This window comes from Eschrichtius robustus, chromosome 8 (genome assembly GCF_028021215.1).
Source record: "Eschrichtius robustus isolate mEscRob2 chromosome 8, mEscRob2.pri, whole genome shotgun sequence".
In the NCBI taxonomy this organism is placed as follows: Eukaryota; Metazoa; Chordata; class Mammalia; order Artiodactyla; family Eschrichtiidae; genus Eschrichtius; species Eschrichtius robustus.
In genome coordinates this window covers 89,737,617-89,809,705 of record NC_090831.1, presented here as the reverse complement: position 1 = coordinate 89,809,705, position 72,089 = coordinate 89,737,617, and the positions used below count along the sequence as shown (strand labels likewise).

The 72,089-nt window shown below is 38.8% G+C and overlaps 1 protein-coding gene and 1 non-coding gene across 2 annotated transcripts; both read right to left on the bottom strand.

Moving 5' to 3' along the window:
- Positions 1-66,861: 66,861 nt before the first annotated feature.
- Positions 66,862-71,117, bottom strand: LOC137768320 (T-complex protein 1 subunit alpha-like). The gene is given in 4 exon segments (XM_068549814.1): positions 66,862-67,333; positions 67,335-67,399; positions 67,401-67,456; positions 71,099-71,117. Coding segments are annotated over 4 exon segments (612 nt in total).
- Positions 67,547-67,676, bottom strand: LOC137768935 (small nucleolar RNA SNORA20). Its single transcript, XR_011074857.1, has one exon. It is a non-coding gene; the product is annotated as a small nucleolar RNA SNORA20 (small nucleolar RNA).
- Positions 71,118-72,089: the final 972 nt, after the last annotated feature.

The window sequence follows — 72,089 nt, the reverse complement described above, 5'->3', positions numbered from 1 at the left end:
AGCCCGTGCACCACAACTACTGAGCCTGTGCTATAGAGCCCACGAGCCACAACTACTGAGTCCGCATGCCACAACTACTGAAGCCTGTGCACCTAGAGCCTGTGCTCTGCAACAAGAGAAGCCACCGCAATGAGAAGCCCGCGCACCGCAACGAAGAGTAGCCCCCACGCACCGCAACTGGAGAAAGCCTGGGCACAGCAACGAAGACCCAACGCAGCCAAAAATAAATTAATTAATTAATTAAAAATAAATAAATAAATAAATAAATAATAAAATAAATGTAATAATACCTATAGTTACCAGATATCTATAAGGTACAGAATCATAAGCATTGGTCAATATAAAACACCTAATATGTCATAGACCCTAAACATGTATTAGGGTTTGCTTTTTCTTTTTCTGCCAAACAACAACCCTAAACATGTATTAGGGTTTGCTTTTTCTTTTTCTGCCAAACATGTATTAGGGTTTGCTTTTTCCTTTTCTGCCAAACCATAGCCGAATAACATTTATGAAAAACACTGCAACATATAGAAGCCTATGCCGGAGGTTACAATTTTAGCTCAATGAAGAAATTGCAGTTGGAAGTTGGAATATCAAGAGATTTAAGTACTATATGTTAAATTAACCATTCTTCAAGTTCATAATACCTCTTGGCTAACTCATAGCCCCATAATACTAATGAAATAAAATATTCCTTTAAATTTATTTTTATCATGAGAATGTATTAGCACCAAACAAGTACAGTAGCCCAGACCACAAAGTACTCAGTGGGGTCTTACAGGATTTCCTTAAAAGACAAAGTTATTCTGTCACCGATAGCAGTAGAGATTAGAAACTAAGTAACAACTCTCTTTTTCAAACATTGCCACCTAATTTACAATACCATGACAGCAAGGAGAGCAGTCTTGTAGATAAAAAGTAATTTGATAAGATAATGGCTGCCATTTTTCTACTGCAATAGCTCTGCAACATAATTTATAGGGACCATACTTCTCCACTTCTTGATGACAGGTAAGGGAAAAAATTTCAGCAGCAAACCTTGATAGCAGGCTAAGACCATTTGGATCAGTATAACTAAGTCATTTTTAACTGTTTTTTCAATTATCTTTTTTCAGCTTTTATCCCATTTCATCAAAAAGAAGGATAAAGGTTGATGATTAAAAAATCTCTGTTCAAAATTGAGATTTTTAGATTAAAAATAGCTGTAAAATGATTTTGACTCTATATTGTATGGATATTGGTTCATTTTCTACATTGAGATGACCATAAATTAGTCTACACTTTATCACCATGAATACTAAAAGATGCAATAGAGTTACATATACAGCTCTTCTGAAAATGAAGATCATGGCTTTTTTTTTCATTGATTCTGTGCCGTATGCATTTCAAATAAGTCCTGAAGTAATTTAAAGATTATCATGGAATGTAAAATGTAATATTTAAGAATAAAAGTGAAACAGACTACCTGAAAGATGCAAGTGGAATATGACTTTTTAGCACCTGAATTGAGTTGATTAAAATTCTTGAATCCTAAATTTAGCTGTTGAGTTTCTGGAATCAAAGAATATGAATAATGGACAATGGCAGCAACTTTGACTTTTAGCCACTCACACCATCCTTTCCCTCACATTTTGTATGAATCCTAATTTCTTCTTTATTATTTCAGCTACTCTTTGTATGGATCTTACCTTGATCTTGGAATTATGTGGGGTAAAATGATAAATGGATAAGTTAGATCTTTGATCTTTAATCTTCCATACTAGTGACAGGTCAGGATACCACATCTCCATACAAGATAATAGAAAAAAAAAAAAAAAAAGACCATTTAAACACCAAAAGATGAAATTTTAAACTACTGAATAAGTTAAAAAGTGACCGATTATATTTTATACATTTGTGGTAAATATGAAAACTAAGATTATGCTATTGATGTTCAGCTGTTCTTTCTAATAATTGCTAAGCATAAGATCGAACTTCTTAGAAACTTCTCCTAGAACAAGGCAATATACTCTGTATTTAACATAGTCAAAGAAGCTACCATTATTTTTGGTATAGTTGAAGGACAACTATACAATCCATCTAAAGAAACTATTCCAAAATATTTAGATAAAAGTCCACATGTTCATGCTTTCAACAAATAGGAACTTCGGTGTTCTGGGCACCATTCTAGAAGCAAGAGATTCAATAGTGAAGCTGCCTTCGCTAAGCTTCCTTCCATTCTAGTAAAGGATATAAATAAAAATGTATCCGGAATACAATGGGCAAGCGCTCTGAAGAAAAATAAAGCAGCATGGAGAAGAGAAAAATGTAGGTAACATTTTAGATAACTAAATTTTAGATAATATAGACTAATACTTTTCAGTGTAATTAGAGAAAGCATCTTTAAGGAGAAAATTTTGGAGCAGATCCCTGAATGTGAATATCTAGGGAAAGAACATTCTAGCGGGCAGAACAATATGTCCTAAGATCCTGAAGCAGGATATTAGAAAGGAGTCCTAAGGTATAAGCCAGGATAACACTAATTAAAAATAGAATTCCATATAGTTTTACATCTCTCCTCTCTCTAATTGGGTTTTGACAGCAATGTTTTAAAACTGAGTAAAGAAATAATGATAGTCTGAGATCAATTTCCTGGCCATAATTAGGCCAATATATAGCTGCTGAATGCTGAGAAAAAAGGATTCTGATAGGTCAATTAATTATTAAATAGACTTTAATCATCCTTGGCAATTTTCCTAGTAATATGAAATTGCTTTGCATAGTGACTAATAATAAAACATGTGCTCTTGAATTATGCTTCTCATAAAACATACAGTTTGAGGAAATGATAATTCAGTTGTTTCTAAGCTAACAGAGTTTCAAATGTGTGTCAAAAACTTTGTCCATAATTTTGAAGTAATAAAGTGGCTGCGTACTGGAAGAAGCATAAAAATAGAACTAATTTAAGAGTTTGGCTATTAGAGATCAGGGCTCATCACTCAGGAAATATTTTGTGTGGTTTTTCTGCCATGTGATCTTCTCTTGGGGTTTTTTTCAACTGGACCAGTGAGAAATTCTGAGGGAAATGAGGCTGAACTAGCTTAACTATGGTGAAGGCACTGATGGATGGCATGTGAAGAAAGAAACATGTCATGTGTATACCTTACAAGAACTCTCAAGGAGAATTTATCAGCAACTAAAATTGTTTTCTTCAATACCCTAGTTGGCCATCTCAAAAACAAAAACAAAACAACAACAAAAAAAACCCTCCAGCCTGACTTCTGTACTACTTGTCAGATAATTATTTTACCGAAAAAATGTACACTCAAGATTTTTTGTTCTCAGATTAACCATAGTCGTTGTTGTTGTTTTAAATTACCCTCACCCCTCTCTCTCTTTTAATCCTGATTTTTCATTTATCTCTTGACTCATTCTACTAACTCTTCCTAACATTTGAGTGTACAATTTTCATTCCAGATAACTTTGAGAATATAAAAATACCCAGCTAAATGTCTCTGAGTTATTCCTTGGTTAATCTGGGCGTTGAAAGGTTGTTCTTAATCTTCACTGATCCTTCAAGAATCTGATGAAAGTTATTGAATCCCTGCCCCCTAAAATGCAACACATCCATTCACATAAAATTGTACACAGACTCACAGGCTTCCTGAAGCATCTCCTTGTGTCCACATAAACTAAGGCAAGAGCTCCTGCTGATCTGGAGTTATAGACTTCTCTAATGCCACCCACAAAAAGCTTTAGATCCATTTACAAGTCAGACAGACACAAACTTAACCTTGAAGTCATTTATAAATATTAGCCTTTCTCATTCTGCTCTAACATGAAGCCATACAATGAGCACAATGTCTCTACCTCCTTCATGAGCTTGCCTTGAATATGTGATAAAACCTGCCTCCTTAGAGAATGCAATGTGTTTAAGTTGTTAAATAAGCCAACTAAGCCTTTGAGTGGCTTCTATTGACTTGCTTATGACATTGTCAAGATAGTTTTGCCTAATAGTTCTAGTTTCCTATGGGATTTTACCAAATAATAAAGTCAATATAGGGGCGTCCCTGGTGGTGCAGTGGTTAAGAATCTGCCTGCCAATGCAGGTGACACTGGTTCTATCCCTGGTCCAGGAAGATCTCACATGCCGCGGAGCAACTAAGCCCATGCGCCACAACTACTGAGCCTGTGCTCTAGAGCCCGTGAGCCATTACTACTGAGCCCATGTGCCACAACTACTGAGGCCCGCGCACCTAGAGCCCGTGCTCCACAACAAGAGAAGCCACCACAATGAGAAGTCTGTGCACCACAGTGAAGAGTAGCCCCCTCACCACAACTAGAGAAAGCCCGCGCAGCAACGAAGACCCAATGCAGCCAAAAATAAATAAATAAAATAAATTTTTTTTTAAAAGTCAGTATTATCAGCTCTGTTTCTTTAATCAAGTCTAATTGTGCCATATCTACTGTTTCTCATAATTAGAATCCTTCAGACAGCATCACATGAAAAGTATTATCAAAAACCAAGAAATTCTCCAAAGAAAGAAAAAGATCCTCACTGCACCTAGCAGACTTATCTCTCACAGCTTCACCTGTCCAGTTTGGCAAATAACCAGCTTGATGATGAGACATATAAAATTTAAATCGGAAATGATCCTTTTACATGCTCAACAATATTATTATACCTTATTGAAGAAGTTCAACAAGTTGGCATTGAATGTACATTGTGAATATGTGCCCACCTTAAAGTTGAGATCAGATATCAACTCTAAAAATGCCGAAACCTACCTTGCTTGGTAATTTTCCTTGAAAAAGTGAGTAATTTCTGTGCTAATGCTTAGAAAGAATCCAATTTGTTGAAATTGAGTACATGCTAAATAATCAATGTGTGTGTCCTAAGAGCTATTCATTGCCAAACTAGTCTGGCCCTTATTTAAGTCATCCTTCATAGGTATTCTGCATCATTCAATACCTAATAAAAAATAATTGAGATAACCACAGTACCAAAAGCACTCAGCCAAGTCACTTAGCAAAGCTCAATGTTCAGGAGCTATTCTCCACAGTTTCAACATGTGTTGTGACACTTTTATCTGACTATATTTCCAAGAATGATTGTATAGCAAACAATCTTGGAAGAAAAAGATAGTGTCTCCCTCTCAGCAGAGAACATGTCTTTAGTGATGAGAATAAGTTTTAAAATCTCTCCCTCTGGAACAAATTTTGACAAATTGGCTAGCATCTTCTTTATAATACTGAGACTCAGGATTCCTCAGCTATGACACAGACCCACTCTGTGCACACTGTTTATCTAGATCCTTCCACATCACTCCACAGGATTTAGGGGACAAGGGGAACCGATAACAACAGGAAGCTCAAGCTTCTTGCTGTGCCTTGAATAATAAATCCTTTGTCTCTGATCCTGGAGTCTCGTGTCTTCTGCTAGCATTTTAAAACTGTGGCCGACTAACTTGTTAATTTGCAAGCAGGGTAAAATCTCAGACTCTTCATAGTTCTTGACACTAAGCTAAATAAGCAAAGCCAATTGGGATAGAAACTAATATCCAGGGACTTCTGCATGTGGCCAAGAGAGAGAGCCAAATTTATCATCATAACCAAAATAACTATAACCTAAGAAAAATATATGAAAACAATGCTGTTAAGACGTTTGGACATCAGTCAGTGTACAACAGTGATCTCTGAGAGAGGGGAAACAAAGTGCCTGCATGAATTTCCAGTCTGCAAGAGAAGAACACAGGAAGAGCCCATCGGTCTCTCTAAGTTAAAGAGATAGAGTTGAGAAACCTAGGCAATTAGAATTTGCAAGGCAGAGGACAAGATAGGAGGGAGTTGGACAGAGAAAGAACTCCAGAGATGTGGAGAGAATTCTCTTCCTGTCATCAACTGAGTACTGATCAGAGCACGTGTATGAAGAAACTACCAAAGGCAGAGAAAAGAACCCCCCGGAGCTCACACAGGGCAAGGAATCATTTGTGTTCCCAATAGCCAGAGTGAAAAAGTGATGGAGAACTCAGAAGAGTATTGCCTCAGTAGTGGGGTAAAATTATCCCCAGACTAAAGACTTCTCTGGATTGACCAACACCTCAAAAGGATCAAACTATTTCCAAGTAACTTAGCTGCATCCCAGAACAAAGTTCAAGAATATTTATAAGAACATGAAAATATATAGCATGCAACAAGGTAACATTCACCATGTCTGGCATCCAATCAGAAGTCACCATACACCCAGACGTTCTTTTTCTCTTCCAACTCTTCTGCCTCCTGCTGCTCCCTCTTCCCCAGCAAAGGAAGATAAAAAGAAATCAGAAGTATTATAGCTCCCTTTAAGAAGAAACCTATTACAGGGAGAGGTGAACCGTCCTCGGTGCTTACTTACACACCCTGGACCTGAGCAGAACTTAAGAGCCTTGGCTAAGGAATTTCCCGACCTGAATCAGCATCCACTGGGATTTGCTAAGGAATTTGAGTTAACCATCCAGACCTATGAGCCTCGATATCAATCAGTATTTACTTAATTGGAAATTAAAGGAAATTCTCACCCCCCCCCCAAAAAAAAGTCACCATACATGCAAAGAAGCAGGAAAATATAACTCATAAATGGGGGGTGGGGACATATCCAGGGATATTCTTCCTATTCAAACTGTGGGTCACAGACCAGCAGCGTCTGTGTCACCTGGGAGCTTGTTAGAAATGCAGAAATTCTTAGTCCCCACCTCAGCTCTATTGAATCAGAATCTGCATTTTAATAGGATCCCTTAGGAGATTAAATTCACATTAAAATTTTATAGTCACAGAACTAAAACTCAGAAGTCAGAGGAGTCAATCTAAGGAGTAACTTAGAAAAACTGCTTGCTCAGAGACTTCTATAAAGAATATGTATGTGGAAAGGAATATTTATTAAGCATATCCTAGATTCTGGATATTTTATTTCCTAAAAATATAATAAAGTAATATATGCACTTGTTAAAAAAATAAAATTCTAGGGCTTCCCTGGTGGCACAGTGGTTGAGAGTTTGCCTGCCAATGCAGGGGACACGGGTTCGAGCCCTGGTCTGGGAAGATCCCACATGCCGCGGGGCAACTGGGCCCGTGAGCCACAATTACTGAGCCTGCGCGTCTGGAGCCTGTGCTCCGCAACAAGAGAGGCCGCGATAGTGAGAGGCCGCGATAGTGAAAGGCCCGTGCACCGCGATGAAGAGTGGCCCCCGCTTGCCGCAACTAGAGAAAGCCCTTGCACAGAAACGAAGACCCAACACAGCTATAAATAAATAAATAAATAAATAATAAAAATAAAGGAATTCCTTAAAAAAAATAAAAATAAAATAAAATAAAATTCTATAATAGGTGTTTTAAATGAAAAGTAATATCCCCCAACCCACCTTTTCCAATCTGAACTCTAGCTTTCAAGAAGTGATCACTTTTAACTTTTTTGTTGTAGCTCTTCTAGTAGTTTAGTTCTTTAATATTTAAAAATATGCTTACATTAAAATCTCTTGATCTGTCACATCTGACTCTCTGGTATGAAATATAAAGACAGCTTATTAATACTATTTCTATTTCTTCTCTCTAGCCTCTGCTAATTTTTCATAGTTATTATCAATTTTTACTATAACTTTACTATACATTTCTACTGGACACCTATGTAATTTTAAATAATTAGTATGTATAATATTTCTTTTTTTCTTAAAAATAACTGCATCCTTTGATGGCAGTAATACAATTATTGGATTAAGAGACCACAGGAGAAAGGGCAGGTGACATTTCTGGAAGACAGATATGGAATACAGAAAGGGGGGGGAATAGGGTCATGTGACAGTCACTGTAAAAATACAGTGCATTCTATAGATACCTGCACCATCAACTTTCAACTGTGAAATAGTATTTACACTTTTGTTACAATCCTGGCTAGAGAACAATTTTTCTTTAAAACCTCAGCCTGATAGCAAATGGAAACCTCAGGTGAATTCATAGTCCCGTGAGGTGCTTAGGCTGAAGATTCCAAGAGGCTGGTTCCAGCTTCATCCACAGATTTCTGTTTTTAAAAGGTATTGAGTTTTGCTTTTACAAAAGAAAATTCCCAAAGGAGGGGGAAAAAACCCAACCATAGCCACAGTGTGTATTCTTTCTTATCTTACAAACACCAAGGGCTACAACCCTCTGCTTCAAGACCAACACTCGGGGCTGAAGAAAAATCTCACTAATCATTGTTTAAAAAAAAAAAAAACCAAAAAAGACACAAAGACAAACCAAACCAACCTGATCATGGCACACTGACCTTGAGGGGCTGCCCCTCCCGCCCTTGCTTCTGGTCACAAACTCGATGACTATTTCTTTTCTGGGGGAAGGGGGTTTGGTATAGGAGCCTCGTTCACCTGCCACCCCAAGGAGTTGGAAGGGGGAACCCTGTGGCTGGCATACCAGGTTTCCTCATAAATAGCAAGGAAGAGTCAGGGGCCTTAGCAAGGTGGCTGAGGCGGTGGGATGAGGAGGAAAAGGCAGGAGACAGCCGGCAAGTACCGACACACAGGTGGGAAGGACCCCCGGCCTCACAGGCCTCGCCCACTCCCCGTGGGCTTGTCTCCCCAGGCCACAGCCACAGGGTGGGCTTCCTCTGGGGCTGTGTGGACAGCACTGGACCTCAGCCACGCCCCGGGGGAGTCCACTGCAGGTATCTCTGCCCCCTTCCCAGTTCCAAGCTCCCCACTCACACCAGGAACACCAGTCCCTCTCCTGGAGAGGGCCCAGCAGCCCCAACTAGTCTCCCACCCTTTCCTCAGGCCTCTTTCCCAGAAATATCCACAAATTCAACACCGTACACACCTCTGAACCCATGCACCTGTCAGCTTGACAGAACACCAAACACACCAAAACCACGGGCCCTAAAGATATGGTGCAAAGAGATGCATAAAAAGCAGAAACACTGCCTAGAACCACACCCAGGGTTCCCACCGTCAGGAGCCTGGTGGTGCGGCCACACCACCCATCCTTAGTTGTCCCCAGAGGGGCTGGGGCTGGCACACGGGGCGCTCTGGCTTCTGAGGACCAGGACAGACACCGGCATGAGGGGAGAAAGGCACGGGCGGCCATGACACGCCAGGACAGGACAGGCGTTAATACTGTTTCCTGGAGGCAGCTCTTGGGGGGGCGCTGCCCCACACCAGCCCTGCCACCTCCAGGTCCATCTCTCACCCTGGAGTCTTCTGATGCAGGCTGGAGGGTGCGGGTTTAAGGATGAACTCTGGAAGAAGGATGGCAGGAAGGCCCATGTGTGAATGCAGACGAGACAAGCAGTGGGAAAGGACTCCATTTCTCCCATCCCAGGCTCTTTTCCTTTTCTTTCTTTCTCTGACATTTTTTCACTTCCACTGGCCCCTGAAGCGGGGTCATCACGGCCCACGCACTGCAGAGGAGACAGGGTTCCAGAAATGCCTGGACCTGCTTCCGTGCGGGTCTTGCCCGCCATCTTGGCTCCATTTCATCTTGCTCATGCAACATGGGGTGAGCAGCGTTCGGTGCCTTCTAGAAGCTTGCTGTTCCCTTTTTCCTGGGGGAGGATGCAGCAGAGGAGGAGGAGAAGGAGGGCACATGCTTTGCCCAGAAAACCCACCAGACCCCCAGCCACCAGACTGCGACCCCAGGCTTTAGAGAGTCTCTGAAAATCAGGCCCGTTCAGGCGGAGTGCCAGCTGGGGCTGAGGCCCAGGGGACTCACAGCTGTTCACATGCACAAGTAGGTTTTCTCAGGCAGGAGCCCAGGAGCCCCGCAGCAGAACAGAAGTGAAGATGGTTATATACAATTTATATGTTTCAAAGAAAGTACTACTTTAAAAAAAAAAAGGAGAGAGAGAGAGAAAAGAAAAGAGAATAAGAAAAAAGAAAAGAAAAAATACCCAATGCCCCTCCCCCCAAGTTTCCAACTCTGGGTGGTTCCCTTAAATATTGCCCTGGGAAGGGTGGGGTGCAGGAAGCCCTCGACTCCGGCTTAACGCTACTGGCAAAAGGGGTAGGCAGTGGAATCAAAGCCTTTAAAAGCATCGTTCAGGGACCCAGCGTCCTGCTCACCTTCGCGGGCCGGTCTGTTTCCAGCAAATGTGCTTCCGGCGCGGGTCTTGGGCGCCTGTTTCAGGAGAAGAGAGCCGGCATGGGGAGGTTATGCACCCCGGGCTGGGGCGGGGCGCCCTCTGGTGGCGGGTCGCCCGTGGCGGCGGCGGGGACCGCAGCGGCCTCGGGTAGTTCCGGTTGTAATTCGTCCATCTGTCTGTGAACTTGGCCTCGCCCCCTTTCGCACTGGACCTCCGAAATTCAGGCTGTTCCAGGTCCGACTTGCAGGCGCATGGGGCCTCCTTGGCCTTGGCGCCTGAGCTCTTGCTGTCGCCCTCGAGGCCCTTGGGTTGGCGTTGGCATCAGCAGTCGGCTCCGTGGCTTTGCCACCCAAGTTGGGAGTCCTGGGGTCCTAGAGGCTGATGCGGCTCAGCACGCCGCTCCTCCTGCTCCCGCTGCCCCGGCCCGGGCCGCGGGCTGCCAGTACGCGAGGGTCAAAGGAGGAGGTGACTGGGGGGCGAGGAGGGGAGTGGGGGGCAAGGACTCCTCGGTGGGCCTGGCGGCTGGAGAGGGGCGCTTAGGGGCGGCCAGGCTTAGCAGCCCAGGAGGAAGCAGCAGTCAGCTGGTTTCTGCAGCGGAGGGTCGGTAGGTGTCTTTTTTTCACAAAGTTGTTGGTAATATTTCTGGAATCTGTGGGATAAAGATATTGGCACCTTTTCTCATCTGTTAGCTATATCTTTACCTTTATATTGTTAAGGTCGATAATATTTACATTTTATTCTGTTTGCTTTGTCTATAAATTGATTATTGAAATAGAAAATCCACAACAGAACTTACGTTATTATGACTACACATCATTTACTGAAAGCCAAGAAATGTGCCAGAATTCAGTATTTGTTGCCCTAGTACCCAGGTCAAATGGATTTCAAAACCTGCCAATTTGTTTATTTGCTTCATATTTGAACTGTGGCTTTCTTACAGAGGTTCGTGTGTGACCTGGTTTTATCAGTCCTTATATCTTATTCTTATTATCTTATCTCTTATTATCTTATCTTATTCTTTCTGAATATACTAATTGGAAGTTTGGAATTTATTGTTTGTATTTGTTTTAAACTATATTTTGTCCTCTGAATTAGATCTTTTTCTTCTGAGATGTTTTCCTGCTGTTATATATATATATGTTATATATATATATATATGTCTTTTTTCCCTTACTAGGTCTCTTCTGAATAGGAAATTTGACCAGGAGCCCTGTAGTAGAGAGGACTTGTCATCCGATAGACTTCACTTTAGGGTAAAGGGTAAGGAACCAGGCTGTAATAGGAAGAGAACCCGAATGCCAGAATAGCAGCCCAAATTCTTCCCAGGCAGTTTGTTTAATTTCTGTGGAAAAGAATCTTCTGGATTTTCTTGTCAAGGGTTAAATATTGAGTCGTCCACAGTCTGCCTGCCAGAGAACAGGAAAGGGCAAAAGAAAGGGAATTGGGAAACCAAAGTATTTTTGTTCCAGTGGGCACAGCTTTCATTCCCTTATGCTTATTATTTGCATACTTTCCCATCCCCACCCTCTATACTAGCCCACTAAGGTCTGGGGTCTTTTGAGTGGTTCCGCCTGACTTATTCTGGCCTCTACCCCAACTCTGCTGGCTGCACCAGCATGCTCCTATCTACTTCATCCTCCAGAGAAGGAGTGAAATATCCTCTCAGCTGTTGCTCCCCTCTTCAGCACTAAGTAAACTCTGTTTCTTAGTCTTTAACATTTTATTTGAGTCTTGAAAGGAAAAGGAGATTAATACATGTGCTCAATTAGCCATCTTGAATATGAAGCCAAAACCAGCATTTCACATACATTATTTCATTTAGTCCTAATATAGCCTCTAACCACAAAATAAGGACCTGCTTATCATCAGCTTCTGACCGCAAAACAAGGTCACATTTCCTTTGTGTGTGCAAAGTTTGGATGGTATGATTTTCACCCCACACAGTGGTTTGACTGCTCTGCTCATTCCTGGGAGAACCCAAAGAGAAGGTCTCAGCTGCTACCAACAGCAGTCTGCCTGCCACGGCCATCTTCTTGCACCCAGAGAGTCTTCCTGACCTGAGCTACCCCACTTGTTCATGTGTGCTGCCGGAACTACTCCAAGAAGCCTCACCAGTGCTCTGTAGCAGCAGCAAGTACATGCCAAGGTCTGGCCCTGGGTGCTGCCTACAAAGGCTCTCAGAGGCTCAGGGTGTTGTCTGCTTCAGCTCCTCAAAGTATCAGAATATTGGTGGTCTTCTTCACTCAGCACCATGCCACTCTTTAATACTCAAATCCAAAACAATTCTGCCTGTACCCAGAACCTCATAAAATCTAACAGTTCTCTCAGCTTCTTCTTCAGCCCCTCTCTGGGAGCTCAAAATTTTAGTCCCTGGAACCAGGCGAGAAGTTGATACCAGTCTATCCTCTTCATTATCATTCTCACTCCTTCCTGCCCTACCTCCCCACAAATCCTCCCTCATCTCTCCCTGACATACATGAGAGTTCTCATAGAGTCAGTAGATGCCAATAGATACTGTTGGTTCCTATGTGACTTAAATGGGAGTCTTATGTGAGTTAACTCCTAACTCCTATAAGAACTAAATGGTACTATTACCAGAGTTATATAGATATTATTTAAAACACAACTGTGAATAATATGTATATATGTTTTATATATATAAACTTATAAAAATATACATATAAAACAAACATATGAAATCATCTCAGATTATTTTTAAGTTAACTTGAAAATGAGCATTCATTATGTTCTTTCCATTTTTCCCTGTAATGGTATGTGGTTCCTCAACATAGCTTTTGGTATTTGCTTCAAATTGCTGATAAATACTTAACTTCATTTTTATATTTAAAGAAAACTTTGGTAGGGTAGATTTCTTAAAATTTCTTAGTTCGGGACTTAAAATTCCGTCCTAAGACCCAAATTACACTCCTCAGAACTCAGAATTCCTGAGAAGCATGTCACACTCACCAATGACAGCAGTAAAATAGAGGAAGCCTGTCATACCAAGACAGCCCAACAAGCCCTTTTAGAATCTGCCACAATGTTCGGAAAGGGAGACTAATACATCATATGATAAAATGGATATGTTACCTGACTCCTTTTTAAGTCTGAACGGACTCAATCTTTAAACAACCATCTATTCTGTTTCTACAATGAAAGAGCAGACCGTGCTGTCGGTAGTATATGATATTACCATAAAGAGAGAGAACTGTGTGGTAATGATCGCCCTGAATTTGGCAGATAAAAAAGTGGTAGCTCCCCTTCCCCCAGAAAATAACAACCTTAAATTCTTTTTTATGCTAGAAGAAAAACTCATGGGTTTTTTAATGCCTAGTCGGTTTTCTATGTCAACTTGACTTGCAAGGGTAGACTTATTTCATTGCTTGAACTAGTTCTCATCCCCAGTATTGAATCTCTGCTCTAAAAAGTATTTTTCTGTGTTAGCCTGTAATTGTAACCATTTCTGTGCTCCTGGATTATCATCCTTGACATGAAATTTGTGCTCGATAGAGATAATGCTCTCCATTTTTTTCCACATGGGCAGTTCGGTTCCTTCCCTAAACAGAAGGATAATTAAAGGAAGGAAGACATGAAAGAAACGTGTCCAGGGCAAGGACCTCCTCATCAAAGAGATTAGACCATATTAAGAACACATCAGCTAAATGTAATTTAGAATCACGTTTCAAAGGAGGCACACAAACGCAAAGCCTCTTTCAAATGGCTACAGACTGCATGTAGACTCTGTCTAGATAATTTGGAAATGCAAGTGATCTGTCTAAAAGGAGTTAACTGCTCAGCACAATCCAGTACCACTCCTGGAAACCTATTCAAGGTGTATGCCATCGTTTGCACCAAAAAGCAAGGGGATGCACTTGGGGTCATTCTTATCTCATATGCAAATACAGACCACAGAAGTCTACAAGCCCATAACACTACCCCAAAGAATAAGTATTAACCATGCTTGGACAAAAATATTGTTTATGGTAGTCAAATAGCTAACTCACTCATTCTCCACCCACATCTGCAGACTCAAGAAGAATGTTCATTTCTCTTATCATTTGAATAGAAAACCAAACTCATATTTCAGTAGCCAAAATACAGGTCCCCTTTGGGTCTCAAGAGCCATCATTAAAATTGACACTAATTGGTGTTATCACTGACGGCACAGAGTGATAGGTCAGGCTCTGCAGAAGAAGAACAGTTTATCTCTGGGACAGCATGCCAGCTTACTCATGGATGGGGAAATTCAGGTAACCCCACGTTGAGCCAGCCCTTGTCATTCATGCTCCGTGAAGACAAAGGATGACAGGACTTTTGATCCAGCATTTCCTCCAAACACTGTTTTCTCTCTTTGTCTCTGTGCACAATGCCTCCCTTCCCAAGCTGAACTGATGAGTAGGAATTCAAAGGCAATGAAAGCTTGCCTCTGATCAGTGATGCATGCACGGCGGATGCTGAGGCCCACAGCAGTACTCAGCCTCATGTAGGTGTTATGACAGGAGCTCAAGACTGTGATGCTAATGAAGCCCGTACAACAGAACGCATTTTTCAACCCAAAGAAGCACCACCACCTGAGTGATAGGAATATTCTTGGGTTCCACCGTTGCTCACTCATGGTGTACATGGAAAACTCATCCCACTGCTAATTCTGTTTTATTTACATCCTTCCTATCTGTTCTTAAATAGCATCTGGCTTCTTCCCAGCATAGTCCTCATATTCCATACCTATATAACTGCTGTTGAACTGTAATAGTGTGTTAGAAAATTTGCTTTATAAATCCAAAAGTACATAAACTTTTATAGTTCCTATTTGCAAGAAGAAAAGAACCTGTTCCTATTAGGACATGATCCAGAATGTTCATCTTGAGACAATTTATATACAGATGTAATCATTAAGATAACCAAAGAAATAGCCTTTAAAAAAAAAAGACTTCCATGTACAAAATGGAGATTTTTTGAAGTAGGGAAAGGAAAGGAGAATAATTTCAAAAGCAAGTATTGAGCAGTCACTGAAAAAAAAAAACAGAGATGCATGAAGGGATCCATAATAAATGCATAAATATAGGGTAGTACCTTGAAAAGAAAAAGTGTAATAAATCTGTATATATACATTTTTTGCTTTATCTTGAGCCATAGAATAGCAGAGATTTCACAGGTCATTTTAGAAGTCATCCTATTCATCCCAGTGCCTCTCTATATAAGATAGCAGATGAGGGGAATGAGATTCTATTACTAGTACTAGGGTTTACTATATGTTTCCAGTCTACTGCACAAGATTTGGGAAGATGGAAGTTATGTCCTCATTATCAAAATCATGTCATTAATGGGTGGGTGGGGGGAATAAACAGAACAAGTTCTACTTCTCCAAAAATAATAGCCAGCTAATCAAATTTGGAAGAGGATTTCACTTTCATATTAATTGTCAGGTATAGGATCATGCTAAATCCAAAGATGGAGAGAGAAGGTCATATTGAATCTGTGTGTCTCGGACTCACCTACTCAGAGACCATTCAGAGTAGAAGTTATAGCGACATGTAAAACCATCATCCAAATAAAATAAAGTAACTACAACAGTCAGGAATGCCTAAAAGCATGAAACTCATGATAAGACACACAGTGGAAATTTATATTGAAAATATCCATAAAAAAAAAACTATTGGAGAGAAACATATCTGACATTCTACATATGTGAAGAATAAAAGTGACTTTTCAAATATGGTTATCAGCATAGCTGGATTAGAAATTTCACATTACTCAGTAATAGATGAAAATTAATAGTATTATGTTACTTTAGTAGCAGTATCTAAAAGAAAGAGAGCTGGCATTCTCTATGAACTTCTTAGGCAAAAACGAGGAAGATGTAGGAAGTGAGATGTTAAATGCCTTTTACTAAACTCTTCTTTGGCATCCCAAACAGCCCCTTAAACATCATTTAGTAGATCCTTGCTGAGTAATGATAAAGTCCTTAGAAGGGCATAAAAAGCTCTACTAAGCAAGCTAAACTGATTTCCCTCAGGCAAGGAAAATTATAGATTCTAAGTTTCAGGTCAAATCTTAGTGATCAGAATTCAACCTCTCATTTTTCTGATGGAAAAATTTAGGCCTAAAGTGGTAAAGGATTTTCCCCCAAGGAAAATTCAGTTAGTCAACTAGAAATGTCCAGTCTTTTCAGGGATTCAAGGTTTCCTTTGCTCTCACTGTCTGTCAGGACCCTGCAAGATACTGCCAAATACAAAGGTAGTATCCTTGCCTTCATGTGGCTGATTATCTTTGCAGAAGGTAGAATATTTAAAATAGCTACTATGGACTGAATTGTGTCCCTTCAAATTTCATATGTTGAGGCCCTAACTCCCAATGTAATGTATCTGGACATAAAATCTTCAGGGGGCAATTAAGGTTAAATGAGGTCATAAGGGTGGGACCTTATGAAAAGAAGATGGATACCTCTCTCTCTCTCTTGCTTTCTCACTCTCTCTCTCTCTCTCTCTTTCTGCTGTGTGAGAATACAGCAAGAAGTCTGCAAGCCTGAAAGAGAGTGCTTGCCAGAAATTGAATCCTGCCAGAACCTTGATCTTGGACTTCCCAGCCTTCAGAACTCTGAGGGGGAAAAATGCTGCTGTTTAAGCTACCTAGTCGATGGCATTTTGTTGTGGCAGCCCAAGCTGACAAACACAACAGCTACAACAATGTGTAGTGAAAGAGAGTGGACAGCACTCCCAAAGGCTTCAGTCTAGACCCCAAAGGGAGCAAGCACCATGGCCACAGGTATCCAGAACAAGACACTCCCTAATGGTGCAGAGAGCTGAGTAGAAAGGGCAGGACTTCAAGGGAGCAAGAAAGAACAGATAAGACAAATTGCCCAATCTCAAAAGCAGACCCAAATGAAGCACTAATGACAATGCTTCCAGTTGAAGTCTTCAGGTCAGACATCCATTGGTGGCGTGAACTTTTATTGACTTCTTTAGGCAGACACCCTGCTAATACAGCAGTGATAACTCAGACGTTGTCCCTGCCCACAGGATCTCGCCTGGACAGGGGAAGAAAATCTGGGCAGGTTGCCGTTGACCTGAGTGTTCCCTGAGAACCCAGTGAATTCTACAGATTGGCCATTTAATGTCTCTGTCCATTTTCTTCCATGCTTTGGACCCTAATGACAAGAACTTCTGATAGTTTTATAGACTTTTGCTACAAGCTTCCTGACAATGTCACCTTTGAGGAAGAGGCACTAAGTAGGCCACAGTCTATAAGAATCCATCACTGTGGATGAGATCTGAGGTCATGAAAAAAGTCTTTGTGTGTGGATCTGGCTAACCAGGCTGGCCACTTTGCTTGTGACCCGGCAATCAATGTGTTCAACTCAAGAATGGATGGCTAATCTGTCTACCTCTCAGCCAAAGAAGTCCAAGATGATATTGTCCTCCAGATCTCAAAAGGAGAGCCTTCAGAAAATCACCTGTGAAGTGGAGTATTTGGTGGCTGCCAGCCAGAAATCACCATTGAATGAATATATCAAAGGCTACCTTGCTGTCTAGCATCTACAAAACCCATTCTGATTGGACCCTAGTGTTTGGGAAACAGGGTCTAGATATGATCTCTGTCCACTATGTCTCTAATGAATGCAGCCATCCAGGAGGTGGATATCAAGAGCAAGTTTCCATATTGCAATATGCAGCCATGGCATTTTCAATGCTTGAAGTCAACACTGTGAATGTTAAGCCCTTAGTCACTCATCTGTTTCCTCTAGAGAGAGCCCTGGAGACCTTTAATAAATCCATAAAGGAACTGAGGTTGAAATCCAGGCTCAAGTGCAAACCACAATAGCCAGAATCACTGATGCTCTGCCCTCATCCTCACCCTCTCAGCATTTCAGAGATTAAATGTCAGATCAGGGTTGCCTCTGATGAAGAAACTTCTAATTAATGGTAAAGAATAAATTGATGTAGTGCATTATAACTTAGAGAGCCTTATACAGAAGAGGTGGTGTGCCTTAAAAACATAAGTAGGGACAGCTTTGAGAAACTTGTAGGCAGGATGAGGTATTCATGCAAAGTTGAGCAAAGAAGATCAAAGAAAGCACAAGCTGGAAACTCCCCTTCCTCCTACGCTGCCTTAGTTGGGCAAGGAGGGGAATCTGCTATTAGGATTCCTGGTTCTACCATGTCTGTGGCCAGGGTGGGATATTGGAGGAGAGATCAGTGAGTTGTAAAGAGACAAGTTCATTAAGTTTTATCTGACCTAGAAGCCAATTTTAATAGAAACCTACACCCCGAGGTTAGGGGGTTGTCAGTAGTTTTGAGTCCTTTTTTATTTCATGATAAAAGGAGAGCAAGAGAAGGGACAGGGCTCTATGGAAAAATTAAATAGAATTGTATGTGTTTAGCCAGACTTTTCTTTCCCTGAATGTAGAAATAAATTACTTTCTACAAATGTAGAATGAGGATTATGATTAGCACAGTATAGTGATCTCTGAAAATATGTCACAGGGGGTCTTCTAGGACAGAGTCCTCCCTGAGGAGCTAACATTTAAGCCAAAAAATGATTAGGAGTTAGCCCTTTGAAAGGAGAGTGGGGAGTGATACGAATGTCTCAGTCAGAGGACATTCTACCAGTGCGCACTGTTTGGGCACATGTGCAAAGTTCCTGAGATAAGACAAAACATGGTGTATTAAGGCATAAAAAAATTCATAGTGATACATATGAAAGAGGGTAGGGAAAAGAGATGAGGCCGACAATCTGGAACAGGTCCAGGTGGCAGATCTTACAAACTGGATTAAGGGATCTTGACTTTACATCAGGACAATGGGAAATCATGAAAGCATTTTACGTATGAAACTTAAATTATTAAGTTTTATAATATTTCTTGAAACAAGGAATGTAAAAAGGATTTAAGAGGAATATGATTATAACTTGGAAGCCAAGTTAGGAGCTCCTACAGAACTCCAGGTGAGAGAGGATGGCCAGGATAAGGGAGGTTGCAGTGGTGATCTGAGGAAGGAAACAACTCATGTATTAACTACATACTTGACATTTCCTGCCTGAGCAGGCAAGTCGTGGAGTCTTCTAAAGTAAAACATATTCAAAACCCTGCTAATGATCTTCGGTCTTTCCAAGCTCAATAAGAGGCACATTCTCCTAGACATGGAGGTCAGAAACCTTGGAGATATAACAGATTCTTCTATTTTTTTCTTATTTTGCCCCCATATTCACTCCTCTCTGCTCTGTTCATAAATCTCACTAATTCTGCCTTCAAAATTTACCTCTGATTTTCTTGGTTCAGGTTGGAAATAGACTCAGAGAGGATCTGCATGCAAGAAGTCAACTGGGGATGACTCAGGACAAATTTGGAGGAGAATAGGGAAGCAGAATGGGCAAAAGGAGAGGTTGAACTGAAATGCAGCCACATCAGAGGCTTCAGATAATTCCACAGAAAACTCTGAAGCTAGAATGGCCTTTCAGAGTTGTCCCAATTTAAAGCAAGGACCTTATTCTGCCCACCCCCACTTCATTGACCAGTTACAGGATGTGTGGGCTAACCCAGAGGCATGATCTTGAATGAGGCACTTCTGTTGGGCAAAGGACAAGTCCTGGAGATGGACTAAGCTCTAAGCTGTTAGTGGCTAACACTCCTAGCACTGGGAGAATGAGTGCCTCAGTCCTGAAGGGGGCATCTAGGTGGCACAGCACAGAGTCTACCATATCAAAGCTACTTAGTTCCTTCTTTACTGCTTCCAAAATTATTACAAGTCACTGTCATCTCTCACCTTGACAGTGTGTTAGCTCTGAACTGGATTTCTCTGCCCTCACTCTTGATGCCTTCAAATCCACTCTCTACCAAATAACCAGAAGTATCTTTTTGAAATGTGAAGCTGGTCATGTCACTCTCCAATTTTCAACGACTTCCCACTGCAATGAAAATAAAAGGCTAACTCCTAATCCTGCCTGGGTCTACTACTCCCTGAGCCTTTCTGTTGTAGTCCATTCAGGCTGCTATAACAGAACTCCTAGACTGGATGGCTTATAAACAACAGAAATTTATTTCTCACAGTTCTGGAGGATGGGAAGTTTAAAAATCAAGGTGCTGGCAGATTTAAGTCTAGTGAGAGCCCACTTCCTGGTTCACAGATTGTCATCTTTTCACTGTGTCCTCACAGGGCAGAAGCAGCAAGGGAGCTCTCTGAGGTTTCTTCTATAAGGGCACTAATCCCATTCATGAGAACTAATCATCTCCCCAAAACCTCACTTCCAAATACCAGCACATTGAGGGTTAGGATTTCAACATATGAATTCTGTGGAACACAAACATTCAACCTATAGCACTTCATCTTTAACCATTGATCTCCAGTCAATTCTTCAAATTATGTTTTTTCTCTCTTCATAACCTTCACACAGCTCTCTACCACCACCTTAGCCACCCTCCTATACACCAATTCTTGAATGACTGGATCTTTCTCACTTTCCATGCCTCCTCTTGAATATCACCTTCTCAGGGAGGTCTCAACTAATTACCCTTTTTAAATTAGATCATCCCTCCCTTATTCTCTAACATAACACCTTATGATATAGCAAGTTGTAAATGTGCATTTGTGTATGTATTTATCTTTCTTTCACACTACATTATCAGCACTGTGAGGTCAAGACCATGATGACTTATTCATCTTTGGATCCAGAATCTAGCACAGTGCTTGATGCTTAAATACTTGTTGAGTGAATGAACAAGACTATGAATGAACAATACATCAGGAGATATTTGGGAAATGCAATCAACAGAATTCTGCCAGATGTCATGGTCGATTGGGTGTGATGATTTAGGGAGAATGGCTCCTACAATTCTATATTATGCATTTGGGTGCCACCTATTGAGATGCTACAGGAGGAGAAGTGGTTTGGGGGGAGTAGAAAGAAGGTCATCTAAGCCTGACTCTTAGTGATTAATAAATATATACTTTATTCCCTATAATTCTGAGGACAGAGAGACATACCAGACATGCCTCTTTATACCTTAAAGCCAACTTCTCTCTTAATAGGCAACTTCCATAACTTTCAGTATCAGCAAACACTTTGATTCCCCTTGCTTTCTTCCACTGTACTTTGACAGCTCCTAAGAACCTCTCAACCTCTGCTGTATGCCAAACTATGGTTGCTTTTAGGAAAAAAGCATGAGAATAAGACAAAAATATAGAATTTGAAAGAGGAAGAAGGAAGCTGAATATGGAAAGGAACAAATAAAGAGGAGAAGTGCTATCTAGGAGGAAAAGAAATCCTTGCCCCATGAAAAGCAAGAGACAAGACTCAAATCTGGTTTGAGAGTATAGACCACATGGAAAACAGCCAATGGCTTTACCATTGGTATCTTTGACCTTCCGTGGAGCTTATTTGCAAGCATGTGTTATAAGTGAAGCATAAAAACACAGCCATCTCTGCAGTATTGGAATTCCAGCAATCTCTCATGCTTCAGATTTTCATTCGTTCCAAATATTTGCATTTAATTTCATATTGCAAAGCTATAGTAGACTGTTTGTAAAAAAGACATCTGTGTTTATGTCAACTTCCAACTAACCTTGCTGTGATAGTATGGATAATCCCAAGCAATGATAAAACTAAAATCACATATACATGCCTTTCATTATTACATAAATTTTTGGCTGTGGATTTGCCTTTCCTAAGTATATATTACAGAAGTTATCTGTGATTCAGTAGTGATTACAATGATCTTCACAGGTTAGAACAATAAAGAATCTTCCTAATATTACATGAGGAAGAGTCACGGAGAGTTGCTTATTTGGTGGTGTAGCCAGAGCCCCCAAGTCCCAACCCCCTCTTCATCATACCCAGCAGCACAGCCAAAACTGCATGCATGGACTATTCTTCATGACCCAGAGATTTCCAGACTTAGAGTTGCAATGCTATTTTTAGCCTTTTTGACATAACCCTACAAGATGACTTTAATCATTGTTTAGAAAAATTTTTAAACCCCCTCAGATAACTGGAGCACATTTCAGGATACAGTAGTACAGCTGAGAATTAGAAATGATGTGGTTATTGTTCATTTAGTCCCACAAATTTGTTCTTAGCTCTTCGTCTCCCTGCTCTGTCACTGGTCCAATGGTCCAGGGCACCTGAGCTTCTTTGTGGCCAAGCTTAAGTAGGGCTTGGCCAGTGGGCATCATCAGAAGGAAACCAGAGGTTGGGAGGAAAGAGAAGTCACAATTTTTTTTCCCCTTATACTCTATGCTTTGGACTATATTTCTTCCAGTTACGTTCCTACAGGACTACAATTAATATTAATTGATCCCTTCTCCAAAGCTCCTACTCTCACTAGGCTCAAATAATACTATTTTTCTTCAAGCCTAGGGCCTCGAATGGCTATTTTCTGGGTGCTTCAACATCCCTCATTTATTTCCTTAAAACTACTCATCCTCTGTGAGTGGGCCTGTGAACCAACTGCCTTACATTTTTTTGTTGTTGTTCTGGAACTTGACTAACACATATATTTATGTTAAGGTTATTCAGTTAACTGTACACCCTCTAAGCTGCAAAGGTGTATAGATAACTATAATTAGCTGATTCTTTATTAAAAGCACCAACTGGAAATAGTTTTAAGTTTACATGGGGGTATTGCTTGTGCTTTTTATCATAAAGAGCAGCAGTAGTAGGGCTATGAAGACCAGTTTAGGAAAGGAGGAAAAAACAGAGAAAAACAAACACAGATACTTGAGAAAATGTCACCTCTCTCCCCAATCCTGGACTTCTGAAGTAGTCGAAGTTCACATCTCAGAAATACCACTCAAATAACAGTAGTATTAATTAGATATAACACAGTGATGTTATCAGAAAATACAAGGACCTTGTCTGAAAAATTGCCACATTACCAGCAAATCCCTGACAGCTCAATTCGATGTTAAGGTGTTTTCGCCAAAAAATGGCTTAATCACTCCATTACAAGCAAAACTGCTATATTAACTGATAAGGCTTATGGTACTCTATCCCTTATCCCTGGCAGCAGCATATAGGTCAGCCCATGAGAGAGTGACTCCCAGGAATGTATATCATAAATCCATGCCTAGAAAAACTTCTAGCTTCGGCAGTTCCTGCATTTCCCAGTGATCACACTCACTTGGAGATTGGGAGAAACAACATTAACATTTTATGTAAGAGTGCAGGTGAATTTATAACTAGTACCACCACCACTATATCATCTTCCAGAATACACAACTTATGGGGCTGCCTATATTTTGAACATGTTTTTGAGAATGCCAACAAATGACCATACTTAAGAAATTTCAGCCTTCCCCATGCAGACTATTTGTATTTTATATGAATTTCTTTCACATTTAATCTTCTGAAAAATTACAACTTTGGTGTCATTCCCTATCTATTTAGTTATTCAATCATTCAGCCATTCATTTGTTTATTTGTTTATTGGAATTATGGACACTAAGGTTCAGAATAGTTAAGAAGTTGCCCTCAGTCAACGTCCTAAGAAGCAAAGCCTGGATAAAGAACGATCTTCTGACCCCAAGTCCCAAGCTCTTTCCCCTCCACCACAATGTGTGTTTGCTTGGACTATTCAAAGCACACGGTCTCTTTTAACAGAAAGGTTAATGAACCCTACTTCAATTATACTTCCAAAATATGTTCCGTTTTACATTTCTCCCCCTTTCTTTTCCATTATCCTATTGCCAATTACCGCTGTCTCTCTCCTGGGCTTCTCCAAAAGTCCCCTAATTCATCTGCCTGCTTCCACCCTTGCCCACCCTCACTCCCATAATCCTTAATCCACACAGCAGCAAGAGAGATTGTTTTAAATATAGATTAGATTGTCACTATTCTGCCTTGAAAGTCTAATATTCTCCCATTGCACTAAGCATGAACCCCAAACTCCCACCTGAGCTACAAGTTCCTGTCTGATCTGACTCCTGTCTACCATGCCGAACTCCTGTCTACTCACCATTAGTCACCACGCCTCAGCTATATTGCCCATCTTTTCACCTTTGAGCAAGCCAAGCTCATTTACACCCCAGGGCCTTTGCACCTATTATTGCCTATGCCTGGATTCCCTTTTCTCCAACTCTTTCTATGACTTGCTCTTGCTCATCATTTAGATTTCATCTAAAGTCATCTCTTCTCTGGCCACTTTATCTAAGAGTGTCTTGCTGTATCCACAGATAACATATCCCATTACCTGATTTTATTTTCTTTATGATACACATTACTTTCTAAGATCTTACTCATATTCACTTTATTTGTTTATCTGTTGAGGTAGATTGGATTATTTTCAGCAAATAGTCACTCTTTCCCACAGTATCCTCTGTGAGAGATGTGTACTTCCCCAGTCCATTGACCTGAGACTTGCTTTGGCCACTGAAATGTGGTCGGAAGTGACAGTGAGCATTAGGAGGTATGATAAGTCTCACCAGCCTGCTTATGCTCCTAAGACCCTTTTCCCATGATGAGCAGAGCTTGTCTGAGGCAGCCACTGCCCCTTCAACTTGGGTCCTAGAATGAAAGACACATGGACAGACCAGAACCCACTCACAGCAGGAAACAGAGTCACTGCAGTTGACCCCTGATCTGAGAAATAAATGGGTTTTTTTAAGCCACTGAGAATTTACTGCTCTTTGCTCTGTTGTCACAGCAAAAGCTCTGAGAATATATCACTCTATGAGGTTTCTTGTTTGTTTTTTTACTTATTTGGGGGGGGGGGGCTTGTTTTGTTCTGTTTTGTTTTTCCGCCACACAGCATGTGGGAACTTTCCCTGACCAGGGACCGAACCCACACCTGCTGCAGTGGAAGCGTGGAGTCTTAACCACTGGACCACCAGGGAAGTCCTATTTGTTTACTTGTTTAATGTCTGTCTCCCTGAGTAGAATGTAAGCTCCATTAGAGCAAAGACTTTGTCTCATTTACAGCACCAAAAATGCCATCTGGAATATAGTTGTTACTCAATAATTACTTGTTAAAATTCATTAGCAGGGTCTGATACAATCTAGAACTATAGAAAATTTAAAACTCATTGGACAACATCAGGTTTTAAAACATAGTATTTAAATATCAAAATGTGAAACAATTTCCTAAATTTTCCTATTAGTCAATAAGAAAGGAGTTTTTATTTCCCCTAAAATCAAACCAATTGAAGATGAACAACTGAACTGTAAATATGTTCTGTAGCAAAAAGAGCAAGCTTGAATTATTTTTCCAAGGATAACAAAGGAGTTGCCATGTGCCGAGTGCTTCTCAGTCAAAACCTAAAGTAGTAGACAAGGTCTCTAACTCTCTGCCACTCAAACCCTTCCACCTCCTCCCGCCCTCCTGCCTTTGTATTTTGGCTCATACTCCTCCCTTTATCTGGAACACCCTTGTCCAGTATCTCTACATTTTGAGATTACAGCTATTCTTCAGATGCCATCTGTTTGCAAAATATTTTCCGTCTTTGCCAAACAGAATTAATCTTCTCCTGTAAACTTAGGGAGGCTATTTGTACCTCCTGTACAACTTTTATCACATCCTGCCTTCTATCTGGGCATAAGAATCTCTAATGAGCTCTGTGAAGACAGGAATCACGCCTTATTCATTGCACACTGCCCTGAAAATAGTACATTCCCGACAAATTTTTGTCACTTTGGAAAATGTACTAAAGTACAAACATCCCTTACCACCATGGTACGCATTAGGACTGAAGAAAAGAGAAACTACATTACTAACCAAGCTTTCTCACAGTATGAGATTGTTGTAGAAATGGAAAGGGAGGTCAAAAACTAAGCCTGTTTCTAGTAAGTTTAACAATGCCTAAAGAGGCTAAAATTTTGCTCTTGTGGCTGACATCCACAGATAATAATCACCCAAGTTGATTTTGAAATGCTCTGTACATCTGTTTGACTTTGCCGCTAAATAATATGTAAAAGCTTTCTTTTATGAAAGGATCAATTTGAGTATTTTTACATCCAAGCAAGGCTGATTTGTGGGAAAAGGAATAGGCACGTGCATTGTTTGGTATGATTAGAAAAATACAAAGATGCACTCACTACCCACTTAATACAATGCATCATTCAAGCTTCTTTACCTTAAGGTAAAGATACTTGAGAAAGTCCACAGATGAAGTTAAGTAACAGTTATTCATATACTAATTGAATTAATTTAATGAGATTGCCTCCCTCCTGACAGCCAGTTAAAAATGGTGGCCCTGGAAGAAGAGCAGGCTTGAAGACAGAGAGTGTGGAGAGAAAACTGTAACAAATGAAATTGCTCTGGGAGCCTCAGCTGACCCTGAACAGCAGGGTAGGAATCAGGAATGGGAAGAGGGGTGTGCCAGAGATCAAAGAAGGAAACAAAAGGGAAGATACATGGCTGCTAAGGAAACTTCTAAAACCTCACCCAAGATTGCCCTGGGACAACAGTCATGTAAGCTACGTTTACATGATACCAAGCAAATCCTCTGGGTTCACTCATTTAACTATGTTGGAGTGGAGGGAAAAATCAACACTACTGTCTGACTCTTAACTGTCAGAGTCCCTAATTCACATTAAGAAATTTCCCTAAGGTAATTCAGAGGCTATGTTTATATGATGGCAAAGAATTATAAAATGTACATTGAAAGGCATCCATAACAAATGTCTAGATGACCAGTTGAACTGAAAACAAAAATTTAGAGTAAAGGTTTGGTGTCACGCAAAAAAATATTAAGATAAACTTCCTTCTTAATCATTTTGATTCAAATATTTGAAAACCTGCAATGACCCAGAAACTGGATTAGAAATAAAAAATAAATGAGATATATATGTTGTCTTCAACATATTGTCTAGGAATGGAGACAGACTCAGAGAGATAACTTCAATACAATTGGAAAGGATTGCCTGGACAAAGCAGAGGGAAGCAGTGCTTCATGCAGAGCAAACAGTGGAATGAGCTATTTGAGGAACCACCTTAGTTCTGCCTAAACTATGAAATGGCAAAAGATGGGGCTTTTGCCCCACAGGGGATAGAACTTGAACATCTTTCTCTGCCATGCTGAGCAATTTAGAGGTTCTTCTCTAAGGAATGGAAATCTATAGAAGAGTTTTAAGCAGGGGAGTGAAAAAGTTAAATGTGTGGTGGTGTGGTACATGGATGGATCTGGGCATACTGGGGAGGTGAAATCTAACTAGGCAGCTTTAGCAATAGTTTAAGTGTTTGTTGGCCATCTGTATGTCTTCTTTGGAGAAATGTCTATTTAGGTCTTCTTCCCATTTTTTGATTGGGTTGTTTGTTTTTTTGATATTGAGCTACATGGGCTGTTTGTATATTTTGGAGATTAATCCCTTGTCAGTTGCTTCATTTGCAAATATTTTCTTCCATTCTGAGGGTTGTCTTTTCGTTTTGTTTATGGTTTCCTTTGCTATGCAAAAGTTTTTAAGTTTAATTAGGTCCCAATTGCTTATTTTTGTTTTTATTTTCATTAATCTGGGTGGTGGATTGAAAAAGATCTTGCAAACACATGAAAAGATGCTCAACATCACTAATCATTAGAGAAATGCAAATCAAAACTACAATAAGGTATCATCTCATACCAGTCAGAATGACCATCATCAAAAAATCTACAAATAATGAATGCTGGAGAGGGTGTGGAGAAAAGGGGTCCCTCCTACACTGTTGGTGGGAATGTAAATTGGTACAGCGACTATGGAGAACAGTATGGAGGTTCCTTAAAAAACTAAAAATAGAGCTACCATATGACCCAGCAATCCCACTCCTAGGCATATATCCAGAGAAAACTATAATTTGAAAGGATGCATGCACCCTGATGTTCATTGCAGCCGTATTTACAATAGCCAGTACATGGAAGCAACCTAAATGTCCATCGACAGAGGAATGGATAAAGAAGATGTGGTGCATATATACAATGGAATATTACTCAGCCATAAAAAGGAACGAAATAATGCCATTTGCAGAGACATGGATGGACCTAGAGATTGTCATACAGAGCAAAGTAAGTCAAAAAGAGAAAAACAAATATCATATAATAACGCTTATATGTGGAATCTAGAAAAATGGTAGAGATGACCTTATTGGCAAAGCAGAAATAGAGCCACAGATGTAGAGAACAAACTTATGGTTACCAAGGGGGGAAGAGGGGGTGTGGGATGAACTGGGAGATTGGGATTGACACATACACACTACTATGTATTGTAAAATAGATAACTAATGAGAACCTACGATATAGCACAGGGAACTCTACTCAGTGATCTGTGGTGACCTAAATGGGAAGGAAATCTAAAAAAGAGTGGATATATGTATACGTATAACTAATTTACTTTGCTGTAAAGCAGAAACTAACACAACATTGTAAAGCAACTATACTCCAATAAAAAAAAAAGAAGTTTAAGTGATAAGTAAGAATCAAAAAGCACAGGGCAAAATACCAATAATGTTCTGGTTCTTGGGAAGGTGGTAGGTTCACTGGTGTTCTCTATATTATTATAGTACACATACATGCATAACATACAGTTTTCTGTATTAAATATTTAGTTTAATAGACAATGAAGCAGAAAAGAAAAAGGAGCTCTAGATCACAGGATATTTAGGTGTTGAAAATTAATCAGATATGTAGGTTAAGAGGTAAAAGAGGGACTTCCCTGGTGGTGCAGTGGTTGGGAGTCCGCCTGCCAGTGCAGGGGACATGGGTTCAATCCCTGGTCCTGGAAGATCCCACGTGCCGCAGAGCAAATAGGCCTGTGTGCCACAACTACTGAGCCTGCGCTCTAGAGCCTGCAAGCCACAACTAGTGAGCCCGCGTGCCACAGCTGCTGAGGTCCACGCGCCTAGAGCTCGTGCTCCGCAACAAGAGAAGCCACTGCAGTGAGAACCGCGCGCACCACCACGAGGAGTGGCCCCTGCTCGCCGCAAACTAGAGAGGGCCCACACACAGCAACGACGACCCAATGCAGCCAAAAATAAAATAATAAAATTTTTTTAAAATTTAAGAAGTAGAAGAATCTAGAATGAAGATTGTGGCATATGTTTATGCATGCCATGTTCTGAACTGAGGGGCGAAATGGGAAATGGAATCCCACCTGAGCTTTGCTTATCAAGTAGAGTCTATATATACACAGAGGAATGTCAACACTTTCTGATTTTCGCAAAAGCACCTCAAACAGCAGCCCTGTCCAGGGTAACTCCCAGTTTTCCGTCTTGAGCAACTGGATGAATGGTGATATCATTAACACTTGAAGAGGCGCCATTGCTGGGTAGCACTGGGAAAAAGGAAGAAGACTGTGATATTAATTTCAGGCTATGTGTGACATCCAAGTGAAGATGTCCACCAGGAATGTGTATCTATGAATCGCAAGGTGGTTGGAAAGGTCAAAACTGGATACAGAGGTCAATGGCACATGTACAAGAGAGAAGTGAGTAATTATAAAACTGAGTATCACTTAATCTGTAGGGACAGTAAAGAGGAGCCAGGGAGAAATAATATTTGAGCCTATTGATCTAACCAGAGATTTAACGCTCCATAATACTTTGTTTTGGTGACATCTTATTGTACTTAAAATTTCCCTGAAAACTGAAAGCTCTTTTCCTACGAACAGCCCATTCTGTCCCCTAAAGCACCAGCAAGCCCACTTCTCATCAACATTAAGGCTTTTAACTATGTTCTTATCTCTTGTTGAAAAAGAACTGATTGCCTGTCATTGGCTTATACTTTTCAAGCCAGATTCTATGAAAGGTATTTCATCTTACATATTACCTTAGTCAGACAAAGAGATATTGCCTCATGTTTCAAGATACATTCAACTCAAAACTGAAATTTAAGCCTCAGTCTTTAATGCTTTGTCCTTTTGCCCCTGTAGAAAATAGAATTTTTATATGATAATTTTGGTGACATTCTTGCTGTTCAAATGGCCCAAAAAGTTTTTAAAGCAACAATGCACTGTAACATCTCATTAGTGAAAAGGAGGAAGTCTGAGGTGATTTCTGCAGAAGTCTGATGCTTTCACTCATAAGCTGTCCACAAAGGTCCTAATGGGTGGGTTCTCAGCCAAGTTCACAGGATTATCTGATTAGCATAGCATTTACTATTATCAGCTCCACTTCCCTTTTTGAGGGAAAGAGGCCAGACTTTATGTTAGGCCTTAGGAATTCAAAGAAGAATAGGACATTATTCCTACACTTTAGCAATTTAACCTAGCAGACTATCAAGAGCAAGATATCCCAAATTATCAACTGACATTTTCTCCAGTTCTAGTTATATGAGAAAATATGTAGAGGTCTCCCTCATAATTAAAATTTTATTTTCATTTTACTAAAAAATGTTGTTACATAGCCGAATTCATTACACTATTGCATCCTTTCTTCCCTAAGTTTTCGATTTTAAAATTCCAAAATAAAACAGGCTTCTGTGACATTATTTATGATATTTTTAATATACTCATCACTATTCAAGGCAAATGCCATATGAAAAGAGATAAATTATGTGTACAGGAAGGCTGCAGTTCATAATTCTTTCTCCCTTTAATGTCAATGAGCGGGACAAGTTTTCAGGGACAAACTAGCAGTTAACGTAGATTATGTAGATTCAACCTTAACCATCATTTTATGACCCAGAAACTCCTAGATTTCCAAGCCTGAATTACAAATCAATTTGATATCACACTTATTTTTATTTTATTCACCTGATTAGACCCTGCAAAATAAAACGAAAAGTCTAAGACAGTATATCATGTCATTTATTCCCTTTGGAACCAATAGAACATGTACCTTGTCCACTCATCCAGCAAATAGTAATTAAGCACAAATATTGTGCCAGGGGCTGCATTAGTTAAGAGTGGTATCTACGTTGGTGAATAATACAGTCCCTGACTTCTTACAAATGTAGTACATTTCTATCACATTTCTTTATGAGAGTTTGTAAGCTCTCAAAAAGACACTTGTTGATTATCTCCCGAAATGATATCTGGGGGGGAAATCCTGAAAATCAGAGCTATTTCCCAGGATGTAAACTATCCTAAGCTTATTTTACCAGAATTATATTACATAACACCACATAAACAACCGAAAAAAGTTATACAAAAAACCCCATCTGTAGCAATTCAAAATAGGTTTATTGTATATTTTGATGGTCATCACAACAAGGTTCAAGGACTAGAAAATCCACAATTGATTTGATTGACAAATACAAAATCAGCAACTACTGGAAGCTTGGGCACTATTAGTGGGTAGATAGAGTATCTTCCCAACAAAAACTGCATCAAATTTAAATTGTATCATTTATTTCTTTTCCAATTCTCTACAATGCTGTTACCATTGCCTTCGGAAACAGAAAGAAAGTGATACATCCCAGGTTTTCTTCTCCCTTCTCCAACCTTGTATAGATGTATTATTGACCTTAGACTTTCAAAATAGCTTCTAAATTTACAACTTATTTTTGTGTTCTTTACATTACATTGCATTTACATTAAAAATGTATATTCTCTCCAGAGGGCAGACAGCAGAAGCAAGAAGAACTACAATTCTGCAGCCTGTGGAACAAAAACAACATTCACAGAAAGATAGACAAGATGAAAAGGCAGAGGGCTATGTACCAGATAAAGGAACAAGATAAAACCCCAGAAAAACAACTAAATGAAGTGGAGATAGGCAACCTTCCAGAAAAAGAATTCAGAATAATGATAGTGAAGCTGATCCAAGATTTTGGAAAAGGAATGGAGGCAAAGATCGAGAAGATGCAAGAAATGTTTAACAAAGACCTAGAAGAATTAAAGAACAAACAAACAGAGATGAACAATACAATAACTGAAATGAAAACTACACTAGAAGGAATCAATAGCAGAATAACTGAGGCAGTAAAACGGGTAAGTGACCTGGAAGACAGAATGGTGGAATTCACTGCTGTGGAACAGAATGAAGAAAAAAGAATGAAAAGAAATGAAGACAGCCTAAGAGACCTCTAGGACAACATTAAGCGCAACAACATTTGCATCATAGGGGTCCCAGAATGAGAAGAGAGAGAGAAAGGACCCAACAAAATATTTGAGGAGATTATAGTCGAAAATTTCCCTAACAGGGGAAATGAAAGAGCCACCCAAGTCCAGGAAGCACAGAGAGTCCCATACAGGATAAACCCAAGGAAAAACACGCCGAGACACAAAGTAATCAAACTGGCAAAAATTAAAGACAAAGAAAAATTATTGAAAGCAGCAAGGGAAAAACAACAAATAACACACAAGGGAACTCCCATAAGGTTAACAGCTTATTTCTCAGCAGAAACTCTACAAGCCAGAAGGGAGTGGCATGATATACTTAAAGTGATGAAAGGGAAGAACCTACAACTAACATTATTCTACCAGGCAAGGATCTCATTCAGATTCAATGGAGAAATCAAAAGCTTTACAGACAAGCAAAAGCTAAGAAAATTCAGCACCACCAAACCAGCTCTACAACAAATGCTAAAGGAACTTCTCTAAGTGGGAAACACAAGAGAAGAAAAGGACCTACAAAAACAAACCCACAACAATTAAGAAAATGGTCATAGGAACATACATATTGATAATTACCTTAAACGTAAATGGATTAAATGCTCCAACTAAAAGACACAGGCTTGCTGAATGGATACAAAAACAAGACCCATCTATATGCTGTCTATAAGAGACCCACTTCAGACCTAGGGACACATACAGACTGAAAGTGAGGGGATGGAAAAAGATATTCCATGCAAATGGAAATCAAAAGAAAGCTGGAGTAGAAATATTCATATCAGATAAAATGGACTTTAAAATAAAGAATGTTACAAGACACAAGGAAGGACACTACATAATACTCAAGGGATCAATCCAAGAAGAAGATATAACAATTATAAATATACATGCACCCAACATAGGAGCACCTCAATACATAAGGCAACTGCTAACAGCTATAAAAGAGGAAATCAACAGTAACACAATAATAGTGGGGGACTTTAACACCTCACTTACACCAATGGACAGATCATCCAAAATGAAAATAAATAAGGAAACAGAAGCTTTAAATGACACAATAGACCAGATAGATTTAATTGATATTTATAGGACATTCCATCCAAAAACAGCAGATTACACTTTCTTCTCAAGTGTGCACAGAACATACTCCAGGATAGATCATATCTTGGGTCACAAATCAAGCCTCAGTACATTTAAGAAAATTGAAATCATATCAAGCATCTTTTCTGACCACAATGCTATGAGATTAGAAAAGAATTACAGGGAAAAAAATGTAAAAAACACAAACACATGGAGGCTAAACAATATGTTACTAAATAATCAAGAGATCACTGAAGAAATCAAAGAGGAAATCAAAAAATACCTACAGACAAATGACAATGAAAACACGATGGTCCAAAACCTATGGGATGCAGCAAAAGCAGTTCTAAGATGGACGTTTATAGCTATACAAGCCTACCTCAAGAAACAAGAAAAATCTCAAATAAACAATCTAACCTTACACCTAAAGTAACTAGAGAAAGAACAAACAAAACCCAAAGTTAGCAGAAGGAAAGAAATCATAAAGATCAGAGCAGAAAGAAATGAAATAGAAACAAAGAAAACAATAGCAAAGATCAATAAAACTAAAAGCTGGTTCTTTGAGAAGATAAGCAAAATTGATAAGCCATTAGCCAGACTCATCAAGAAAAAGAGGGAGAGGACTCAAATCAATAAAACTAGAAATGAAAAAGGAGAAGTTACAACAGACACCGCAGAAATACAAAGCATCCTAAGAGACTACTACAAGCAACTTTATGCCAATAAAATGGACAACCTGGAAGAAATGGACAAAATCTTAGAAAGGGATACCCTTCCAAGACTGAACCAGGAAGAAACAGAAAATATGAACAGACCAATCACAAGCAATTAAATTGAAACTGTGATTAAAAATCTTCCAACAAACAAAAGTCCAGGACCAGATGGCTTCACAGGTGAATTCTATCAAACATTTAGAGAAGAGCTAACACCCATCCTTCTCAAACTCTTCCAAAAAACTGCAGAGGAAGGAACACTCCCAAACTCATTCTATGAGGCCACCATCACTCTGATACCAAAACCAGACAAAGATACTACAAAAAAAGAACATTACAGACCAATATCACTGATGAATATAGATGCAAAAATCCTCAACAAAATACAAGCAAACAGAATCCAACAACACATTAAAAGGATCATACACCATGACCAAGTGGGATTTATCCCAGGGATGCAAGGATTCTTCAATATATGCAAATCAATCAATGTGATACACCATATTAACAAACTGAAGAATAAAAACCATATGATCATCTCAATAGATGCAGAAAAAGCTTTTGACAAAATTCAACACCCATTTCTGATAAAAACTCTCCAGAAAGTGGGCATAGAGGGAACCTACCTCAACATAATAAAGGCCATATACGACAAACCCACAAGAAACATCATTCTCAATGGTGAAAAACTGAAAGCATTTCTTCTAAGATCAGCAACAAGACAAGGATGTCCACTCTCACCACTATTATTCAACATAGTTTTGGAAGTCCTAGCCATGGCAATCAGAGAAGAAAAAGAAATAAAAGGAACACAAATTGGAAAAGAAGAAGTAAAAGTGTCACTGTTTGCAGATGACATAATACTATACACAGAGAATCCTAAAGATGCCACCAGAAAACTACTAGAGCTAATCAAGGAATTTGGTAAAGTTTCAGGATACAAAATTAATGCACAGACATCTCCTGCATTCCTATACACTAATGATGAAAAATCTGGAAGGGAAATTAAGGAAACACTCCCATTTACCATTGCAAGAAAAAGAATAAAATACCTAGGAATAAACCTACCTAGGGAGACAAAAGACCTGTATGCAGAAAACTATAAGACTGATGAAAGAAATTAAAGATGATACCAACAGATGGACAGATATACCATGTTCTTGGATTGGAAGAATCAATATTGTGAAAATGACTATACTACCCAAAGCAAAGAATACTACAGATTCAATGCAATCCCTATCAAATTACCAATGGCATTTTTTATGGAACTACAACAAAAAATCTTAAAATTTGTATGGAGACACAAAAAACCCCGAATAGCCAAAGCAGTCTTGAGGGAAAAAAACGGAGCTGGAGGAATCAGACTCCTTGACTTCAGAGTATACCATAAAGCTACAGTAATCAAGACAATATGGTACTGGCACAAAAACAGAAACATAGATCAATGGAAAAAGATAGAAAGCCCAGAGATAAGCCCACACACCTATGGTCAACTAATCTATGACAAAGGAGGCAAGGATATACAATGGAGAAAAGACAGTCTCTTCAATAAGTGGTGCTGGGAAAACTGGACAGCTACATGTAAAAGAATGAAATTAGAACACTCCCTAACACCACATAGAAAAATAAACTCCAAATGGTTCGAGACCTAAATGTAAGACCAGACACTATAAAACTCTTAGAGGAAAACATAGGAAGAACACTCTTTGACATACATCACAGCAAGATCTTTTTTGATCCACTTCCTAGAGTAATGGAAATAAAAACTAAAATAAACAATTGGGACCTAATGAAATTTAAAAGCTTTTGCACAGCAAAGGAAACCATAAACAAGACGAAAAGGCAACCCTCAGAATGGGAGAAAATATTTGCAAACGAATCAATGGACAAAGGATTAATCTCCAAAATATATAAACAGGTCATGCAGGTCAATATTAAAAAAACAAACAACCCAATCCAAAAATGGGCAGAAGACCTAAATAGACATTTCTCCAAAGAAGACATACAGATGGCCAAAAAGCACATGAAAAGCTGCTCAACATCACTAATTATTAGAGAAATGCAAGTCAAAACTACAATGAGGCATCACCTCACACCAGTTAGAATGGGCATCATCAGAAAATCTACAAACAGCAAATGGAGAAAAGGGAACCCTCTTGCACTGTTGGTGGGAATGTAAATTGATACAGCCACTATGGAGAACAGTATGGAGGTTCCTTAAAAAACTAAAAATAGAATTACCATATGATCCAGCAATCCCACTACTGGGCATATATACCCAGAGAAGACCATAATTCAAAAAGACACATGCACCCCAGTGTTCATTGCAGCACTATTTACAATAGCCAGGTCATGGAAGCAACCTAAATGCTCATCGACAGACGAATGGATAAAGAAGATGTGGTACATATATACAATGGAATATTACTTAGCCATAAAAAGAAACGAAATTGGGTCATTTGTTGAGACGTGGATGGATCTAGAGACTGTCATACAGAGTGGAGTAAGTCAGAAAGAGAAAAACAAATGTCGTATATTAACGCATATATGTGGAACCTAGAAAAATGGTACAGATGAACTGGTTTGCAAGGCAGAAATTGAGACACAGATGCAGAGAGCAAACGTATGGACACCAAGAGGGGAAAGCGGTGGGGGGTGGGGGTGGGGGTGTGATGAATTGGGAGATTGGGATTGACATGTATACACTGATGTGTATAAAACTGATGACTAATAAGTACCTGCTGTAAAAAAAATAAATTTAATTTAAAAATTATTTTTGAAAATATATATTCTCAAAACATCTCCTGAGAATCTAGTTTTCTAATGCTTAGAAGATATTTCCCTTAATTGTTTAAAATAATTCCCCCTCCTACACAAACACATACACACACACACAAACTATTTGCAATTATCTTCTTTTTCTCTACCCAGTATTCAAAAGACTCTGTATTTCACATCTGGGAATGACTGCAAGAAATAAAATAAACCAAGAAAAGAACTGATTCTATGGATTCTTAGGTAAATAAAGCATCTGAGATAGGCTCACAATCAGTAGCAATTTCAAGTAGGTCTTGTCCTATTCATGATGGATTGTCCCATTCATTAAATCTACCTGTAAGCTGACTACTTCTTGGCAACCATCTCTACAAGGAGTCAGGCTCAAAAAGGTCATTCTTTTGCGTCCTATGTTTGGCACGCACTGGCTGGAACAAAGCATTAAACCATGTTTAGTGACTTTCAGACTGACCTTGGAAAGGAAATAAATGTCACTCTAACAAGCATATTACATGAACAAAGCGTAGGTATGAAGATAAAGATTTTTTGTCTTATTTTTATTGGAAAAACGGGAAACAATCCATCCCGTTATTTTAGGCACCCAAGTTATTGGCATGCCCCAAAATTCCACAGTAAAAAATTTATTTGTTTCTTTGTTTTCCTAGTGGTACTAGAGATGGATATATATTCTTTTTAATCATTTCCTCCTTATTCTCTCTCTTTAAATAATATGTCCATACCCCAGTCTCATAAAGTCTGCTGTCATACCCCAAGATGACACTCTGGCCAAAGCTAATTGGAAGAAAACATCCAAGCTGAACCACTTACATCATCTCATTCTGATCATCATTTTGAAGTTAGAACTGGGAGACCCCAGTCAGTCTCTGTTGAATATTTTACTTGTGAGATAACCTAAAAGGGATGAGAATGGTTATTTTTCACCTTATGCTAATGAAGTACAAAAAGTCAGTCAACAGAAAAAGTGAGAGAATGAAGTGGGTGCAAGAGAATTGTAGAGACAGGAGACCCTGTAGGTGGGGAGAGACAGAGAGAATGACTGCCTTGAATTTGGATCATTTTTCACATCCAATGCCAACCTCTCCTGAGGTCACACTGTACACCCTAACTTTGGGTTCTCTAAGACCACCCAAATGTTCCTTTGGGTTTAGCATATTTTTTAAAATTAATTTATCTATTTATTTGCTTGTGTCGGGTCTTAGTTGCGGCAGGAGTGCTCCTTAGTTGTGGCTTGCCGGCTTCTTAGTTGTGGCACGTGTGCTCCTTAGTTGCAGCAGGTGAGCTCCTTAGTTGAAGCTCATGAGCTCCTTAGTTGTAGCTCACCAGCTCCGTAGTTGTGGCATGCAAACTCTTACTTGCGGCATGCATGTGGGATCTAGTTCCCTGACCAGGGATCAAACCCAGGCCCCCTACATTGGGAGCACAGAGTCTTAACCACTGCACCACCAGGGAAGTCCCTGGTTTAGCATATTTTTAATAGGTTCTATGTTGTATAGTCAAATCGGCTTTGATTAAGACATTGATCTTTTAAGTACAGAGGTAAAAACAAGGTTCCAGGCATTGTCAGAAAGACTGATTTTGGTCTTGTCTTAAAATTAGTATCTAACAGTGCATATGTGGTTGTTCAAAAGAGCTGTATGATCTTAGGAAAGTCATGGCAACTCTGAATCTATGTTTCTTTACCTTAGAAATAAAGGTAGAAGGACTTCTACATTTGACAGTATGGCAGACTAGATACCCTGAACAAACTGTTTGAATAAGATAAAATTTCAGATAAAATGTTTTAATTATTTTTTAAAGGCATCACTGAGAGAACAAAAAAGTATAAAGATGTCAAGCCTCAACAGTAACCAGGAGCTCTAGGAAATAAAAGAGAGCCAAGGCTGACTTTTGACCTGAGGATTTTTATTGAAGTTGTGAAACCTTGAGCTTCTACTTGGCACCAGCTCAGGAAATAGAGGATGTAACATAAAGCCCAGGGCTCCTCAAGGTGGGTTATTTGATAAGTGGTCCCTGCTGCACCCACCGTGTAAGGGTGAGTGAGACATAAACCCCACTGCACAGAATGGAGCAGAAAAGAAACTCCTCTGTGCCAACTAAGCCCTCTTGGAAGGGAAAAAATATGTATTTACCCTAGTAATTCACAACCGTAAGCCATTCCTAAACCACGTTTGCAATCTGAGTTCACTCTATCTCAGTGATCTGAAAAAAATCCTCAGGAGAAAATTTTAACTTATGGTGGTTCCAGATTGGTATCAGCTCCAGGGGACTGGCAGAGTAAATGCAAATCTTATTTTGAGGTATACTGATCATCAACTAACTAAACAGAGAATAATTCATACAGCAAATTAAATACAGTCCTACTTTCTAAATGCAAAGCTGATCATCTCACCCCAGTTCCTAAAAATGTCATTGCCTTTTAAAAGTCAAACTCTTCAAAAAGCTTTCTCCCAATCACACATAATGACCCACCCACAATGTGTTTTGTTCCTAGCCCCACATATCTGAGTAGTTTAGAGGCTTTCACCACACAAAAGAGCAAATTGCTATACAAGGAAGGAATTTCTACAACAGGCATCCAACAACAATTCACTGCAATGGAAATTAAGACTGCTACTTGACCATGCAGGGATCCTCATGCCACTGGGAAAATAGGCAAAAGCGGGTGTTACACTGTTGACCAAGATCCTGAAGTGTCTACTACTATTAAATGCATTCAAGGATAACACCTGGAACCCAGGTAATTCCCTGGGACACGTTCTTTTATAACCATGGTTAGTGATAAAAACTAAGAACTTGATTTAATAAATGGGCAAAGGACTTGAATAGACATTTTTCCAAAGAAGACACTTAAATGGTCACTAAGTATACAAAAGGTGCTCAACATCACTAATGATCAGGGAAATGCAAGTCAAAAATCACAATAAAACCTCATACCTGAAAAAAAAAAAAAAAAAAAAAACCTCATACCTGTTAGGATGGCAATTATCAAAAAAATAATAATAATAATAATAATGTTACAGGGGATGTGGAGAAATTAGGACACCTGTACTCTGTTGTGGGGAAAGTAACATGGTGTAGCCACTATGGAAAACAATGTGGATGTTCCTGAAAAAATTAAAGATTGAACTACTATATGATCCAGCAATCCCACTTCTGGGTAAATTAAAATTAGTATTTTGAAGAGATATCTTCACCCCCATGTTCAATGCAGCATTATTCACAGTAACCAAAATATAGAAACAAACCAAATGTCCATAGACAAATGAATGGATAAAGAAAAGATAATATATACATACAGTGGAATATTATTCAACCTTTAAAAAGAAGGAAATCCTATCGTTTGCAACGGTACAGATGAACTTGGAGAACATTATGCTAAGTGAAATAAGCCAGTTTCAGAAGGACAAATACTGTATGATCCCACTTATAAGAGGTATTTAAAGTAGTCAAACTTGTGGCAGCAGAGAACAGAATGGTGGTTGCCAGGGGATGAGGCGAAGAAGAAATGGGAAGTTGTTCAACGGGCATAAAGTTTCAGTTATGCGAGATGAATAAGTTTCTAGAGATCTACTGTACAACCTAATACCTATGGTTAACAACAGGGTATCGTGCACTTAAAAATTTATTCAGAGAGTAGATCTCACGTTACGCTCTCTTACCACATAAAATAGAGACAGAAGGAAACTTTTGGAGTCATGCTGGATATGTTTATTACCTTGATTGTGGTGATAGTTTCAAGGGTGTGTGCATATGTCCAAGCTCATATGCATTAAACATGTGTATTTATTTTTTATATTTCAATTATACCTTGATAAAGCTGTTTTAAAAAATTAATGAAGGAACCAAGATTACTCTACCCAGCAAGGATCTCATTTAGATTTGATGGAGAAATCAAAAGCTTTACAGACAAGCAAAAGCTACGAGAATTCAGCACCACCAAACCAGCTCTACAACAAATGCTAAAGGAACTTCTCTAAGTGGGAAACACAAGAGAAGAAAAGGACCTACAAAAACAAACCCAAAACAATTAAGAAAATGGTCATAGGAACATACATATCGATAATTACCTTAAACGTGAATGGATTAAATGCCCCAACCAAAAGACATAGACTGGCTGAATGGATACAAAAACAAGACCCATATATATGCTGTCTACAAGAGACCCACTTTAGACCTAGGGACACATACAGACTGAAAGTGAGGGGATGGAAAAAGATATTTCATGCAAATGGAAATCAAAAGAAAGCTGGAGTAGCTATACTCATATCAGATAAAATAGACTTTAAAATAAAGAATGTTACAAGAGACAAGGAAGGACACTACATAATGATCCAGGGATCAATCAAAGAAGAAGATATAACAATTATAAATATATACGCACCCAACATAGGAGCACCTCAATACATAAGGCAACTGCTAACAGCTATAAAAGAGGAAATCGACAGTAACACAATAATAGTGGGGGACTTTAACACTTCACTTACACCAATGGACAGATCATCCAAAATGAAAATAAATAAGGAAACAGAAGCTTTAAATGACACAATAGACCAGAGAGATTTAATTGATATTTATAGGACATTCCATCCAAAAACAGCAGATTACACGTTCTTCTCAAGTGCGCACGGAACATTCTCCAGGATAGATCACATCTTGGGTCACAAATCAAGCCTCAGTAAATTTAAGAAAATTGAAATCATATCAAGCATCTTTTCTGACCACAACGCTATGAGATTAGAAATGAATTACAGGGAAAAAAACGTAAAAAAGACAAACACATGGAGGCTAAACAATACGTTACTAAATAACCAAGAGATCACTGAAGAAATCAAAGAGGAAATAAAAAACTACCTAGAGACAAATGACAATGAGAACACGACGACCCAAAACCTATGGGATGCAGCAAAAGCGGTTCTAAGAGGGAAGTTTATAGCTATACAAGCCTACCTAAAGAAACAAGAAAAATCTCAAGTAAACAATCTAACCTTACACCTAAAGAAACTAGAGAAAGAAGAACAAACAAAACCCAAAGTTAGCAGAAGGAAAGAAATCATAAAGATCAGAGCAGAAATAAATGAAATAGAAACAAAGAAAACAATAGCAAAGATCAATAAAACTAAAAGTTGGTTCTTTGAGAAGATAAACAAAATTGATAAGCCATTAGCCAGACTCACCAAGAAAAAGAGGGAGAGGACTCAAATCAATAAAATCAGAAATGAAAAAGGAGAAGTTACAAAAGACACCGCAGAAATACAAAGCATCCTAAGAGACTACTACAAGCAACTTTATGCCAACAAAATGGACAACCTGGAAGAAATGGACAAATTCTTAGAAAGGTATAACCTTCCAAGACTGAATCAGGAAGAAATAGAAAATATGAACAGACCAATCACAAGTAATGAAATTGAAACTGTGATTAAAAATCTTCCAACAAACAAAAGTCCAGGACCAGATGGCTTCACAGGTGAATTCTATCAAACATTTAGAGAAGAGCTAACACCCATCCTTCTCAAACTCTTCCAAAAAATTGCAGAGGAAGGAACACTCCCAAACTCATTCTATGAGGCCACCATCACCCTGACACCAAAACCAGAAAAAGATATCACAAAAAAAAAGAAAATTATAGACCAACATCACTGGTGAATATAGATGCAAAAATCCTCAACAAAATACTAGCAAACAGAATCCAACAACACATTAAAAGGATCATACACCACAATCAAGTGGGATTTATCCCAGGGATGCAAGGATTCTTCAATATACGCAAATCAATCAATGTGATACACCATATTAACAAATTGAAGAAGAAAAACCATATGATCATCTCAATAGATGCAGAAAAAGCTTTTGACAAAATTCAACACCCATTTCTGATAAAAACTCTCCAGAAAGTGGGCATAGAGGGAACCTACCTCAACATAATAAAGGCCATATATGACAAACCCACAGCAAACATCATTCTCAATGGTGAAAAACTGAAAGCATTTCCTCTAAGATCAGGAACGAGACAAGGATGTCCACTCTCACCACTATTATTCAACATAGTTCTGGAAGTCCTAGCCACGGCAATCAGAGAAGAAAAAGAAATAAAAGGAATACAAATTGGAAAAGAAGAAGTAAAACTGTCACTGTTTGCGGATGACATGATACTATACATAGAGAATCCTAAAACTGCCACCAGAAAACTGCTAGAGCTAATTAATGAATATGGTAAAGTTGCAGGATACAAAATTAATGCACAGAAATCTCTTGCATTCCTATACACTAATGATGAAAAATCTGAAAGAGAAATTATGGAAACACTCCCATTTACCATTGCAACAAAAAGAATAAAATACCTAGGAATAAACCTACCTAGGGAGACAAAAGACCTGTATGCAGAAAACTATAAGACATTGATGAAAGAAATTAAAGATGATACCAACAGATGGAGAGATATACCATGTTCTTGGATTGGAAGAATCAACATTGTGAAAATGAGTATACTACCCAAAGCAATCTACAGATTCAATGCAATCCCTATCAAATTACCAATGGCATTTTTTACGGAGCTAGAACAAATCATCTTAAAATTTGTATGGAGACACAAAAGACCCCGAATAGGCAAAGCAGTCTTGAGGCATAAAAATGGAGCTGGAGGAATCAGACTCCCTGACTTCAGACTATACTACAAAGCTACAGTAATCAAGACAATATGGTACTGGCACAAAAACAGAAACATAGATCAATGGAACCAGATAGAAAGCCCAGAGATTAACCCACGCACCTATGGTCAACTAATCTATGACAGAGGAGGCAAAGATATACAATGGAGAAAAGACAGTCTCTTCAATAAGTGGTGCTGGGAAAACTGGACAGCTACATGTAAAAGAATGAAATTAGAATACTCCTTAACACCATACACAAAAATAAACTCAAAATGGATTAGAGACCTAAATATAAGACTGGACACTATAAAACTCTTAGAGGAAAACATAGGAAGAACACTCTTTGACATAAATCACAGCAAGATCTTTTTGATCCACCTCCTAGAGTAATGGAAATAAAAACAAAAATAAACAAGTGGGACCTAATGAAACTTCAAAGCTTTTGCACAGCAAAGGAAACCATAAACAAGACGAAAAGACAACCCTCAGAATGGGAGAAAATATTTGCAAATGAATCAACGGACAAAGGATTAATCTCCAAAATATATAAACAGCTCATTCAGCTCAATATCAAAGAAACAAACACCCCAATCCAAAAATGGGCAGAAGACCTAAATAGACATTTCTCCAAAGAAGACATACAGACGGCCAAGAAGCACATGAAAAGATGCTCAACATCACTAATTATTAGAGAAATGCAAATCAAAACTACAATGAGGTATCACCTCACTCCTGTTAGAATGGGCATCATCAGAAAATCTACAAACAACAAATGCTGGAGAGGGTGTGGAGAAAAGGGAACCCTCTTGCACTGTTGGTGGGAATGTAAATTGATACAGCCACTATGGAGAACAATATGGAGGTTCCTTAAAAAACTAAAAATAGAATTACCATATGACCCAGCAATCCCACTACTGGGCATATACCCAGAGAAAACCGTAATTCAAAAAGACACATGCACCCGAATGTTCATTGCAGCACTATTTACAATAGCCAGGTCATGGAAGCAACCTAAATGCCCATCAGCAGACGAATGGATAAAGAAGTTGTGGTACATATATACAATGGAATATTACTCAGCCATAAAAAGGAACGAAATTGAGTCATTTGTTGAGACATGGATGGATCTAGAGACTGTCATACAGAGTGGAGTAAGTCAGAAAGAGAAAAACAAATATCGTATATTAATGCATGTATGTGGAACCTAGAAAAATGGTACAGATGAGCCAGTTTGCAGGGCAGAAGTTGAGACACAGATGTAGAGAATGGACATATGGACACCAAGGGGGGAAAACTGCGGTGAGGTGGGGATGGTGGTGTGCTGAATTGGGCGATTGGGATTGACATGTATACACTGATGTGTATAAAATTGATGCCTAATAAGAACCTGCAGTATAAAAAAACAAACAAAACAACTAATACTAAACTTTCATTGGGTTATTTGTATGGAAATATGTTAATATAAATGATTCAGACATTACATGAAATTTCTAAAAATCTTATATTTGTATTTGTATGGAAATATGTATGGAAATATGTTAATATAAATGTTTCAGACATTACATGAAATTTCTAAAAATCTTATATTTGTATTTGTATGGAAATATGTATGGAAATATGTTAATATAAATGTTTCAGACATTACATGAAATTTCTAAAAATCTTATATGTTCTGGTATAATGTTATAAGTAATAATCCTAGTTATTACTTTAAAATGTATATCTCAGAAATAATTAATTTTCTTGTCAACTGCATTATTATGAACTTTCATCAAATCTTTAACCGTGGTCATTTTTAAGTCTTTTGTCATTTACAGACAGTTCTGGGTGTACTCTGATGATTTTGCAAATATGTTCCTATAAAAGGGTTCCATCTTCAAGAAATTCATGGAAAAGACTCTGACAAGTATAGGTTTCTGGTAACTGACTGTACTGCTGAACTGAATGAATAAGCATTTTCAGAACTCTAATGAAAAACTGATGAACTCATAAAAGTGCTAACAAAAGATCAAGATGAAAAAAAAAATTAATTACATGGGACTGAGTGAACTGATGAGGATGAGTATAATTTTTGTGACTTTCTGTCTGAATTAAAAAAAAAAAAAATCCCACAAGGACTCAGAGGCAAAGAATATACAAATCAATTTTCACTGCAAAGTAAAGGAGCTGTTACAGTGGAGGATTACTGGACTGAATGTCAATATTATGACATAGTATGAGTGTGTTTCATGTTTGGTAATTGCAATCATCGTTGCTTTTGTTGTGGTCATCCATGTACAATGCTTGGTGTCAGTCTATTTATCTCTTGTAAAAATAAAATACAGTGTGTGTGTGTGAAAAAAAAAGAAAAAATTAAAAAAAATTAAAAAAATAAAAAAAAATTAATGAAGGATCACCAGGGTTTCAGATATTTAAAGAATGAATGTTTGGAGCATATCACTGGGCAAACAACCCATGGCAAAAGGAACTAGAATGGGTAGTACAGAAGAAATAATAAATGTAAGAAATAAAAATTTTTACCCTCACTCATATCCCTTTCATTGCTAAGTCATTTTTCTTTTAATCATTTCCTTTCGCTTTCCTAGTGGCTTCCTACATTTACAATATTGTAAATGGAGTTTAGTGATGATGATTAGCCATGCCATTTTGTCCACAGTGTGTAATATCAGCATGGATTGATCATAGGAAAACCACAAGTAATAAAACATCATCCAGAGGTCTCATACATGGAGTGCGACACAGGAGCTGACCACAACTATAGGCTATGTTCCTTTGGGAAAGGAATGAATATAGCTTAGGCTGCAAATAATGTAAAGGTAGGAGGATTCTTGAAACTCTATTATCAGAGTTTCTCAACCTTTTATTATTACCTCTCCCAAAGAGAAAAATTAAATTTAAATTCTCCTTAATGAGAAAAATTAAATAGTAAGGAATAAGACTTTGTTACGTGGGGTTGAGCTATGGAGAACCACAAACTATTGAAGTACTGTATTTGTTTCCTATTCATGCATAAACTACCACAACTTAACAGCTTATAGTACAACCTTTTTCTCTTACAGTTCTGGAAGTCAACTGAAATCAGTTTCACTGGACTAAAGTCAAGATGTTAGCAGGCCTGCATTTGTTCTGAAGACTCTAGGGGAGAAGCCATTTCCTTGTCTTTTCCAGATTCTAAAGGCTGCCTGCATTCCTTGGCTCATGGCCTCCTACCTCCATCTTCAAAACCAGCAGCATCATATCTTCAAATCTCTTGCTTCTGTCATCACATCTCCTACTGCTGACTCTGATCCTCTTGCTTCCCTCTTATAAGGACTCTGTGATTACACCGGGCCCACTCAGATAATGCAAGATAATCTCCCCACCTCAAAATCCTTAACTTAGTCATATCCGCAAAGTCTCTTTTACCATGTAAGGTAACAGTCACGTGTTCTGGGGACCAGGATGTGCACATCTTTGGGGAACTGTTATTCAGCCTACCATAAATATCTAACATTTCTTCCACCAAAAAACAAATTTTACCCCCTTGGGAGGAATATCATCCCTGTTGAGAATGTTTGCATTATATATAGGAAAGACATATGTGGATATTAAGTAGCCAAAGGTTGGACTGTTTGAACAACTTTGGGGGTTGAGAGTATTTCCATCCATGCCACCTTTTCTTGGTACTAGAAAACCAGATTTCCTTTGGAGAATGACACTTTTCACTGTGTGTAGCCTTAATGGACCCATATATCAAGGTACCATACTTTCCCCTAGTCAAGGTACAGGCATCTGGTAATACATTGGACCCTCTCTGTGAGCAACAAGAAAAGAAGAGGCTCGGCTTCCATTCAGCATCTAATGAGAGTCTAGAAGTTCATGTTTCCTTAACTCCTGGATTTTCTGCTTTCTTGGTTCTTCAGTCTCCCTTCACCTTCTATTCCCCTTCTGGAACTCCACTAGATCCTTTCAATATATTCTTTTTTCCCTTGAGCTGGCCAGAGCTGAATTTTTTTTTTTTTTTTTTTTGCACCCAAATAACTCTAACTCACTCAGAATAAGACATTTTGTTATCTGACAGTAATACTACTATAGGGGTCTAGGAGTTTAGGAAAAATGAATAATTCCAAAAGTCATTTCACTTTCATTTTTAGTTGGAACAAAGGAAAGAAACTGGGCAATGAGGAATGAATTAACTAGAGCAGTGCTATCCAACCAAACTTTCAGCAGTAGTGGAAATGCGCTCTGTCTGTACTGTCCAGTACAGTAGCCGCCAGCCACATGAAATGAAGCTAGTGTAACTGAGGAACCGAAATTATAACTTTATTTAATTTCAACTAAACTTAATTTAAATAGCCACATGGGGCTGCTTGCTATCATATTGGACAGAGAACCAGAGTCTTTATATTTCTATAGTCTTTATATTTTTATTTTTTATAAGAATACCCTTATATAAGATAGATCACCCTAAATAAATGATTAGTTCTTTAACCATGAGCACTAATTACTCTAATATTTACAAATACTCTTGAATTTCACAACAAAGACCCATGGTCAGTGGGCTGGATATTGTATTTACCCTTCCAAATCAAGTCTCTACCTTTCTCCTCACTATTCTAGACCCCATAGCCTGACAGGCATGGATTATGTAAATAGACTCCTTTGCCCTCTGGCTTCCATTTGAGGTTGGTTACTCAGAATTCCCTGCAGATGGAAGAGAAGGAGCAGAGAGAAATTGGGTTACTTCTCTCCCTATTCCCTTCCTGCTGGGTAGCTGTGGGTTAGCAATATCCCTCAATCACAGGTCACAGCTCCTTTCAGGCAGCCTTCTCCAGATGCCTTTCTATCTCTAGGTTCTGGTAACTACTTCCTCCTTTTGGTTCCTCAGGCCTACAGATAGTGATGACACCCCACTGTTACTGGCTCTCAGGTAGTTATTGGGCCATGTCTTGCTCCACATACCTGCCTTTATTTATTACTCCCTTTAAATAACCCATCTGTTTCCTGCTGGGATGCTCACTGATAAAAACCAGTCAACATTTTTGTTTAATAATACTTTAAGATAGGCTTAAAACAATAAGCTAACAAATAATAGATTTCATCATAGAGCTGAAAGAAGACCCTCATTAAATGTGTTATTGACCATTTCTTTAGACATTAGTCATTTTACACACACACATACACATGTCCTTACAGAGCACAAATGCACACACGCAGAGTTAAGAATAAAATTCAACTCAAACCTCTAAGGGACAGTAACAATAGTTCTATCATTCAAAGCAGATATCAAAGATTCTTCCACAAAAGTAATTACAAGTGTGCTTGACACAGATCCTAGACTGCAATTTGGTCAGACTCCTGGGAACTTGATGTTTTCAAATGCAGATCTCTTGGAAAAGAAGATAAAATATCATTGGATTCCCATCAGTTAAGTCTAGTTAGGTTACTATTAATCAAAACAGAAAGTGGAAGCAGAATTTAGTGTTATTTGTCAACTAAACACAGGAACAAAAAATGGAAAAACTTGTGTTTTCCCAAGAGGATGTTATATCCAAAAGAAACTTTAAAAGTTCATCTAATTGAAGATGTTCCAGATTCTGCTCTGAGTGGTCCCAGGGCCTCTAGGAAGCTTCTGCAGAGAATTCCTTAATCTGATGGGATTCAGCCCTTCACCCACCACCCTCATTACAAAAAAAGCAATTCTGAAGTTAATTTCTGCCAAATTATAATTTGGGCACAAGTCACTGCTAAAAAAAGAAAAGAAAAATATGAAAGTCACTTCTGATTCAAAGCCATCCCTTTACTTTCCATTAATTAATGGAGTCCTATCCAAGTTAAGTAAGGGCTCGCCCCAGTGTCAAATATCTTGCACCTCAAATCAGATCCCCAGAGTATGTATCCATTGTTCTTAGCATTATATTCATCATTCCAATTAAAACATCATCAGTAATTTCCTTCTACATATAGATGCGTATGTGTGTGTGTATGTAAAGATCTTATGTGTATAATATATACTGCAAATATATATACATAAATATTTATGTTTATTTATTTATAAACTTCGTAAGGATGTTTAGTTTAGGAGGAGCGTATGGTCCAAAGTTTAGTTAATAGCTATATTGGTTAGAGTAATACTAGTTGCCAAAACGTATTTTGCTTCAAACTCAATAGGACTTTATTTCTTGCTGGGCAGCTGATCAGATCAATGGGGTTGCCCTCACAGTCATTTAGGGCAACAAAGTGACAGAAGCTTTGCCATCGTCAGTTGTAGCTTCCAAGGCCATCATGGTCATCTCCCTCCCAGCCAGCCAAAAAGGGAAAATAGGAAGGAAGATCACACTTGGATGATTTTTCAAAGCCAGAAAAATGTGGCATATATCACTTTGAGCTAGAACTCAGTCACATAGCTACGCTGAATGCGAGAGAGGCTAGGAATTGAGTCCAGCTGTTTGTTCATAAAGAAAAGGAGAAGAGGGACTTGGGGGAACATCTCGCAGTCTCTGCTACAGTGGCATTGAACCTTTCTTTCAACCCTCAAAACATATACCTAGGAAATAGGAAGAAAGAGAATCGTCATTTTCTAAATGGGAAAGCTAAAGTGCAGAGAGTATGCTGCACCCCCCCCCCCAAACACGCACATTAGGCCTGAGGTTGGTATTAATCATCCTGCCAGGATGAAACACTGAGCTGAAAACATGGCTTGTACTAGAGGAGAGAGGGGTCAGGGAAAAAAGTAACTGATTAGTTCTACCACTGCCTTCGAGAGCAAAATCAGCTTCATTCATTGGTTTGCTTCCTAGTACATCATCTATGAAATTCACTGCCCACAACAGAGGAAATCGAACCTCTTGACCCGTGCCAGAAGACTATACACTTGCTGCTTATTTCCCAAGTAGTGCTCTGGGGCTCAACCCTATACATAGTTCCAAAAACTGACAGTGGTTAGTTAAAATAACACTAGCACCTCTAAAAACAAGAAAGCCTGAAATCTCAGTGGCTGAACACATAAATTTATCTCTCCTTGCATGTAGGGAAAAAAATGGATGTTCCTAATCAGCTGCCAGCACTCCTCTGAGCGGTGTTTCAAGACCCAGCCTCCATCCAATTTACTGCTCTTCTATTGTCAACATGTGGTTTCCAAGGTCACCCCAGGGGTGTTCATCCAGCCAGCAGGTGAGAAAAAGAAGAGATGAAAAGGGTGTGCCTCATTCTTGACCCTCTTTTCCTGCAAGTGACACATGTCACCTCTGCTCATATTTCAATGGCAAGGCCATTGGCATGGCCACACCTAGATGTGAGGAAGGCTGGGAGAGATGTAGTCGTTTCCCAGCAACAGTTTTACACTATAAGAGGAAGGACACAAGTTTTTGATGAAAAGCCAGCTCTCTCTATCACAGCCCACTAGGAACCAGTGGAAGGAATTCTTTTATTTGACTAGTTGTTATCTGTGCCACAGAGTTCTGTTTCTATAACTAATTACTTACAGTGGGTTTTCTTTAGCCTGGTGTGGCTGAGCTTCAGAGGTAAGTGAACACTTTGAAATGTATCCAAAATTTTATGAGTCAGTATGGGCTGCATTTTTAAAGCATCTTTATGTCAGATTTTCAGAGGGCTTCAAAGCCCCCCAAATATTTTTAAAAATCATTGCCATATAGAGATTTTCTAAACTATCTTATCCTTCTAAGCCTCATTTCCTAACCCAGTGGTTCCTGGACTAAGTAATCAGACCCACTGAGGATCACTTTGAATGTACAGATTTCAGGATCCTACCCCAGCCCTATTCAATTACATTTAAGTTGGGGAGGGAGAAGGATGTTGGGCACCTAGAAGTATGTATATTTTTTAATTTTCCATGTAGCCACTGTCCTTAGTCCTTGAACTAAACTAAACAGGTTAAAGAGAAGTGAGAACGCTCGCTCCTCACTAACGTTGCCAGTGATTAGCTTCCCCCACTCAGAGCGCACCTGCGGTCCCTTCAGTCTATCCACAGTTCTCCACCTGTTTCTAACAAACCACTCTGGGTATATTCATCAGACCCATTTTCCATTTCATACATCCCTTAGGTATCCCTTTTTAATTACGATGACTGACATTTATTAAGCATCTCCCATGTGCCAGGCATCATGCTTATCACTTCACCTTTCATTTAAAACTCACAGCAATCCATTTACAGTTGAGTAAACTGGGGCTTATAGACCCGTATAATTCGTCCAGCATCACAGGGCTAGTAAGTGCCCAAACCGAGACTCAAACCTCACTGCCTGATTCCAATCTGTTTGTTTGATTCAAGAATCTATTTTTAATCCCTCTTCCTCTTCAGAACATTGCAGAATAATTTCATGGCTTTATTATTTGCCTCTCCTACTCTCAGCAGTTTTTGCTCCCTCTCAAATATTACTTTAGGTTTTTATCTTTCCCCAGTTTAAAATTTTAATTTTCAGTAGTCCATGTATTAAAAAAGAGGAACTCTATAAAGTTTCCCGGTGGTAGCAATGCATATGTTATTTGTCATCAATTTTTCAAGTCAGAGGCACCAAATTAAGTAGATGAGAAACATTCCGGGTCTTACCAGGGTGTCAGGTTGAGCTACAGAGTTCTTTTTCTCTGCTTGAACAGAAAGGGATGTTGGCTGCTACAAGCCTACAGAAATCCTTAGAGCTTTGATCACAACATGAATAGCTGAGTGGGGCTGTTAATGACAAACACTTCAAAAAATAATTAACTGTTATATCTGACTTCACATATCAAGGAATTCAAGGTGCAATATCAGGAATTTGTGTTGCCACTGTAAATTATTTTGTGGCAGATGGCACATAGTTACACTTCCTTAATTCATTCTGTATAAATGTCCCATGCTATGTCTGTCTGAGTCCCTGTCTCTGTTTTCTTTCCCTGCTGACATTAGTGACTGAGCTCCATTGGCAGCAGAAAGGCAAGTCTGGAATCACCAATACCATGAGGAAATGGTTACAACTCTTTAAATGGCAGAAAGCTCCTGATCACAAAAACTTTTTCTTGAATTTTCCAGTTGCATAGGCCACTTCAATCACCTGGTTGGAGTTGGGAAGAGTTGGACAGTATTTTATTAAACATTTTTGCTGAGGGAAATGTTAGAAGTTTTTTTTATTAATATTTTTTCCTGGGAGTAAGTTGGAAAGGAAATGGAGAAAAAACATGTCAGTCAATGACACTATATTTTGAATTTCACTAAAATATTAGGCAGAGCCAAATGGTTAAAAGTAGCTTTAAAATAGTTCATAATGAATTATTGGGGGATTTTAACTGTTCCTGCCATCACTGGACTGAGAGCAAAGATGTTGTTCAAACTCCATTATAAACAAGAAAAAAGCAAAGAAAAAGAAATGATCTCTCACCTATAATGAGAGATCTGAGACAGAAAGTCTTGGCACGGATATCAGAGGTTTAATAAACCAACTTAAGAGTTAATTGGACACTATACCTTATATACAAATATTTTCACAGTTACTTACTGGTATCCAACTCACAGAATTGCCAGTCTATTACTGGCAACTACCTATCATGGTGAAATCTTCTTCCATATTATTTTCCCCTAGCTTCATTAGCACCATAATTTTTTCAACCTTTTACTCCTATTGCAACCTCCAGTCTCTTACCCCTAGCTAATAAACATGTTCAAATTTCTTCTATATTGAAAAAGTATGTCTTCTTGGCCCAGGCCTTACCTCTAACTATGTGCTCGCTTTATTTTTCCCTGTTCGGCTGCTTCTGAAGAATACTCTATTCCAACGACCTCTACATCCTCGCTTCCCATTCCTGTTTTCTCTCAACCACGAAAAGCTGATTTTCACCTCCTATGCACCACACACTTGCCTCAACTCTGCAAAAACTGCTCTGGAAATGGCAACCAATAATCTCCAACATGTCAAATCTGTCAATTTTCTATTCTTATTTTTTGGTACTTTCTGTCCTATTTGAGAATAGTAGAGACTCAGTCTTTTCTAAAATTGTATATCTTTGGTTTCCATATTATTCTCTCCTAGGTTTAACCTTATTCTGTTACTATCTCCCATATGAGTATATTTGCTTCTCCTCTGCTTGTTCCTTAAATGTCAGTGTTCCACAGGGTTTTTTCCTCTCCTCATTTTTTCTGCACACTGCCTTTCTCTCCATACGCTCTTTTCAGGTAACCTCATTTGAGCTAATGATTTGAACTCTCACCTATGTGCTAATGACAACCAAGGCTAGTTCTAGAGCTCTGCCCTCTGCCCTGAGCTTCAGATTCAACCAACCAAATCACTTCTATGTATATGCACTTGGGTATCTACAGTCACCTCTTGTTCAATACAGGCAAACCTGAATTTGACATCTTCTCCCGACAACACTTCTTCTCTGGATTCATTCCTCCTTTGCTCCCAATAACATTTTTGGCAACAATGTATTTTGGGATAATATCTCATCCGTATTATCAAGGAACCATTTCTTACCCGTTGACCCTGCTGAGTGGACAGTAGGCCATTGATTCCCCCTGCTCCACAGCTGACTGGACAAGGGGACAGAAAGATGCAGTCATTCAGAGTGCAGCTGAGTCCCAGAAATGGTTGAGCACAAAGGAAAAATGCATGTGCTCCTGCCACTAAGGTTCATGGGCAGCCTTGAATCCAGAACAACCACACCAGTGAAACTCAGACCACTTGTGACTCCTCTTCTTAGAGGAGGGTCTCCTTTCTTCAGCACAATTGAGAAGGGTCTTTCTTTACTGCAACCAGAATAATCCAGACAAATAACAACAACAACAACAAAAACAAAAATAAACAAAAAAACCCCACTTACATCTTTAAATTAAACTGACCTCAACACATGAAAAGGATGATGATGCAATCACTATTAGCATACAGTGTCTCTACTGCTCAGAGTTCCTCATTGCCATGAAACCCCTAGAATTGACTCTAATGGGGCTATCTAGATGCATCTAGCTAAGCGAAACCTTAGGCAACATACTATCTCTATTCCAATTCTCTTCTCACTCAGGAGCTGCTCAGAATCTAAAATATCAAATATAAATTACTAAATAATGCATTTAAGAAGTCATTTCTGTAGGTTTCCAGAACTTCTGGTGCTGCATTTTTGCTAGCTGTTTTAATAATCCTCTTTTAAACTCCATTTGTCAAATTACCTCTGATCAACAAGAGTGCTGTTGCATGAGGTATACAAATGGGAAAGAACACAATGTTCCTCAAGGTGCCTCCTCTTGGAATGAGCCAGGGAAGTGACTCCTGAGAAGACTTGATTTTAAGAAAAGGTATATACTCAGTTCTAGCATGAAATGTCAAACTTTATCATAAAGGGAATCCAGATGCAGTAGGTACTGCCTGACATCAGATGATAATATTCATAATTGTTAAGTTTAAAAGCATTTCACACATAATCACTTCTTTCAGGAATAAAATGGAGTCCTTTCTGAAAGCAACCTGGGTTTGGCTATTCTTTAGTGAGTCAGAAGTAACACAGAGCAGCTAAAGGTTAAAGCGATTTGTCACAGTCACATGTGAGCAATTCAAAGTTTTTTAACCCCTTCATTCTGAAAGGATGTTTTCCTTAAAAGCAGGCTCTGACATTATTTTACAGCTACTAAGTAGCTCACAGTAGATAGAAGAATGAGAATCAGTGCCAGCTTCCCAGACAAAAGTTTATAAGGAAAAAAAAAAGTAGAATCTTCCAGTTAATTAATTTTGAAAAGTCTTAATTGGATATTTTGTTAGGGTTCCCATCTCAGAAAAATGATTAATATCTCCAGCTTATATAATACAAATCATAAATAGTTAATCCTGTAGTTTTTTAAACAACTATGATTCACCATGAATCATGGTAAAGAAGAAAAAAAAAAAAAAAGAAAAGAAAACAAAGGGGGAGGGCTTCCCTGGTGGCTCAGTGGTTAAGAATCTGCCTGCCAATGCAGGGGACACGGGTTCGAGCCCTGGTCCGGGAAGATCCCACACACCACAGAGCAACTAAGCCTGTGTGCCACAACTTCTGAGCCCGTGAGCCACAACTACTGAAGCCCGTGCGCCTAGAGCCCGTGCTCCTCAACAAGAGAAGCCACCGCAACGAAGAGTAGCCCCTGCTCGCTGCAACTAGAGAAAACCCGCGTGCAGCAACGAAGACCCAACGCAGACAAAAATAAATAAATAAATTTATTTTTAAAAAAAGAAAACAAAAGGGGGAAAAAAACCCACTAGGTTGAGCTGCATTTACTCACTCAATGCCCTGGTTAATTGTTATGATTTTTAAATGTCCTTGTAGTCATACGCTTAAAAACTTGATTTTGTATTCAGAGCAAAACGTGAAAGTGGGAAATTCTTCCAAAAAGGTTTGTCAAACTTTTCCTTTTACACTAATCAAGACACAGGTAGGTCACATCACCATTTAAACTCATTTTAGCTCAGCTGAAATCTAGAGACAGATATTTTCATTAAAAGTCTACAGTTTTATTTGGTCCACATATGAACTATGAATGTCATAATCTTCATTTTCAAATGTGGGATATAATAGCATATTATCATATAGTTAAATCACCAGCCTAGCTCGTCTAAGATTATCCTAGGAATTAAATGATATACTGATGATGCATATTAATAAATTTTAATAAAAACATAAGCCTCTGATTGTACTGAGCGGGAAAAAAATAAGATCGTGAAAAGTGGCTGTCAGTAATACAAGATAATTAAACCAATTTTCTCTCTACTATTTAATATGCTGCTTTGGAATTTCAGCAGAATTCTATTTATATGTATATTTGTTTACACACACACACACACACACACACAGATTCACATTCTCCCATATACTCTGTGCCAAAGATGACAGGTTAGGGTTACCAAATTATAAGGAATGTGGATTGTATCCTAACAACTTTGAAATATGTTTAAGCAATCTAGAAGGAGAAGAGTGGTTCATTATTAAGTATGATAGACTACAAGCCCAGTAATTATCCAAAGTATTTATGTATATCAGAGGTGGTTTAACTAATTATACATAAAATTCATTTAAGACACACCTCATGACTACAGGCAGTATATTTTTCAAATTAGAAAAACAAAAAATACAAAGGCATGTGAAAATAGGTTAAATGCAGAAGGAATTCAAGGAAGGGAGAATTCCAGTGGGCTGTTTAACAGAGTCTCTCTAAGCAGTGGTTCTCAACTTTGGCTGCACATTGGAATGACCTTGGTTTCCATCAATTTAGGTTCTGATTTAACTGGTCTGAGGTGTGGGCTTGACATGGAGATTTTTTAACTTCCCAGGTAATTCTAATGGGCAGCAGATAAAAAATAAGTAATCTTAAAACTACCCGCTCTTTTTCCAACACCTCCTATTTCTATCTCCTCAGATTATATGGATTCCCCAAGGAAGAGATCAATTTTTTCTCTAAATTTTAAACTACATATCAGTATAATAAACACTAGTGGTTCCAGAAGGTTTCCAGAATTCTTCAACATTTTTTAAAGAATTGTGTAAGATAAAATTAGATGTATCTGGGGCTTCCCTGGTGGCGCAGTGGTTGGGAATCCGCCTGCCGGTGCAGGGCACACGGGTTCGAGCCCTGGTCTGGGAGGATCCCGCGTGCCGCGGAGCAACTAGGCCCGTGAGCCACAGCTGCTGAGCCTGCGCGTCTGGAGCCTGTGCTCCGCAACGGGAGAGGCCGCGGCGGTGAGAGGCCCGCGCACCGCGATCAAGAGTGGCCCCCGCTTGCCACAACTGGAGAAAGCCCTCGCACAGAAATGAAGACCCAACACAGCCAAGAATAAAAAAAAATAAATTAAATAAATAAATTAAAAAAAAAAATTAGATGTATCCATTGAAACACTTTCTCAAGCTATTACTTCAGGGAAAGTAGATGGTTAAATTTCTATCAATTATTTAGGAAGTTTGGGAGGTTTAAGTGGATATTTCCTTCATTATAAAGCAATCTTTCTCATCCATAGTCATCTTCAAATCCTATATGAATTTTCATCTGAATGGATATAAGTAACTATTAGAATATTGACAATAACTAATGATATTCTATTTTAGTCTTTTTTCTTCGTGGGTTTTTTTTTTTTTTCCTACTAATCTAATTCTAATATAGTCATGCCTGGAGAATTCCAGCCATGTTATAATCAAGAAAACAAAGTCATTATAAAATAGGAGAGACAGAGAGAGATGTTAAAATGAAGTACAACATGTTTCTGAGGCCAGAACAGCAGAGCAAATTTACACTTCTTAGTCAACTTCTTTCACAACCAAAATTGTCTATAGACTTTCCCAAAATGTCAAAAACAAAACAACAAAAAAATCAGTGTTCTTGCATCTTTCCACTTCTACACAACTCTAGGGTAACATTTCTTGCTCATACTTTTACAGACAAATTATTGTTCAGCTTCCTTCTCACCTAGAAAGTTGGTGAAGTTAAAAACCTGCTGGGCTGTTGATTTGAAATAAGAGGTATGACCATTATTCAAAAAGCAAGACTTGATTTATGAAGCTTCAGCCACATTTGTAAGAAGTCAGCTGTTCTGTCCATTTCCCCATCAGTAAAACACAGGCAAAAATAGCACCTACCGTGGTTATTGCACGCACAAATGATAATGCCTGGTACACAGGAGGTAGTTTTTGAGAGTTGTGACTTCTGGGTGATACTTTTCTATGTGAGAATTGAGGGAAACTTATGTCTCTACGGCTGCCTTGAGCAAACAACGGCTTTGCCAAACAATGACTCCAACCAAAATTTACACTCTCTGTATATGGCGAGGTTGAAAAAAGCCTGTGAATACTCTACTTCAGGAGGGGTGATGGCTTTTTGGATACATGCTCTTTATTTTATGTCATAAATTTGTATGATGATCTATTGCTTTAAGTTAAATATTATTTTGAATCATTAATGGTATCCACTATTTATTGTTCTGTAACATAATCACCTCTAGTGTATATATTAGAGTTCAGCAAGCTCAGCTTTATATGTACTGGATTTCCTTAAGGGACATCTCTGTGTATTGCCACAAACAATTATGTCCTATAGATGGCAGTCAAAGATATCTCACAAGCAAGCAATGTTTAGTCCAAAAGACTGTGTGCCTGAAAACTGAGTCCAAGGCTTACTCTTGAAAGTCTGATTATAAAATGTCACATTTCTCCATTGTTCCAGGGACAGAAAATTTGGAGAATACTTTAGAGAAATGTAGGGACAGAAAATTGGGAGAATACTTTAGAGAAATGTAAAGGTATAACTGTGGAAAGGAGTATAGCAGTCTTCCTCAGAGAGGAAGATGCAGAGGGAGCATGAAAAACATGGCTGAGGCAGGTCCCAAGGGAGTCTTGAACTCCATAAACAGCATTACAATTCCTTAAACAAACCTAGATGAGCCACATTAAATACAGGCTCTGCCTCCATAAGAAATGGCCTCAGGAACCCATACTCCAAATCTAGAATTCATCTAGACCACTCTCCCTGGGCCACTCCACACTACTGGTTTCTTGAGCATTGCTTCCCACCAGCCAAAATCCCAATGCCTAGTTTTGTTCCATGTTTTAGCTATGTGTTCTTGACTAACCCAACTGATTTCCACAGCTCTTCAAACCTGTCTTTGACACCAACACTCTTCAAACACCAGACTGTCACCATTTGCAAGAACTCAGACTATGGACAGGAGGCACCCAGGCTCGAATCCTACCTCAAATCCTGAAAGAACAAGAGGCCAGACACCTTGCCACCAGGAACTCCTCTCCAGGGGATGGTGATGGGATGTTCCTCAGAGGCAAGTGTGAGAAATTATGGAGCAAAACATCTCAGCAGTTGGAAGTGGTCAGAAGTGCTTTCTGAAGGGGAGAAGTCGTTTCTGGATGGATATCTGTTTATTTGGCTTAACAAACAGATATTTATTGAGTCTTTTGTGTGCTAGGCAGTGCTCTATATACTAAGGATAAAGGGGTGAACAAGACAGGGAATGTCTCTTTCTCTTGGAACTAGCATACTAGTTGGGGGAGACAGACACCAAACAAATAAAAAATAAATACACACATAAATGCATAACTAAAACACTGATAGTGCAATAGCAAAACACTAGGGGAGTGGAGACACCACTTTAGAACAGGTATTCAGGAAAGGCCTCCCTGTAGACATGGCGTTTGAGCTTAATCTAAATGAAGGAAGAAAAGATAGTCATGAGAGTATATGGGGTAAGAGGATTCTAGGCAAAGGAAATGGCACATGTAAAGATCCTGAGGAATGTATTAACTTGGTTAGGTTAAAGAACAAAAAGACATTCAGTGTGGCTAGAGCACAGCAAATGTAAGTAGTGGATGATGGCAGAAACATTAGTGGAGCCCATATATATAGGACTTTGAAAAAGCATGATGCAGTATTTGGATTTTATGCTAAGAGAAATGGGAAGCAATTAGAGGGTTTTGTGTAGGATAATGCATGGAGTGATTTATGTTTTAAGATCTCTCTGGCTGGGCTTCCCTGGTGGCGCAGTGGTTGGGAATTCGCCTGCCAACACAGGGGACACAGGTTCGAGTCCTGGCCCGGGAGGATCCCACATGCCGCAGAGCAACTAAGCCCATGCACCACAACTACTGAGCCTGCTCTCTAGAGCCCGCGAGCCACAACTACTGAGCCCACATGCCACAACTACTGAAGCCTGCATGCCTAGAGCCTGTGCTCCGCAACAAGACAAGCCACCGCAATAAGACCATGCACCACAACGAAGAGTAGCCCCCGTTTGCCACAACTAGAGAAATCCCATGTGCAGCAACGAAGACCCAATGCAGCCAAAAATAAAAACTAAAATAAATTTTAAAAAAAGATCTCTCTGGCTGCAAAATGTAGTATACATTATAGAGTTCAAAAGCGGTAGCAGAAACAGCAGTAAGAAGACTCCTGTCCAGGAGAGACATGATGTTGGCTTGAATTGGGGTTTGCAGCAGTAGCAAAGAGGCTATGTTAAGGGAGTCAGAGTATATTTTGAATGAGGCGCTGAGAGGCTGATGCATTGGATGCTCCCAAACTGTGCTCTGAGAGGCTTATCCCTTACAACGCTAGCAACATTTCAGCCCATGCTACCCTGAAATGAAAGGCATTGCTAGTTCCAATGGGTAAAGCCCCTGTCTAGGGTCACAGGGAGATGGTAGAAATGGTGACAATAATGACTAGCCAGCAAGGAGAGGTTTTTTGTGACAATGACTGTGGCTCTGGCTCAGGCTCAGAGCACATAGGTGCTCATCAAAACGTCTGCAACATTGATCTCATCTGTCACAGGTAAGGGGGAGGGGGAGGAAGAAAGAAGAGGAGGAGAGGGAAAAGGGGAAGAAAGAGAAAACCTACTTGTACTACTGCCACTAGTCTTTTTGTTTTGTTTTGGATTTTTGGGGGTTACCATTTATGGTATATACTCAATAAGATGAGTGATGCTGAGAAGTGTTATACCAAGCTAGGCACCGTGTTAGGTGCTTCCTATTGTCTCTAATCCACATAGAAATCCTGGAAGTTGGGTGTTACTGTCTCATATTTACAGAAGAGGAAACTGAAACTCAAAGAGGGCAAATGATTTGTCCATGGTCATGGAGCCATTAGCAAAGCCAGGATTCAAACCAAGTCTGTTTGACTCCAAGGCCTGTGGGTATATGGTGATTGGGAGAGAGGCCTGTGGAGAGAGGGTGTAAGAGCCTGCAAGACAGTGCTTGACCATGAAATCCACCAGCCCTGGCTAGCAGAGGAACATCGAACACAGTCAAGAGCCATAACACGGAGGATGGGGCCAGCACACGGGACTCTGCCCAAAAGGGAAGCAACATGGGGGGAGTGGGAGATAGAGCATTTTCCTGGTGGGTGGAGATTAGGAGGATCTTTTTTGATGTTGCTACTGTTACTGTTACTCTGATGCCTGCCCCTTTAGGTTGGGGGACCTCGGGGGAAATAATGATTCATAGCTGCATAATTCTGCAGCTAAGTAAGCGCAGTGTAACTTCCCAATTTGCTCCCAAGTTGCAGCAGCTAGAAAGAAAAATAAGCTTATCTCCCTCCACGTGTACAACTAAATCTCTACAGAGAGCCGTGTTAGTCCTACTCAAAGACGTCCGTGTTCCCCTCATTTTATGAAAGAATTATGAAAGTGTTCCTTGCTGAGTTTAGTTATGTCCTGAAACCTTTGAAGAAAACTTAAGTCTCTCTGGATTTGCCCAACTCTCTTGAAGTCTGTAAAACCGGAAGGAAAGATAAAGATAAGGTTGCATAAGCTTCAATTAGTTTCTTTTCAAACATCCACAACTTTATGCACATAAGAGGAGTAAGCTCTCATTACTTGCTTGCAATATAAACATTGATAACGTTTTCAAATGTATTTTTCACAGAAGGAACATATTTTTATACTTTAAAAGTTTCATATTCTCATATTTGGAAAGTTGGAAAATAGGTTCTCTGGCTTCTGACTGTGCCTTTTTTTTTTTTTTTTTAACCAAACTCCAAGGCACCAGTTTTTCAGCCCTGATAATCCCTTCCCCTCCACCAGTCACCCCAAAAAGGTATGAAGTAAGAGCCACTAGGGTTACCATACACAAAAATCAACTCAAAATGGATCATAGATCTAAATGGAAAAGCTAAAACTTTACAATTTCTAAAAGAAAACATAGACGATATTTGTCATGACCTTCAGTTGACCAAGAGTTCTTAGAAGCAACACCAAAAACATAATCTATAAAAGAGAAAAATGATAAACTGGACTTAATCAAAATTAAAGTCTTTTGCATTTCAAAAGAGTTAAGAAAATGAAGAGACATACCACAGACTAGGAGAAATTATTTGAAATCATATATCTAACAAATGACTTGTATCCAGAATATATATAAAGAACTCTTTCAATTAAATAAGAAGAAGAAAACACAACCCAATTTTTAAATGGGCAAAATATTTGAATAATTTCATAAACAAGATATGTGAATGTTTAATAATCACATGAAAAATTGCTCAACATCATTAGTATCTAGTGAAATGAAAATTAAAACCACAACGTGCACCCGTGAGATGGCAATAATCAAAAAGACAGACAACATCAAATGTTGGTGAGGGTGTGGAAAAACTGGAACTCTCTCATACATTGCTGGTGGAAAGGTAAAATGGTACAGTTACTTTGGAAAACAGTTTGGCAGTTTCTTTTAAGAGTGAAACATAAACCTAACCATCTTATGCAGCAGTTCCACTCCCAGAAATTTACCCATTTAAAACATATGTCTATATAAAGACTTGTATGCAAGTGTTTATAGCAGCATTGATAATAGCCAAAGTAGAAACAAAACAAATTTCCATCAGCCTGTGGATGGATAAATAAAATGTGGGATTTCCATGTACTATGGAATACTATTCAGTAATAAAGAGGAACAAACTACTGATTTGTGCTAAAACAAGGATGAATCTCAAAAACATTATGCTAAGGGAAGGAAGACAAATGCAAAAGATTACATGATTCCATTTAGACTTACATGATTCCAAAAGTATGAAATGTCCAGAAAGGAAAAATTCATACAGACAGGAGGCAGATTAGTGGTTGTCTGGGGCTAGGGATGGGAGTGAGGATTGACTGCAAAAGGGCCCAAGGGAACTTTTTGGGATAATGAAATTGCTCTAAAACTGGATTATAGTGATGATTGCACACTCTGTACATTTAATAAAAATTATGGAATTTTATGGGTGAATTTCATTGTATGTAATTATACCTGAATAAAGTTGATTTTTAAAAACTTTAAAAATAAAGAGCGATTAGGGTCAGCAAGATATGTCTGTGGCTTTCAAAAAGGAATTATTGGGACTTCCCTGGTGGTTCAGTGGTTGGGAGTCCTCCTGCCAATGCAGGAGACACGGGTTCGAGCCCTTTTCAGGGAAGATCCCACATACTGTGGAGCAACTAAGCTCACCACAACTACTGAGCCTGCGTTCTAGAGTCCGCAAGCCACAACTACTGAGCCCTCATGCCACAACTACTGAAGCCCGCGTGCCTAGAGCCCGTGCTCTGCAACAAGAGAAGCCACTGCAAGGAGAAGCCCGCGCACCGCAACAAAGAGTAGCCCCCGCTTGCCACAACTAGAGAAAGCCCACGTGCAGCAAGAAGACCCAACGCAGCCAAAAATAAATAAATAAATTTATTTTTTTTAAAAAAGGAATTATTTACTTACCTGATAAAAAATATTTCAAGACACCTATTAGATTGGTAAGAAGCTTATAGTCAGATAATACCACATGGTGGTGAGCATATCAGTCAAAATGTGCTATGATCTACGACAGTAACAAACAATCCCAAAAGATCAGTGGCTTAAAACGGGGGTCAGCAAACTTTTTCTACAAAGTGCCAAATAGTAAATATCTTCAACTTTGTACACCACCTGGTTTCTGTCTCAACTACTCAACTCTGCCTAGACAAGACATACAAAAACTGGCATGGCTGTGTTCCAATAAAGCTTTATGGAAACAGGCAGTGGGTCAGATTTGGCCAACAGGATAGTTTTCCAAGCTCTGATATAAAACATCAATGATTTATTTATAACTCATAGTTAATGTTTACTGTCCAGTCAGCTGGAGGCTTTATACTCCATGTTATCCTCACTGCAACACAATACAATGAAGAATTCACCATAGGGATCATTAAAGTTCACTGAGGCAAAGTCCAGACAATGTGATGAATGCCTCACTGGCCCTTAAGGCTCTGCTCACATTTCATTGTCTAAAATGATCTCATGGCTATGCCTAACTTCAAAGGGAATGGGAGAGTGCAAGGCCTCCGCATGCCTAGAAGGCAGAGAGCTGGAAGTCACTGGTGAACAGTACTCAAGTTACTGCAACAGAGGACATAGGAAAATGTGAACTCTCATGCACTGCTGGGAAGAGTGTCAGCTGGAAAGCCACTTTTGGGAATAATTAGCACATTTAGCAAAATTAAATATAAGTTACAAATTTCACTCTTAGGTGGGTACCCTACAGCGTCTCTCACATAAATCCACTAAAAAATATAGATGAAGATGTTCACTGCAGCATTGTTTATAACAGAAAAAATTAAATGCAACTTTAATGTCTATCAATAGTGGAAGAGATAGATAAATTATGATGTTTTTCATAAAATAATATCATACATACCAGGATCAATGAAAATGAATTACTGTATCAGTATGAATATATCTAAAGAAAGTAGTTTTGAGTAAAAAAGGAAAGTTGCAAAGAAGAACATACACAATGATTCCATTTATGTAAATTATTTAAAACACATTGTTTTTGGAGACATAATATAAAGAAGGGGGCACACATTAACAATGCTTATCCCTGGGGAGATTTGGGGGTTAAGGGGATTTCCAATGTATCTGCAATGTTATATTTCATTAAAACTATCTGAAAAAGTTATGGCAAAATGTTAATATGTACTAAATCTGGATAGTGGAAAATACGGGTTTCTGTTATTAACTCTTGTATGCTTGAAATATTTTTAAAATAAAAAAAAAATAATTACTGCAGCTAATGTATAATTTTCAACCGAGAGAAGTGTCACGGTGATATTAAATGACACGAGAGAGCGGGCTGAACTAAGAACAAGACAATGAGTTGCCCTTACAAGAGCATCAGCTACAAAAAATAAGCCACAAAGGAGGAACAACCAACATCAGTGGCTGAGCAGTCTGAAAGCAAAACAGTCAGGACTCAATTCTCTGATTTAGAGAAAGTTAACAGTGAATAAAACCCCCCAAAAGTAAACTCCATCTTTTTATGCCTTTGAATAATACCTTGTGGTCATTTAAGAATTGCTTGTTAGGACTTTTACGATATAAAAATTATAACAAATAATTGTGTAACATATCAAATTATTGTGTCTTCTATGCCGTGAAAGTGTTCTCATATGATAGAAATAAAATAGAAGGGAGAAGGAAAGAAGGAATAGAAGAAAGAGAGAGAATGAGAGAAACAGGGAATGGAGTGAGGGAGGAAACGTCTGTGCTGGAAATCAGGTAACTGAGCTGCCAGCCTCACTCTGTCACTAAACCCATCTTGAGCAAGGAACTTCATGTCTGTGAGCCTGTTTCTTCCTCCCTAATAAAAGGACAATGACCTAGATTCCAGCTCAGTATTCTACGATCCTTGAAGTAGCCATTGAGATTCACGTTTGGAGAAGTGGTATTGCCCTGGGATAAAAACTCTCAGCCTTTGTCTGATCCAGTGAACAAAGTACTAGAATAAAAAGTCATGGTCACAATTCAGCATGAAGGTCAAAGCCACACATCATTCATCGGGGCAGTTGCTCTACTATGGGTAGGTGGGGTGGGAAGTGAGTGAAGATAACTCAGGGAGACCGCTGGGTTTCAGACTTCCATTTATAACAAGCAGGATCCAATGGCCACTCCCTCTGTCAGGAATGCCTAAAAGAGAATTGTGAGGAGAATCAAAGATTTATGCCTACCTCCAATTTTTCAGGATCTCAGAACAACATAAGAAAACCCAGGAAACTCTGGCACATTCAAACCTCTAACTTGCCCCGAAGTTGGTATGAAAAAGTTTACATTATAGGATGTGGAACAAAGTCTCACCAGAGTAGTTTCTCGAATACCGACTATATGCCAAACACTACACTAATAATAATAATAGTAATAATAATAACAACAACAGAATGAGCTACATCTGGTCCCTTCCCATGACCTGTTCCTTCTCATCCCCATCCCTGCAACATATCAGCCCCTTCCTATAGAAGCCATAATGAGTTATTGCATTTCTCTCCAGCCTGAGCCCTTTGCCTTTTAACTGGGACTGGGCCATATCAAGCCATTTTCTCTATAGCTGCCCACAATAAATCATGCGGAGGTATAGTTTGGAGGGGTGAAGGTAGCATGTAGAACCTATGAACTGGAAGAGGCTCCCTTGAGAAGCAGAGTGTCACTGGCTTAAAATAATTTTTCTTCAGGATTACAGACAAACATTCTCAGATGAAAGTTTTCCAAACAATACAACCATCTCTATTTTACATTTGATATGATGTCATCACAAACCAAGATCTTTCCATTAAAGTGTCAAGACTCAGATTTATACTACAGACATAAAAATAAAAGCTAAATACCGAGGCAAGGAACATTAATGGAAGTTATATACATGAATTAAGGGGAAAGTGCACCTCGGAGTGTTGTTTATGTAAAAGGCTATTTGTAAATTTGAGCTTGCATTTCCTCAGACATTATTTGAAAGTGTTTATATTACTGATGTGCAAGAAATATTTCTCACATTTTAATTATACTGTGGAACATGCTGATTCCAATCAACACATTGAGGACAGTTTTACAGTCCGTGAGCAACAAAGCACTCCCATTCATATAGAGCCCAGATTTTATTCATACAAATATTAACATGTATTTAGTACCTACTATGTGCTAGGATCGCTACTAAAACAGGTATTTAGATACTAATCCCTCTCTGCTGCACGTATAATGAGGTTTCCTCCTTTGTGTCCCCAACTCAAAATAAGAACATTTTCTTTTCGTTTTGTTTTTTTGACAGCTTAATTTGCACATTTGCACTTTAATGTGTAATACTCGAGGTACAAGAAAATTGCATCTAAGATTGTTGTAAATAAAAGAAATCAGATCAGTCATCAAGGGCTCCAGAGTGAACAGCATCTTTATAACCTCCATGCTTATCGTCTTTGCTTTCTGGGTGTAATTTAATAAGATCATCAATTTGAAGAATGGTAATTGCAGCTTCAGTTGCAAATTTCAAACTCTTAACTTTAACTATGGTTGGTTCAAACATCCCTGCCTGTTTGTTGTCTCGGGGTTTACCACTGACCAGGTCAAGACCAATCCATTTTAGATTTTTGCGTTCTGGGTTAACCTGAGCCTCATGATGAAAAGTTCTTAATTTTGCAACCAGATCTGTGGAGTCTTGGGCAGCATTAACTGCCAGAGTATTAGGAATAACAAGAAGAGATCTTGTAAACTCCACAATAGCAAGCTGTTCTCGGGAGCCCACGCTGGTTGAGTAGTTTTCAAGGTATATGGAAAGGGCTGCTTCTACAGCGCCTCCACCCGGAATCACAGATTTTGACTCCAAAACTCTTCACCACACAAAGAGCATCATGTAAAGAGCGCGCCATCTGGTCACACATGAAATCATTCGCCCCACGTTAAGATGATTGAGGCAGAGGTATGAGCCTTAGTGCTACTTAAAAAATACTGAAATTCTGAAATCAATGCTTTAATAAGTCCACATAGAAATTCACTCTAAGTGCCTCGATTAAATCCTGCTTACATAGGACATTTAGACATGGAAGCAATGTCTAGACCATGGAGAAGAGATGAAATGGTTACTTCAGCTCAATTCACAATGGCCCAACATTATTTTATCCCATGTGTATAACTGTTCGTATCAATGAAAGATTATAGCAGCAAATAAATGGGAAAGAGAACAACATTTTCTGTGTGGCAAAGAGAAGCAATAGGTCAGCACAGTGAGGCAAGCAAGGGCTAGATCATGAAGGATCTTGTGTGTCAGACTATATATAACATTGAAAGCTATGAAAAATATAGAACTTTTTAATCTGAGGAGGTATGGGATCAGATTTTCATTTGTAAAATATCGTTCTGGACAAAGTGGAAAGAATGAGGTACAAGTAAGGGCAAGGAGAGGGTTCAAGGTCGCTGTAGTAATAAAGGGCTTGAGTGTGGATAAAGTTGGAATAGGTGCATTGACATAATTTGGTAATCAAATGAGTTGGAGGTAAAGGATTGAAGGCAACGATAACTCTTTGTTTCCTGGCTTCAGCTCCTAGACAAGAAATGATGCCATTGGCTAAAAGAGGGAATAGAAAAAGAAGCAGGTTACCAGGAGTGGAGACTGATAGATAATAAGTTCAGTTCTAAATATGTTGAGTCTGAGGTACCCTGTCGGCAGCCCATGTGAAAATGTCTAGAAAGCTCTAGGAAATGTGTCTAGAGCTCAGAAAAGATATAAAGGGAATACATGAGACTTATGGTGTAGCTGAGCTCCTGCAAAGAGAGTCTCTGGTGGAAGAGATTAATAATGAAAACAATAGTAATGGCCAACCTTTAAAGTGTGCTTCCTATTTGCCGGACCCTGTTCTAAGCCCTTTACATATATTAACTGATCTCATCCTCACATAAATCTGATCATTATCCCCATTTTATGGTTTGTAAGACTAAGGCTTAGATAACTGAAGCAACGTGCACAAGGTCACACACAGCTAGTCAGTGCTGGAGCTGGGATATGAACCCAGAACAGACTGTCTCCAGCCTGTGCTCTTAGCCTTTACACATCACAGCCTTCCTAAGAGAGGCTGACCACAGAGGTCACCCTGGACTGCAATGACGTGGGAAGAAGGAAATGATCACTCAAAGAATACCGAGAATAGGACACTATAAAAGGGAATGGGAAGACCAAAGAAGAAATAGTTTTAACAATTAGGGAGTCTTCAGGAAAGGCAAACACTAAAGGTATCATTAGTACATATCATTTCTTCGTATTGGAAGAGAAAAAAAAATTTTTTTCTAAAAAGAAAGCAAATAAAACTTGTAAGTAATCTAGTAATAATGTTGCAAACATTTCTTTTGAAATTATAAAGGGTTTCTGCCCTACTGACCACATAAACATGAGGAGGTCAGGCAAGGAGTATGAATTTCAAAGTACAAATATATGCTATTTAAAATAAAGGTTCCCTTTCTATAGTTACTTAGAGTTCATCTCTGCCTCTTAGTAGGTAAAGGCCACTGAAAACCAAGATGATTCGTCCTGCTGAGACATCTTGCCCAAAGAAGAAAGTGAGATTAGCGAGGGCACTTCCCAGTAAGAATACAAAACCCAATCTAGCCAGCACCGACTCCCCACTGCCACTGCCAAAGAAATGAAAAGAGGAAGCAGAGAAAAGACAGCTTTGCAATCCGTCCTTGAAAGAGTCACAATCAGATCAAAAACAAACAAAAATCCTTAAAGCCTTTAGATGTGCTCATTGAAGCTGTTGATGCATCATAAACCTTGACATATCATGCATATTCCAAGACTCTGCAAATAACTGAGCATTCCTAAATCTAATCTCCCATCCCAAAAGAAAACTGAAAAGTCAAACTTGAGAAAGCCTATCCTTTTCTTATTTCAACTGGGGAAATGCAGTAAAATATTCTGCTCTGAAAAGTTAGGAATTGGTATTTCATTAGCACCACTCTACTTCAATAGCAATATATCTCCCTCTTGTGGATTTATAAGATATTTCCACCCAGGAGAGTCCCTTCCAACTTACATCCCTCACTTAATCACTAAGTTGCATTGTATAACTATAAGCATAAATAAAAGATAGGATACTCTGCCATATCCCCCTACTAACTGAAGTACTAGGTAGAATACATACCCTGGCAACTCACTTTCATTCTTCTTCTGGAAATGAAGTAGCTGTTAACAAACATCATGCATCAAATATTTATTAAGCTATTATGAAAAGCATGGACACAGGGCACTTGAAAATGCAGAGCTTGTTTCTGGAAAAATTTACAACCTAAAAATATGACCAAACAGCTGGCTGGAAATTGTGTGTCATTTGCTCTGATAGACTTGTCCTAGGACAGCTATCGAGGTAGAAATTCCCACCTGTGACCAGGACTGCCAAATGCCTAGATTCTAGAAGACTATTGTCCTGGGTGAAGTGTGCTGAAGTCCGGTGACTATAAAACTGATATTTTCTCCTATATGCACAAAAAGTCAATATAAGAATCAAATTCCATCCCTCTTTACAGATATAACACCACCACACAGAAACACCACAGAATTCTTATACTTCTATCTCAAAATTTTGCAGTATCTAAGCCTACCTTTTCTACCCTTCCTTCCTTCCTTCTTTCCTTCCTTTCTCTTTCTTTCTTTCTTCCTTCCTTCCTTTCCCTTCTTTCCTTCCTCCCTCGCTCCCTCTCTCTTTTTCCCTTCCTTCCTTCCTTCCTTTTTCTTTCTCTTTCTTTCTTTCTTTCTCTCTTTCTCTCCCTTTCTTTCTTTCTTCTTTCTTTCTTTCTTTCTTTCTTTCTTTCTTTCTTTCTTTCTTTCTTTCTTTCTTTCTTTCTTTCTTTCTTTCTTTCTTTCTTTTTCTTTCTTTCTTTCCCTTTCTTTCTTTCTTCCCTGTTTCAGAAAAGAAAGTATCATTTCCTCCCAAGAGAAACCCTTTTACCACTTTTCTCAGCTCCATTCTCCCCCTGCCGGCTCCTTTTCCTCCACCCAAAATTTTGTTCAGGTCTCTTTCATCTCCCCCAGCCCCACCCCCCACCCCCTGGTGATCCTTCTTTGAACTATGAAGTCCACCAGAATTGTTCACATTAGAATTAAGTTCCACTCTCTATTTCTCCATTCACTAATGAATCACCAGCACCAACAACGCCTCATATATAGCAAATATCAACAATTTTTTCATTTTTGTATGTAAATTTTTTACTTGAAATATAATTTGCATGCCATAAAATTCACCCTTTTAAAGTGCACAATGAGGTTTTTAGTATATTCAGAGTTGAATGAGAGTGGTACAATCATCACCACTATCAATACATTTTTTCACTTTTTTTCTGCTTTATTGAGGTATAATTGACAAAACTGTAATACATTTAAAGTGTATAATGATGATGCTTTGATACATATACCTTGTAAAATGATCCCCACTAATGAGTTAAATCTATCACCTCACATATTTATCTTTTTTTTTCATGAGAACACTTAAGTTCCACTCTTATCAAATTTCAATCATACAATACAGTATTATCAACTATAGTCACCATTATATATTAGATCCTCAGATCTTATTTCTCTTCTAACTGAAAGTTTATACCCTTTTACTAACCTCTTTCTCTTTCCCTCATCCCTGTCTCCTGACAGCTGCCATTCTACTCTTTGTTTCTATGAGTTAAACTTGCTTTTTTTAAAAAATTCCACATATAAATAATGTCTTCCTCTATCTGGTTATTTCACTTAGCATAATTCCCTCCAGATTCATCCATGTTGTTGCAACTGGCAAGATTTCCTTCTTCTAAGGCTGAATAATACTCCATTCTATATTTATACTACATATTCTTTATTCATTCTTTCGTCGACAGACACGTTGTTTCCGCACCTTGGCCATTGTGAATAATGCTGCAATGAACATGGGAGTATAGATATCTCTTCAAGATAATGATTTTGTTTCCCTTGGATATACAATTGACCCTTGAACATCACAGGTTTGAATTGCTAGCGTGCACTTATACAAGGATTTTTTCTCAATAGTAAATACCACAGTACTACACAATCCAAAGTTGATTGAATCCATGGATGCAGAATCATGGATACAGAAGGACCAACTATAAGTTATACTTGGATTTTCAACTGGGCAGAGGGTCAGTGCCACCAACCTCTATGTTGTTCAAGGGTCAACTGTATACCCAGAAGTGGGATTGCTGGATCATATGGTAATTCTATCTTAAATTTTTTGAAGAACCTCCATACTGTTTTTCATAGGAGTTGTACCAGTTTACATTCCCACCAACACCAGTTCCCCATCCAGGATTTCCTTTTCTTCACATCCTCATCAGCATTTGTTATTTGTATCTTTTTGATAGTAGACATCCGAACAGGTGTGAGATGATATCTCATGGTTTTGATTTGCATTTCCTTGATGATTATAGTGATGTTGACTACCTTTTCATCTACCTGTTGCCATTTGTATGTCTTCTCTAGGAAAATATCTGTTCAGGTCCTTTGCCCTTTTTTTAAATTGGGTTATTTGATTTTTTGCTATTGAGTTGTATGAGTACCTTGTATATTTTGGACATTAACCCCATTTTTTTTTTGTTTTT